Raw genomic sequence first — 72,089 nt, 5'->3', positions numbered from 1 at the left:
TGCTCAGCTCCAGACACTTCATGTCTTCATCTACCGTATTCTTGCCTTTATTCTCTTAACTATGTATTGCTTTTCCTCTCTGTGTATCCACCTGTGCAAGTCACTGGGAATATAACCAGGAAGAAAATACTGACATTTGGCAATAATACTGCAGGTCATCAAAAGCCAGTTGACTAAAGTAGTCATGTATGACCTTATTCATCAAATCTAGCAATTCACTAGTTAACTACACTTTAAAAATATGTTAAAGTTCACAGAAATTCACATTGGATGGCTTGGCAACCTCTTCCCTGCACTAAAATCTCCTCTTCTCTCTAATTGTTCTTTATTCTCCATTGTCTTCTCTCTGACTTTCACCTCCCCATTTCTCTGAACCTCTCCCCCTCTCTCTGACCCTCAGTCTCCTCTTCTCTCAGACTCAGTTTCCCTGAATCTGCTCCTCAGTCCCCCTAGTCCCCAAGCAGGTAGCTCAGAAGAGAGCTGTGTCTCAAGTCTTTGTCCCCACTCCCCCACAGAAAGTCCCCACTGTGTCCCCAGTCCTCCACATGGAGCAGTGGGAAGCTGAGCTAGAGACAGATTAACTATTTAAATGTAGTTATGAAAACCTACCAACTATAGAACTTTAAACAAATTCTCCAAAAAAAAAAAAACTATCTGAAAGCACTTTATTCTACAGAAATATCTATAAAGCTTATGAATATGTTTCTTGTAGCTACAAGAAACCAGTGTTTTGAAATCAGTAAATTTAGAAAATTGGTCCTTGGGTGAATTGATTCTTTGATGAGTTGGCACTTGCAAATTTGGCTTTTGTCGAAATGTCATCAGGCAAATTATGTTGCCTCCAAGTTTGAGAGAGACACTCCGGAGAGCCATGCAGTTGACATAAAATACATGTTTAGAACTAGAGTCATTTGACTTTCCCCAAGGGCTTTCCCCAGGCCCACCTCAGGCCCAAAGACAAGGGGAAAATGAAGACCTGCCCATTCATAGCTAAACTGACTTGGTAAACCCTGTTTGTGGATATAATAACCAGATTCCTGCAATGAATCTTCTTCCTTTTTTTTTATTGAGGTATAATTGACCTATTTGTGACAACTGACAATTTGATACTTGTGTATACTGCAAAATAATCACCACAATAAGTCTAGTTAACATCTGTCCTCATACATAGTTAATAAATTGTGTGTGTGTGCATTGAGAATTTTTAAGATTTACTCTCTTAGCAACTTTCAAATATAGCAATATGGTATTATTAACTATAGATTGAACACTACACACCGATGATTTATTTATTTTATAAGTCAAAGTCTATATGAATTTTCTTATATTAAAAGCAAGGCTCTTCTCTGGAGATTGAAAAGCTTTAATCAATTAATATAGGGCAACATTTCTCAAAGCATGTTCTGCTAAATATTATCTCTATTAGATGTTCTGCCAAAAATCAGTTTAATCTTAAATAAGTTGGGGGGAATGTGGAACACGATATCCTTTATTGATGATTCATAATGCACACTAGTATATTGAATTCCTGCAATAAATTATGAATAAAAAGTCTCTACCTAAATCCTATCCTATTGTGATTTTTTGTTGTTGTAGTGGTTACTTTATTCCTCTCTCTTTGATTTACTTAAATAACTGTTACTATTTAGAGATCATTCAGGACATGCCCTGCCATTTTGACACTCTGGTGGTTAGTTTTATGTTCTTTTTTATTCTAAAGTTTCTTCAAGGAGAGCCTTCTCTTGGCAGGGCATGGGGAAGACTAGTATGGAGGAAATTAGCCACACAAAGCTGTGGTGAATGAGTATATCATCTAAAATAATCAGAGCTGTACTATAAACTAATAAATGAAATCCCAGAAGTGATGTGATCAAGAATCTAAAATTAACGAATTATAATTGATGCTGTGATAGCTGTAGGCAGTTGAGAGTGAACTATAGGCATAAAAAGGTGCTAATCCCATATAAGGCCTGAAAACCCCAATATTGAGACTTGCATTGACTAAGTTATGCAGAATTAAGGCCAAAAAGTCATAATAAAAAAATAATATAAGTGAGATTGTCGCTTTCTCCAAGGGCCGATGAAGACCCAAAGTAAAAATAAGTTAGGTTTGATCTCCTTGCCCTGCTGTTTATACAACTCAACCCAGACAGAAATCCTGCTGACAGATTCAGGGCACACCTTCCAGCAGTTATAAGTGGCAATTGCTCCACTAGCATTGTTCCCCATTTCATTCCAAATACTTCTGACTTCCATGACCTCGCTCTGTCTACACCTTCCCAAAGAATTCCAAGACACCTATAACAAAAAGGCAGTCCTGATCAAAGTTATTACTTCCCACTGCCTCCTGTATCTAATCAAAAGTATTCTAGATTTTCACCAAGTTTCCTTTATTACTTCTTAATTTTTTCTGCTCTACCTTTTTTCTCCTCTTCTGTTCTGAAAGATTGAATTCCTATATTATAGTAGTTTTTACGCAAATGACTCAAAGTGATGAATAAATAAATATATAAATACAAATAAATAAAGGAATAAGTAAATAATCAGGACCAGTCTTAATGGTTTTTTGTTTTGTTTTAAGATTTTATTTATTTGACAGAGAGTGAGACAGCGAGAGAGGGAACACAAGCAGGGGGAGTGGGAGAGGGAGAAGCAGGTTTCCCGCTGAGCAAGGAGCCTGATGCAGGGTTCTATCCCAGGACCCCGGGATCATGACCTGAGCTGAAGGCAGACCCGTAATGACTGAGCCACCCAGGCACCCCCAGTCTTAATGTTTAATTCTTGGCACTTCTATTGAGTATGAGTTTGTCACTTTTGACTTAATATTCCAATTTCTCAAATCCCTATTTTGTTCATTTTTTAAAACCATAAAAATCTTAAATGAGGAAATAAAAAAGAAGCAAATGCCTTACTCTCACAACATTGCTTTCTACTGCTTTCTTTAACTCAGGTTCAAATCATATCAACATACAGTGTATTTGAGATCCATGTCATTTTATTCCTAAATTCTTTATGTTTGGGGGTTCCCAACAATCTCATATAATACATAATCGCCTTATTGTTTTGCATCATGGAAATGTTTTTTATGGGTATGAAATCCTCTTATTTATGTACCCAAAAAGGAAAAATAGAAGCTGTAGATGTTCAGTTCTGGGAGATGGAGTCAAAGTATGCTGAAATACCTAAATAAATCTTTAAGTGGCTCATAAATAATCAAATAAACCAACAAGCTAGCTCAATTATACCAAAAAATGATTGCTCAGTACCCCATGTTATATCATTTGTGGTAAAAAGCATTTGAAGTTAAATATAAATTTAAACTCCCTTACCACTGCTTATGGTTTCCAAGAAGGCCTGTCTGGTAAGGTGAAATTTTCCATGCTTGGTTTCAGCCCAAAGGGGAAACACTGTTGGGGAGTTGAAGAAAATGCTCAACAAAGACTAATGATTTATGAAGGGTAAAAAATAGTTTTTTTTTAAATTTTATCACAAAGAAATTTATTTTGAGAATACATAATCTAAAATATTTATGCTAAAATCTCCACACGAATTTGTTATATACTAAGGAAAGTTATCAAATAATTTGAGGAAATTTATTTCCACCTGGCAAATTCTCAAGAGCTTGCAGACACACAAAACTTTGCTATTAAATAGTGAAATGAATTTTTGGCTTTGCCTAAACTTGCTTTGATTTTATTTACCAGTCTCTGTAGAGTCAATAGTAAGTAAGCACTACTACTCTGAGACGGACTCTTGACGTCTTATTTGTGACCCAGAGTTTGTTGTAACGATGTACCTCATGGTCTTCTAATTCCTGAGTACATCTCACCTCCTACATGAAGTCTTCCCAGATTAACCCCACCTGAGAGTTTGCATGCCATTCATCCTCAAGCTCTCTTTCATGAACCAGCTCTCAGCAATGTGTTATGTCCCTCCTTTAAATAGTAGAACTCACAAGCCCAGGATTCAGAGCTATTATTAATTTTATTTCTTCCCCGAACTCCTAGCCCAGGAGAGTGATCTTTATAGATACATACCATGTACTCCACTCCATCTTGCTCCTCACTGAGTTTAGAAAAACAGCAATCTGATCACAGAAAACATCCCCACATCTTCTATACTAGCAACATAATTGAACTAGAAAAATAAAACAGAAAGGGAAACAAGATTCTGTGTTTCTATTTAGAGTGTGATAATTGTTATCTTCAAATATATGAATGTTTACAAAAAGATTCAAACTTATTGAGTGTGTTCCATAGTAACTGGAAGCAATAAAAAAAATATACTACTCTAAGGAAGAATTTCTGAATGACTTCAGAAGAAAAATGGAACGAGTTTCATTAAGAGATAGTAAACTCTCTCAATACTAGAAGACATCAAACAGGAGCTGGATTACCAGTCAAGATGCTGTAGAAGAAACTCAAGCCTTGGATAGAGAATTGGACCATGTCTATCATCTCTGAAGCAAATCGAGACATGGAGGTTCTTAGCAGATTTTCTCACTAATTTTCTAGACATCTTTGCTAATTTATTTCAGGCCTCTGGTATTCAGGCAATTGCCAACACCTAAGATTCTTTTAAAGAGAAGTTTAGGGGCACCTGGGCGGCTCAGTCGGTTAAGCAACCGACATTTGATTTCAGCTCAGGTCGTGATCTCGGCGTGGTGAGATCGAGCCACACATCAGGATCTGCGCTCAGCGCGAAGTCTGCTTGTCCCTCTCCCTCTGCTCCTCCCCCTGGCTTGCATTCATGCTCTCTCTCTCAAATAAATAAATAAAATCTTTTAAAAATGGGAAAAAAGGGGCGCCTGGCTGGTGCAGCCGTTAAGCATCTGCCTTCGGCTCAGGGCGTGATCCTGGCGTTCTGGGATCGAGCCCCACATCAGGCTCCTCTGCTAGGAGCCTGCTTCTTCCTCTCCCACTCCCCCTGCTTGTGTTCCCTCTCTCACTGGCTGTCTCTCTCTGTCAAATAAATAAATAAAATCTTTTAAAAAAATGGGAAAAAAAAAGAAAGAAAAGTTTAAATTCTCAACAGAACCATTCTTACCTCTTCTTTAAAATGCTCTTTAAAAACATGTTTTAAAAACCTTCATTGGAATCAGCCACTGAAACCCTTTTGGTAAAGAGCTTTTACTGGAAAGATAAGTACACAGAAGATAATTGTACCAGGAGACCAGAATTTTTTCTCAGTAAGGTAACATTTTTCAAAAATCAATCTAACGTGGCCAAGTAATGTGTTGGAGAATAATACACCTTCAGAGAGATAAATACTTGAGCCTCCTTCCCCTTGAAATAAATGGCATCCTAATGCTCACAAAAGTTTTTCAAGAAATTTTTCTCTGACACTAAAATAAATACATGTGATTCATCATCAGAGAATTAGGAATGAGGACTCAGCTACTTGGTTTACTTCCACTGCAATGAACAGCTGATTTTGGTACCCCCAGTGGACAAGAGTCTGAAAAATGGAGGCTGTTCCTCTCCGGAACCACCCGCACTATCTACTCGGTTAGGAAAAGAGGAAAAGGTACCCTCTGGTCTCAACCCTACCATCTCTTCTTCCCATCTCTCTTCTTCGACTTTCCCAGACTCCAAAGAAATTTGTAGAATCAGCTAAGAGAATGTGATGGGATAAGAGGGATATTCAGAAGAGGAATACCAGTTTGAACAAGCCATTCGGCCTGCAAGTTTCTCCTGCATTCTCAGGGTCTTCAATGCAATCAAAGGCATGCTCCTTTTAGGCCATGACCATGACTTTTTTTTCCGAGAAACCCTTCCCTCATAAAGGTCACTTAATCTCCAACCTACTAGCACTCTTTTTAATCCTTTTCCTTATTTCTTCTCAGTGCATTCATATAATCACATAAGCCTTCCATTTATCTGTGCCAGACGAGGAACACTTACAGTTGCAGACTACATCTGCCAAATCTGATGCTGTACCGTGGGCCATGCTTTTTTAAGATTTTTTTATTATTATTATTTCAATGTCTTCAGTTTCACCATAGGTCCCACCAACCCCAGATGCCTTACATACGTTAACATTCACACCTTTATATTACCTGTCTGGCCCCTGTAGGCACCTGAATTTTGCATCTCTGAATTTTATGCAGAAGTACTTTCATACTGACCCTCAGGTTAGACAGAGTGTCTCTCTATCATATTGCAAATTGAAGGTAGGATATGTCTAATATCTACTTCAAGTTTCCTAACATCTAAAACAGTGCAGGCATTGAGTATTATATGGATTTGGCAAACACTTAATATTTGAGAAAAAAATGATTATCAAAAAGTCTATGCTTCTTAGAGTTTCTTATGCATGTGTGCAGGACAGAGTCAAAATATGACTTTATTCTGCCTCCATACTAAATAAAACTCCTGTTCCTTATTATGGCCTAATAGGTGGAAACATTTTTTTTATAAACAGGTTTAAAATTTTTATTTTATTTTTTACAGAGGGCAAGGATTGGTGGAAGAAAGAATATGACTTTGTTAAACCTAAAAAAATGCTTTTTTTTTTTTTTTTTTTTTGCATCTAACTGGGTCCTGGGCTTGATTATAAACTCCCTGGAGGAGAATGCAATGGCCATTTGACATTCTGGGCACACACAGGAAGAGATATTTTAATGAGGAGAGCTACTTTTTTTTTTCAGTGTCCAGAGAAGTCTCATGGAAATAAAGTGTCTATTTAAATAAATATGATTTCAAATCTGTCATATGAATTTGGATATGCTTCCTCCTGAGCAAGATATATCTTGAATTGAACCATTTTAAGTAAAATTTTGAGGATGGAAGGCTAAAGATTTAGAACAGGCACAAGAGTCAAAAACAGAGACAATATATAAACACAAAGAGGTCTGCCAAGTACACAAGGAGGAATTTCAAAATAAAAAGATTCAATGTGAAGTTGGAGATTTTCTTCACAGGTATGATTACCTATTTTTGGCACATTTCCCCAATTCCTTTTTCCTGTTTTCCGCTTTCTTGTCCCTGTTCTCTATAGGTTCCCTCATCTCCTCACCATCCTGTTGTACCCCTGGCTTGCCGGGATGCACCATTTTTCCGAATGACTCCAACGTCCATGTCTGGGTTCTCACAAATGTGCACTACTACCCTGCTCTCATGCCTGCTTCCAGTTACAATGCACGCATCTCAGATACCAGTCTACAAAAGCTATTTCAGGTACAGCACTCAACCAGCACATTAAAAACAACAGAAACAAGCACATGGTTGGGAACTTTTATTGAATGGTAAAACGTTTGTGCAGCTACTTCCCATAGAAATGAGTGGGTTTTGGAAGGCCATTTCTTCTCTCACAGAAACTCAGATGTTCTTAATTCTCTTCCTCTCAGCACATTGGATAGCATGCCTCTTTCATTTATACACTCAACTTCCAGGCAAGAGGCTAAATCAGACTTTCAGGGCCAGGCTGTCTCTGAACTTTTTTTTTTTTAGTCTTATCCTCCATTGGTAATGGATATTTTTTTAGTGCTTCCGGTAGCACTGTTTTTATTTAGTTGCCATGTATTTTGTAAGGTTACACGCAATTCCTCTTGATAAACTTCTGCAGTTTTCATTGCTAAAACTTAGCATCTACAGCCAATGGCTAACTTTTGAGAGAAATATATGGCCCATCTGTCATCACACAGAAGCGGAGTCGACCACATGTCCTTTGAGAGTTTTCAAACAACTCCCAGAGCAAGTACCATGACCCTTTCTCTGCCTGATTGAATTCTATCAATAGCCTTTCTTGGGGCCAAGGAATGATATGGAAACTGATTAGAAATTATGAAAACAGTGTGTCTAACAACTCTTAAAGCACCCTCAAAAGAAAAGCACTATTTAATCCATTGTGTAGATAGCAGGAGACACAAAAAATCCAGTTACTCAAGAGACTATCTTTCTTGACTTATGGTTTTCTACCATCTCATCTGTCAAATGTCTGAAGGGAGCTGATGTAATATTTTTAAGTGGCCTAAAATACCAAAATGATCATTTTTCAAAGAATTGTTTCTTCATTTAGACATACTGTCCTGGAGTCTTTTCATGAAGGCTTCTATCATTACTACGAGAAAGCACTCCTTTCCAAACCACTGTTAAGGAAAAAGATTATTCATGAGAAACTTCTCATACTTCATTTAAAATTTTCATGGGTTTATGAATAACTTCAGAACAAGAATGCTTCAAAAGAACACATTCCTGTTTAACTCTAGTTAACATGGAAGAAACTATATTGGATATTTTTGCTATTTCATCCATTTTGATGCAATGAAATTCGATGGCAAGTATATGGGCTTAGGAGTTCAAACTCAGGATTAGCTATCTACCATGCAATCTGGGATAAGTTACTTAAGTTCTAGAACCTTAGTTTCTTTATCTGTAAGTTGGAGATAATGAGACCAACCTTATGTATTGGCTAAGAAGAATAAATAAGATAATACGGGCAAAGCAGAAATCACAGTGTCTGACATACAGCATGCATTAACAACTGGAATTAACATTATAAATTTAAATGAAAATATTGCGTAGTATTTAGGTTAGACTTTCAAAATTGTGAGAGATACTTATTAAAAAAATAACCTTAAGGACTCTAGGTTAGGTCTATCAATTTATTCATAGACTTCTTTATATCAATATCACCATTATGACTTTCATGTAAAAAATGTATAAAATAAAAACAAAACCATTCACATAAATTGAAAATCGTTCGGTATTAGAAGGGATCACGCGGCTGGGGCTCCTGGGTGGCACAGCGGTTAAGCGTCTGCCTTTGGCTCAGGGCATGATCCCGGCGATCTGGGATCGAGCCCCACATCAGGCTCTTCTGCTATAAGCCTGCTTCTTCCTCTCCTACTCCCCCTGCTTGTGTTCCCTCTCTCACTGGCTGTCTCTATCTCTGTCGAATAAATAAATAAAATCTTTAAAAAAAAAAAAAAGAAGGGATCATGCGGAAAGAAATATATTCAGTTATTTAAATGTCATTGTCAGGCAAGCACCCCCGAAGCAGACACTGCCCTGAGATGAAAAAGAATATGGCAGGGATTTATTGGAGAAGCACTCCCAGAAGAAACCAGTAACAGAGAGAGAGGGGGCTGGATAGGAAAATGAAGAAGTGAAGCAAGAAGCCACTTCAGACCAAATCCCAGCCTTCCCGGGTCCTGTAGGGGAGCTCTGGGGTACAAATTATATACCAGGGTTGTGTTTATCCTTGCTCAAAGCAACAGAGCTGGGCTTGGCACCCTTTAGTCTTTAGCAGAGGGCTGCAGATTGGGGATTTGAAGAACAGAGAATGTAAACTCCAAGCACTTCAGACTCTGTGGCAAGTAGACGAAGCAGCTCCAGTAGGTCAAAGGCAGTCCTCCAGAGAGAGTGGCAGGTGGGCTGTTAAAACCCCAAACACACAGAATTTGGGGGGGTGGGGGCTGGAAGAGGGAGCACTCAGCAACAGTACAAGGGATAAAGGGATCCAAGAGAATCTGAGTGGAGCACTGAGAGTTTCCACTACCTTCACACATCTTACAATACACCAATAAACCCGATTTCATAAGAGAACCTATTTGCAAATTCATGAGATTAAATGTTTAGAAGTCAAATAAAAGAAAATAAACTAGCATACGTTTCCTGGCTGCCTGCTTTGCAGTCCTTCAGNNNTGCCTTCACTTAAAGAAAGGACTGAAAATTAAGCAAGTCCCTGCACTCACTCTGGTCCCAGTTTTCCCCACTCAGTTTCCATTCCAGTCCAAGAATGTAAGCCAAAGTGTACTCCCAAGCTCCAATAGTTGATCACAGAGCCTTCAATTCTAATGCACTTTGCAGTTTATAAATCATTATCAAATGTGTTATCTGACTTTCAACAACACCATGAAATAGGAATAACAAGCATTATACACTACCTCACTCCCCCTTTTATGAATGAAAAACTGAGGCTCAGAATTTGAATGACATGCCCAAGGTCATACAACAAATGGAAGAATTGGAATCAATTCCAAGTTTGCTAATTCCAGTGCTCTGTCCATCAGCTGGTCTCAGTGGAAATATACCATGTAGCTATAAGATGATGCTGCAGGAGAGCCTCTGTTGGGACTTGGGACTACACTCAGGATCTTAAAACAGTCCTACCAGTTCAAGACTTTGATGGGCCTTCTCTGATGTCTCTGGGCCCTTCACTCACTTTTTAAAGTCAGGTTTTTTTACTTCATCTCTGGCTCTGTGTACTCTCCTTAGGTCATCTTATCTACTCTTATCCTTTCAACTCTTAACAATCATATTTTGATGACCCATCAATCCACTGGTGGATTGGTGAAGCTACTCTCTAGTCTTTAAGACTTGTGTATCCAACTATCTGTTGGCTGACACAGTGGTGCCTAAAATTTTACATGGCAAAACAGTATGTTGACTTAAACCTCTTCATCCTGTACCCCACTTTCACTAAATGCCACTCTCAGGGACTCTCAGACACCCAAGCCACAAACCTGGGAATCATTCTCAACTCCTCATCCCTGACAGTTGATCTATTGCTGAGTCCTCTGGATTCCACGTTCTCAATATCTCAGTCATTTATTCCCTTCTCCCCACTCACAGTGATATTTGTGAGAGCAGCAAAATGCAACTCTGATAGTTTTTTTCTATCAGTATTTATTTCTATCAGTATTTCTATCAGATAGTATTTGTCAGGGGGATGGGGAGTGGCAGGCAGAGGGAGAAGCAGGCTCCCTGCTGAGCAAGGAGTCTGATGTGGGACTTGATCCTAGGACCTTGAGATCATGACCTGAGCCAAAAGCAGACACTTAACGAACTGAGCCACCCAGGCATTCCTCAACTCTTATAGCTTTGTTTCTACACTTAAAATATTAGAATTGCCAGTCACTCCCATCATCTAATGTCCAGACACAGTGTGCTCTCTAAGGTTCTCCATGGCTGAGTTTCTACCTACACCTCCAGCTTCAACGATACAGCTTCCTATGCCCCAGCTTCCAGGTATATACTACAGACAGTCCCCAAACATGCCTCTTCTCACACTGTTCCTTCCTCTGATAATACCCTCTCCTCTCCCTCATTTACCTAAAATTTTGATTTTATGATTTACTTTAAAGTAATGTTCTTAATGTATTTCTATTATAGAATGAATAACAACTTCACACTTATTTTGTTTACATATCTGTGTCCTCTTTCCTCTCATCAGTCTGTAATTTCTTCCAAGATGGGGAATTAGTCTTATTTATTTTTGCATTCCAAGTGTCTACCACAGCATTGACATTTCATAGGTGCTCAATAAATTTTTATTGAATTAATGAATTAGACACCAACTTAGAAAGCTAGATCTGTTATACAAACCATCTGATCAACATGTGACAGATGTTATAGCCATAGACTTATCAATATCTGTATTCCATCCTCTTAGTTTAGAAATATCCCTGTCCTTGCCAACAGACACATGAAAAGATGCTCAATATCATTCATCATCAGGGAAATGCAAATCAAAACTACAATGAGGTATAACCTCACATCTTTTTTTTTTTTAAGATTTTTTTATTTATTTATCTGACAGAGAGAGAGACAGCCAGCGAGAGAGGGAGCACAAGCAGGGGGAGTGGGAGAGGAAGAAGCAGGCTTCCAGCAGAGGAGCCTGATGTGGGGCTCGATCCCAGAACGCTGGGATCACGCCCTGAGCCAGCAGATGCTTAATGACGCGCCACCCACGCGCCCGTAGCCATTGAAGCATTTTAAGCCAGGAAGTGATTTTGAATTTGGATTCTAGAAAGACCCCTCTGTAGCATAGAGAATAGATTGGAGAAAGAGAGAGACTGGTGAGGAAGTGATCCCTGGGAGGCCTGAATGAAGGCATGATGCAGTGTATGGGTTCTAGAAACATCCAGGAGGGAAAACAGGCAAGATTGGCCGGCAAGGGAGGACGAAGACAGATGAAAAGTAAAGCTCGATCCCAGAATGCCGGGATCACTCCCTGAGCTGAAGGCAGATGCCCAACAACTGCGCCACCCAGGCATCCCTAACCTCACATCTGTCACAACTGCTAATATCACAAAGACAAGAAACAATAGTGTTGGCAAGGATGCGGAACAAAAGGAACCTTCTTGCACTTTGGAGGGAATGCAAACTGGTGCAACCATAATGGAAAACAGTAAGGAGGTTCCTCAAAAAATTAAAAATAGAACTACTTTATGATTCAGTAATCACCCTACTAGGTATTTACCACCCCCCCAAATACAAAAACACTCATTCAAAGGAATATGTGCATTTATTGCAGCATTATTTACAATAGCCAAACTATGCAAGCAGCACAAGTGTCCATCAATAGATAAATGGATAAAGAAGAGGTGTGTACACACACACACACACACACACACACACACGAATATTATTCATCCATAAAAAAGAATGAAACCTTACCATTTGCAACACAGATGAAACTACAGAGTATAATGGTAAGTGAAATAAGTCAAAGAAAGACAAATACCATATGATCTCACTCATATGTGCAATCTAAGAAACAAAACAAATGAGCAAAGGGAAAAAAAAGAGACACAAACCAAGAAACAGACTCTTAACTATAAGAACAATCTGGTGGTTATCAGTGGGGAGTTGGGGGAGGGAAGGGAAATAGGGGATGGGGATTAAAGAGCACACTTATCATGATGAAAAAAATAAATAAAACAATAATAATTTAAAAAAAAAACTCCCTGTTCTCTTAAGGGAGCATGTCCATGCAGAGTACTATACTAAAAATTTGAGATAAACTTGGCTTTCATCTCTCAATGAATGAATTCTTTCTCCAAAAAGTTACTCATGGTTTTCAGATGACAATTCACGATGAGAGAGCTAAGAGATTTCTGACAAACATTTCTACAGAGTAAGATAAATATCTCTACATAATCAATCCTAAACCACATTTTCATTTCGGCAAACAACAAAGGCTACCACTTTCAAAAGAATGTCATGGCTCTACAACCGTCTTCTGTTATAGACATTCTCAGTCTGATTCTTCAGATACTAAATACCTATTGTTATAAAATTTATGAAAGTAGCTTTCTTTAAAAAAATTCTATACAATCCATCTGCCTAGTTAAACACTAAGGTGTGTTTACATGTGATTTAAAGTAACTCTCACTAGAGAGTTGGGCTCCCAGATGGTCAGATCCCTGTCTTGGCCATCTGTGTGTCCCTGGTGCCCGGCATTGGGGTTTGACCCCAAATGCTCACTGGTTGAGTGGCCAGATAAATTAATGAGAGCCAAGAAAAATACAATCATAACATGTTTCTTCAATAATTTTCTTTAGTTGAGAAATTACAACAGACAGTATCCCTGCAATTCCTTTTAGTTAAGTGGTCCTAATTTTGCTGAACATACTTATATATAAATACCAAAACTCTAAGATGGACAGGAGGGGGTGGGAGCGAGAATCAATCTCACCTCACATTATGATCCAAATCCAGGCCTGTTTATATGTTCATTTTCAAGTAAAGGAATAATTTTGTTTTAACTAAGTTCCCATTAGACTTGAACTGTTTTTTATTTTACCAATGTTTTATTTTGAAAATTTTCAAACCTACAAAGGTGTTGAAACAGTACAATGAACAGTCATATATTGTTCACCTAGAGTTGCCAATTTTCAGCATATCAGTATTTTTGCTTTATTTCTCTCTCAAGTATCTGTGTGTATTATATATATACACACTACATATAATATATGCATATGCTGTATCTACACACATTATATATATTACATATATATATACACATATCATATATATTTCAATTTTTTCTCAACCACTTGAAAATAAGTTACAAACATGATAAGCCACCCTCAATTCCTCAATATGTATCTCCTAAAAGCAAGGATATTCTTCACAACCGTAATATTATCACACTTAATAAATGTAATATTACACAATACCATTTTAAAATATAAGTCCACATTCAAATTTCCTCAATTGTCATCAAATTGTTCTTTATAGCTATGCTGTGTGTGTACAGCTGTGTATATGTGGTGTCCAGAATCCACTCAAGGATTAGAGCTTACTTTGGGCTGCCATGTCTCTTTTTAAAGACTTCTTTAGGGGCACCTGGGTGGCTCAGTTGGTTAAGCAATGGACTCTTGGTTTCTGCTCAGGTCATTTTCTCAGGATGGAGAGATAGAGCCTGACATCCAGTTCCACACTCAGCTCAGAGTCTGCTTGAGATTCTCTTCCTCTCCCTCTGCCCCAGTGCATGCATGCATGACCTTGCACAAGCACATTCTCTCTCATGTGTGCAAATAAATAAATAAAATCTTATAAAAAAGTAAAGACTTTAATCTAGGATAGTTCCCCTGTCTTGTATTGTCTTTCATGACATTGATATTTTTGAAGAATCCAGCTAATTGTCTTGCAGATGACAAAAGTTTCATGATCTGGATTTTTCTGATTCTTACTTCATGATTATATTCAGGTTACACATTCTTTGAAAGAGTACTACATGGGTGATGGCAGTCCTTTCCATGGCATTACATCAGGAGACAACATGATGTAAATTTATCCCATCAGTGGTGACCATACATTTGATCTCTCCTTTAACATAGTATCTGACAGATTTATCCATTCTAAAGGTACCTTTTCCCTATTTGTATTTAATACATAATCCGTTTCTTGTTTCACCACAAATGTTTACCTAATGAGTTTCATACCCACTTATAATCCTTGCCTGAGTTGGTTGTATAGGTGGTTGTGGAGTAGTGATTTAAAAAAAAAATTTTTTTTAATTTTTTAAAAATCTATTATTTAAAAAATCTATTATTCCTTTTACATTTATAAACCAGTATTATTCTGTACAGAACCCCCATTCCCTCTCTCTTAAAAATACCCTTATGCATTAACACATTCTTATATATTTATGGTTATCACACATGACCTTTTTTTCTTTATGGATGTTCAGATTGTCCTATGTTTGGCTTATTGGATACTCTCTATGCAGCTCCTACGTCCTTTTGACAAACACCCTTCATTCTTTGTGTACTCTCTTGCTTTCTGCAGCAGAACGTTCCAGACTTATATTGTATTTTTCCTTGCCCCAGGCATGGAATCAGCATGGAATCTCAATGGAGCCTATTTCCTTTAAGAGGGTAGAATGGAATTTGGAAACCAAGATCTGTTGGTGTGCTTACTGCTATAATTTAAAGTCTTAAAAACAGAGAAGGTTTCTAGCTTATCTTGTGTCACCAGTGCCTAAGCACATGACCCCAGATCAGTGTAGGAGCTCAATAAACACGTGTTGAATGTTGATGTTCTATGAAATGCATGCACTTACAAAAATTACTACGTATTTTTTAAGGGTATTACAATTTGGAATATCTTTCATCCACAGGGTCTCCAATCGTATTTTATTATGTCATGTTGGCAATCATAGACTTGGACTTGGAATGGAATCTTAAATGAACTTATTCTTTTCCTTTATGAACACTGACCAGGTCATAAGTGTGATCGCATTTTTAGGAGCCGTTTTTGATAACTATAACTATGTCTGTGTGCGTGTGTGTGTGTGTGTGTGTGTGTGTGTGTATACATGCAGAAAAATACCACAGAAAAGAAATTTAAGATTTAGTGTTAAATTTTTTTTCCCCAAATTTACGAGTCATACCATTTCAAGGTTGCCCGTTCCTTAGCTGTTTGTTGATTCTCAGTGTGTCCAGATACACGTGGAAGAAGGGTATCCATACTTCTTCACTCTGAGAGGAGCTGAGTTCTTTACAATTATTCTATTTGGATGGCTACTGCAGATGCTGCGACTTCAACTCTACTTCTACCAAATGTTGAAAGAGTTTTAAAATAGGAATTAGGCATCTTTCTTGCTCACCCTCCTTATTTTTTCTTTAACTAACATTAGTTCCAAGGGGGTGAATTAAATGGCTTACTAGTTTTTTTTCTCTTCTTTCAAAAGCTACAATTTTCCGAAATGGCAGACTGCCATTGAAAGCAGAGTTGTAAGGCGCCTCTCTTGTGGATTTAAGCTGTGGCTGCTGGCTAAAAGCTGAAAGGGCCATTTTTCAAGCAGCACTTAGGTTTTAGGAGCCAAGAGGGTCCTAAAATCTAAAGTGTCTCTACTTTTACTGGGGGAAAAAAGTTGATTTTTTTTGAAACCAGGAGAGAGTCGATGTTTTCACTAGTTTTTCTCTTTCACAGCCATCATAATTAAGAAAACCATTTACCCAAGAGCTTTGACTAGCATACATTGGCATACAATGTATTTTCCTGCAAGTGTCGCTAGTTTAGAAGCCACCTTTACTATTCCTATCTTAAACCTGGATAGGGATGCTTCAAACATGCATCTTTTATGATTTTGTTTATGTAAATAACATATTCTATCCATCTTCAATAAATAAATATAATGTATATTTAGTTACATGCTTACAAGGGCCTTCATTTGTAAGCCAACAAAATATACATTGCTCATGTTATAAAAGCATTTTGTTTACATAAGGAGAGGTGCATCATGTTACGCTAAAGCAACATATTTTAAATAATGTTTTTGATATAATTTATCACCTATAACACTGAAGGCGAGTCCCTAGGACTTGCACACTTAATGAAAGGAGAAAAGGAGCTTCAACTTTTTCTAAAGAGAACACAGAGAGGACTCTGATTCTAGGTGAAATACTCTGATGCCATGCTATAACGTTTGAATGATTTGAAGAAATCATTGAACAAATATGTGATTTATAAATAACAAACTCCAGTAAGTCTTCCTTGACAGCTTAGCTATTCCTGGAGCTGATTCCAGGCATTGCCTGGTCAGAGATGGCTCATGGTTAGAAAGCCCTCATTCTTTTTGTTGAGAAACTTTTCTCTCTGGGTTCAAGTTTCTGTTATCAGGAATGGAAAAGGACTGCTTTTTCTTGACCTTCACCTCTTCATATATGCTTAAAATAATTCTAACAGTCAATAGTCAGAACAAATTTATTGATTGTCAACAGGATGCACAGTGCCCACACCAGGTTGCCTGTTGCTTTGATGCTTTTTTTTTTTTTTTTACTGCTGCCAGTGAAATTGGCCTCTCTCTTTGCTTCAGCCAGCTGCACTTTGCAATTGCTAGAGGTCAAACACCACTCATCTAAGGAAAGTTAAGTTTGAGTTTTAATTATAATCTACAGCAGCATTTGACTAAAGGTGGAATTTTTCATCATAATTTGTTAAAAATGATATAATGTTTATTAATTATATTCAGCCCGTTTAGATCCTTAAGAATGATCTAAGGCATGTTATGTGCAGATGATTTAAAGAAAATTATTTAATAAAAACTTGGTTGGTTTATTTTCTGTGAGGCATAGGAATTATAAGAAACAAACATTCTGGGGACTGAACAAGGAATGTCCAGGGATTATGCCAACTGAAATGCTGTCATTAATGCCCAAAGATATTTGATCAGTTATTCATTTGACATTCTTTGTAAGAAAAAAGAGTAGTTAATAGTTAAAATGTCCATCCACTGATGGTTAATTGCTAATTGATAACCTATTGATAAGAGACTGATGAATGAATAATGGGCTACCATGCAAACCATGTAAAAACAGCTCTCTATAGATTGAGACTTTCAAGATGTATTCTCTAGTAAAAAATGCAATTTGTTGACCAGTATGTATCATATGATCTCATGTCTGATATTATCTATATGCATATATAATTATGATACATATTTTAAATATGAAATCTAATCTACAATCAATACATACATGTATGCATACAAACACACAGATACACATGCATGCACATATAATGAGTATCATTTTTACATTCAGAGGAAAAAAGCATTTTTTAAATAAAGAGGATTCTTTAGTGATATGGTAAAATACTGACAATACACACAACTTGGAGAAAAAAGTCACAAAGCAGCCAAATGGTGTGATGCCAATACTGTAAAAGAAATGTGTGCACACACATGCATTCAAGGAAGCATATGTAGTTGCACAGGAAAAAAAAACTGAAATAGTCACCAAAAAAACAAAATAGTCACCAGTGGAAATGCCTATTTTTCAAAGGTAGAGTATGGTCGTTTTCTTTTTTCCTTCTGTTATTTTCTTCATGATCCTTTTCTTTATATTCTACTCTCTCACTAACATCAACTATTTTGCAATCAAGCACCTCTTAAAGAAAAAGACTGCACATAAGAGAATTTAGGGGCTCCTGGATGGCTCCGTTGGTTAAGCGTCTGCCTTCAGCTCAGGTCATAATCCCAGGGTCCTGGGACCAAGCCCTGCATCAGACTCCCTGCTCAATGGAGAGCTGGCTTTTCCCTCTGCCCCTCCCCCCCGGCTCCTGCGCGTGCTCTCTCTCTCCCCTTCTAGCTCAAATAATCTTTAAAAAAAAGAGAGAATTTATTGAAGCATTGTTTGTAATAGCCAAAATATGGAAAGATATGCATCAGATAGTTAACACTGCTTACCCTGAATGTGGGTGGGGATGAGAACAGAAGGATAGGAATGGGTAAGGGTAGAGATTATACAATGCATGTGTGTGTAGTGTGTATACATGTGTGTATGTGTGTAACAGAAGACAGGAATGCCCTGAAGCCAGCCCCAGGTATTGTCTTGGATTATCTTCTTAAATATAATATTAGGAACCCTTTTGTTGCCATTCTCTTGCTTTAAGTATCAACTCTGCCAGGAAGTTGTATTCCTATACCAGTTATCTAGCTCAGTTGTTTCTCTCGGCCTTAATTCCTTCTGCTCTGGTGTCCCCCTCTTTTCCCCCTGCCTATCACTGAGGTCTCAACTGTCCAAATCTTGGCACCAAAGGCCTTTCCAATTATAAGATGTTTATTATGACAACTTCACACCACATGGACTCTACCATCTTATAAATTATCCTGTTACCTATTCCACATATTTTGGATTTTAAACAAATGAGGACTTAACATTAGTCTCCAATTCATCATTTCCCAAACTGTGTTCCACAGAACGCTACTGTATTGAAAGATGTGAAAGGTGAACTTAGACACAATAAACAATAGCTGCTTGGTCAAACTCTTGAATTTTCTGAGAATTGTGACATTTTAAGAAGTACTTCTTTCTTAATCTCATATATTAATACTATATCCAATTCTGTATCCTAAAAACCAATTTGAAAAGATCTATCCAGATTTACTCATTCATTCACTTGTTTGTGTACTGGAAATGTGAAGATACCAGAGCTGAGTTTGATTCACAAGTTCTTATACTTGGGAAACCCCATTAAATCCTTTCCACTTTAATTTCTTCATTGGAAGAAGCAACAAGGTCAATACCTGGCACAAAGTAGCTGAGCAATAATTGGCACTTTTAAAAAAGATGTTTCTTTAAAGAAATATGAAGAGATTCGAGATGCACATAATCATGTAAAAGTCTCTATGAACTTGTATAGAACTTGTTGACCCAGTGATTTTCAAACTTATTTATTAGTAATAACTTTTCTTTAGTGCATCTCTATTAATATCTTATGCAACACAAATATTTCCTGGATATTCTAAACCTTCCTTGGAATAAAACACAATTCTGATTCTATCACTTAATATAATTTAATCCCTTTCAATGAGATTTTAGTCTCATATCTTTTAGAGCCAAAGTAGGACTGAGAATATAATAGGTACTCAACAAATACTTGTTAAATTAATCTTAAAAGAAAGTATAAGGAATATGGGCAGGCTAAGGTCTTAGCAGATGTGGTACTCAATATGCTAGTGTCTAAACTGGCCCAAGAATACTTCCAAAGAACACAGAAGATGTTTCTGGGGCTACTGAAACTGCCAAGGGAGCCCAGATTGACGGAAACCTTCTATGTTTGCCATTAGGTACTAAGGATATGCTGTAGGACACGGTGACTTCCCACTCAGCAACACCAACTATATAATTTGTGGGGTCCAGAGGAAAATGAAAATGCAGATCCTCTGCCCAAAAATTATTAAGAATTTCAAAACAGTAACAGCAGAGCATCAAACCAATGCAAGGTGCAGTGTGAGGTGCAGTGTGTCTATACAGATCACATGCCCATGAATGTCCAAATCTGAGAGGAAAGCCGAAGACAACAGTGGAAACTGGAAAACTGTTAAATGAGGAAATGATAGTGTATTGATTAAGAAGACTCTGCAGTGTCCTCTATGCAGGAATGGTTTCCTTCTGAATCCTTCCTTTGGACTATGAGGCAGGCAGAAATACTTGAGGTCCTTATGGAAAAGGGAAAAGAGAAGCTTGATTCCACAACTGAATGTACGTTCTTTGCTTATTCAAAGTATCACAAGAAGGCTAACTGATCCCATGGGTGACTGCTGCTCATGTAGGGAAGGGTGGTCAGTATAAAAATGGAGGGAGGTGGTTTGCTATTCAAAAGGAACATTTGTAGGAGCAACAATGTTGTTATAGTGAAGCAGTTTCTTTTTAATATAGATGGGAGCTTACAAACGTATAAATGAAAGAGAAATGTAATTTTTTTAAAAGCACTATTATTGAAGATGTAGGCTAACACATAAAAATACAGTATTATTTCTAAACAACCCAAAGGAATTGTGTTGTCACTTATTCTAGAATAACGACAATATGTAAGAAACAACAGTCTAGAAGTCAGTTCCACTTTCAGCACGACAGTGTCAGGACTTCCAAGGACCCACTCCCTAGTAAAATTGGTGAAAATTATTAAAAAAAAAAAAAAAGAAAGAAAAATTAAATTTTCTGGAAATAGTCTTAAAGTCATAGAGCTAATGAAGAAACATTTATTTAAGAAAATCTACAAAAACTCAGTAAGAAAAGAGAGAAGTTATGGGGCGCCTGGGTGGCGCAGTCGTTAAAGCGTCTGCCTTCCGGCTCAGGGCGTGATCCCGGCATACCGGGATCGAGTCCCACATCGGGCTCCTCCGCTATGAGCCTGCTTCTTCCTCTCCCACTCCCCCTGCTTGTGTTCCCTCTCTCGCTGGCTGTCTCTCTGTCACATAAATAAATTAAAAAAAAGAAAAGAGAGAAGTTAGTGGTATTTGATGAAGACCTACTCTTTTCTTCCCTACTCCCAGCTCACTGACTGAAATTTTACTCCAGATTGATGCAGCCAGGAACCAGAGCTCCCTCTCCCCTCAGTTCCTAGTCAAAGGCCTGTCTTCTTAGGAAGGGGATGGGGCAGGGGAGAAGCAGGATATCAGTATTTCTCATCCTGCCCTCAACTACCAGTTGCTGAGTCTAATTTCCTGACCAGTCCAGCCAAAAGGTAGAGGCTGCCTGCATCCACCCATCCCCCACTCATAAGATGGAAGCTCTGTCTTGGCAATGGCACTGCTAAGAATTCTGGAGCACTAATTGCTCTTGCCCAGGCTTATAAAATGGAGATTCTACACTTGGAGAGGCAAGCAAGAAAATCAGAACCTACTGATCTCTCATCCACAAAGCACTCAGTTCCTAAAGTGAAGATGTAATTAAGAGAGAAGCATGCCATTGTCCCAATCCCTAGCTTCAGAGTCATGGCTCAGAGATTTGGCAGGTAATGTGGGAGGGCAGGGGAGGAGAAGCAAGTTGTAAAACAGAGAACTCCAGATCTCTTTCCATAACTGGGAAGAGATCGGTAGATTCATTGGAGATGAAGGCTACACTGTAGGCTTTCTAGTTTTCTGAAGACGTCTGAGGAATAAGACAGCTGGGAGGAGGACTCCTGAGGTCAGAACAAATCTCAAACCCTAACCACAAGTATAATTCTGTCAAAGGAGCCTGCATTTGTTTGAATCCATCTGTGTAACAATTTATGCCTAGGGGCATTGTTGAAAACAATGGAGGAGCAGCCTGCAGTGAAGTTTAACAGCTGGTGTGGTCAGGAAAAGAGTCAGAAAGAAACTTGCCAAAACCACCACCATCCAAAGGTGACTATGGGCATACCCAAGGCTGCACCTCTGAGGAGAAACCTCAAAAGCTTCACAAAGTGGATGGGAATAGACTTCACAATAATAATTAAGCCAGTCACTACAAATAAAAAAAGTTAGTAACAAGCCCCTAGATAAGGGGAAACCAGTACCCAGAGTTGCTGTAATATATTAGCTAAAATCTCTAGTTTCCAACAAAAAAATTATTAGACATGCAAAGAATCAGGAAAGTATGACCAATACGTTGAGGTGGGAGGGGAGGCAGAAGCAGGCAACAGAAATTACTTATCAGAGTGATCAGATAGTGGATTTGATAAAGATTTCAAAGTAGTCATTATAAATATGTTCAATAAGGTAAAGGAAACCATGATTAAAGAATTAAAGGAAGAAATAATGATAATGTCACATCAAATAGAAAATACCAATAAAGAGATAGAAATTACACAAATGAATCAAATGGAAATTCTGGAATTGTGTCTATGGCAACTGATTTTCTACAAGGGTGCTAAGACCATTCAATGGGGAAAGAATATTTTTTTCAAAAATGGTGCTGGAATAACTGGATAGGCACATGCAAAAGAAAGTGCACTCTGTACAAAAATTAACTCAAAATGGATGAAAGACCTAAATGTAAGAGCTAAAACTCTAAATCTCTGAGAAGAATACCTAGGAGTAAATCTTAAAGACCTTGGATTTGGCAATTGATTCTTAGATATGACCTCCAACNNNTGATCCACCAAAAAAAAAATATATATATATATATATATAAACTGGAATTCATCAAAATTAAAAAACTATTGTGCTTCAAATGACATCATTAAGAAAGTGAAAAGATCATGAATGGGAGAAAATATTTGCAAATCACGTCTGCTAAGGGACTGGTATCTTATATATAGCCTTTACAACTCAATAATAAAAAGACAATGCAACTTAAAAAATGGGCAAGGACATTTCTTCAAAGAAGATATGCAAACAGCCAATAAGCACATGAAACAATGCTTGATATCGTCAGTTGTCAGAAAAATGTAAATTAAAAACACAATGAAATACCACTTCATACCCACCAGAATGAATATAATCAAAAAGTCATAACAAGTGTTGGTGATGATGTGGGCATACCCATGGTTATGGTGGGCCATCAAAGCAAGGATCCCCAAGTTGCTGGGGAGAGGAAAGCGGACTGGCCTTACTGCCTTCCCCTGGCTTGTCTCTGATATTGCCACGCCACCCACTTTCATGGCATATGTTAGCAGCCTCCCAGCACAAGTCAGAAGCCTGTGTTGAACTTTCTTCCATTCATGGAATATGACAGGACCCTTTTTAATATGTAAGCAATGATCATCCAAACAGTCTTTCCACCCTCAAATCCTGTGCCTGGGATCTCTTGAAAGTGCTGTGATATATTTTCAACAAGATGTCTTACTCACTAAATGCTGCTTTGTTTGACAGTATTTAGTGAATCAATATAGTCTGGTACAACTTTGAAAAAAATTTAGCTGTGTTATCTAGAAACAGTTCAAAAATCAGAAAAGAGGAGAATAAAGGAAATGCCTTTTTCTCATTGCTAGAATTTTCCCTCTAGGTTTCCAAAGTTATCTTTGTTATAGGTTGATCCTGGTTTGAAGAACCAGGATTAACCTAGTGACTAACCTAGTGACCATGTGAAAAATAAATTTCTGGAGGCAAATTCTTATACAAAACTAAAAAGGAAACCCTCTGGATATGAAAATGGTTAAGTCTAAAAAAAGGATTAATTAATCATCTTCAAGTGATTGGCAGGTTGTTTTGAGGGATGTCAGAGTTGTACAGTCCAAAGACCATAGGAGGGACTTTATACTTCAGGGGGTAGGATGTGAGTAGGTATTGTGGTACCCCCTCATGATGGCAAGCTGACCAGATAACCACTGAGGCTTCTCAACTGTGACACCTGCCTGCCTTTACATCACCTTGAGATTGAATGGCTGTTATAGATCAAATATCAACCATGTATCTTATATGTATACTCAATAGAAGTCTGATTAATTGAACTATCTATCATCTTCTAGAAGAATTTTGAGCAAAAATAAAATATTATGTCGCGGGGGGGAACCCAAAAATTAAGACTGCACAAAATAAAACTTACACTAACAACTTTTGAATTTTCAAAAGACACTTGAAAATGAAAATGATTATGTCAATAAACAAAATAACGACAACAAAAACACCATTACCATTGCTCCTCATCTTAAATAGTCAATATTGGTTAAGAATATCACCATTCATTCCATTGCCCAAATGGGAAGTCCCAATGTCATCCCTGGCTCCCTGGCTCCATCTAACCAACCACCTGTTCCTGTAGATTCTACTTTAATGATCTCCATGTCCATCACTGCTTTTCTAGACTAGACATCTTCATTCTTCCCTGAATTATCGTAAAGCTGCTCTTATAAACCACAGTATTTCCTCCCCTCCAACCCCCATTTTCCACACACATCTCATCTAATCATGTCATGACAGTGCTTAAAAACCTGCCTATGTCGGAAACCAGGGATGTACTGTATGGTGACTAACATAATATAATAAAAAATCATTAAAAAAAAAAAAAAAAAACCTGCCTATGGTACCCAAACTCCATGCCTAAAAGGCTCTTCAAAATCTGCTCCTATTCTGACTTCCCAGTCTTATTTTCCTGTCATCCACCAGCAGCACCGTCTTCTGGCTTGTTCCAGCAGCTTACCTCCATTCACTCTTCTATAACAAGCCCTGTGTTTTCCTGCCCCCAGGCCTCTTACCACTGCCTGATATGATATTTCTCTTTCTCAGTCCCTCTCCCCTGTTGAGGCCTACTTCGACGTTAGGACTCACCCAACTCATCACTTCTCATTTCCGACCTGCGGTGCCCTCTCATCCCCCTCCCTGAGGCAGAATTAATTTCCTCCTTATCTGTATTCTCATGGCCTCGTATACCTCCTTACTTATCACTTTGTGTTATGGTTATGTCACTTACATGTCAATAAAATTTTTAAAGGAAAGGACTTATTTAGTATTATATTTTGGCACTGAGCCTGGTATAGAGTAGATACAGATTTTGTTGAATGAAACTTCCAGTAAAAACAATTCAGGCATTATGAGCTTTGGACCTCAAGTTCTAAAGTTTCTATTAACCAAAGAGGTAGTACAGTAATAGGTAAGAGGTCAAACCTGCGCAGACAGCATAGATTCGAGTCATGGTTTATTTCATTCGAGGACTTGTTTAACTTTTCTGTGACTCAATCTCATCTGCTTCACATTGTTGATGACACCACTATCAACTTCAAAGAACTGTCCCTAGGAATAAAGAAAATTACCCATGTCAAGCATGTTCAATAATATCGAGTACATATTAAGTGCTAAATAAATGTTAGCTATATAAAACTTATGTCATATTGATGTGAAGACTCTGCATTACATATTTTTATTTCAAAATATAAGACTTCTACTATAATCGGGATTTAAGGGCATTTAAGATTAATATTAGAGCTCTTACAAAACTTAGATATGAGTTATCCCCTGATAGTATAAGTAGGAAAAATCAACATTTTGAAGGGATAAGTTTTGAGTCAGACAGAACTGGTTTCAAATCCCAACTCAGTCAAAATCAAGCTATGCAACCCTCAGCAAGTCATTTAACCTCCTCTAGCTTTGGTTTCCTGACCTCTAAAACAGGTGTTATAATACGTAGTCTGCAGACCCACAAGAGAGAACATGAGCCTGGTGGTATATTAAAGGCTTAAAAAAATGACAGTGATTATTACCATGAGATCAGCCATCTGTGAAAGAAGCCCACCTAGAAATATGGTTCAAAAGTAGATTGTTGAGAAACACTTTAGAACCCCCAAGTCAATCAATCTTACTAGGCACTTAGCTACAGGAAAATATGTTTGACTGGAAAAAAACAGCAATGATTTCCTAAAAGAATGTGTTAACAGAAGGGCTGCAATCTGCATGGAATGTGAAATGCATGGAAACACAAGATTCAAGATTTTGACAGTGTTTATCCAACTCTGAGTCAGAAAGGAGAAAAAGAGACACTGAGCCTAGAAGATGAGTCACAACAGAAGTACAGGCTGTGGAGGAGCAGAGAAAATTCACCAGGATTTACGTGGTGTCATTAAAATATCATTCAAAGTAATCCAACTCCTTTTGCTCTGATCCCCAATCACCAAGCAATAGTCCATTTATTACTACATCCTCCCTTGTAACTTAATTCCAGAAACTGCCATCCTTGAGTGGCAGAAACAAATACCTGGATATTGGAAGGGCATATTCTCTGGAAATTAATAAATTATTGATTTTAATAAAATTAGAGGTTTGTTGTTGTTGTTGTTGTTAGTATAGTTAAAATAAGCCAGACTTGATGAGCCTAATGAAGTCTGAAGACTGAGAAAACCTATCTAGCTGGCCAGCCCACTTACCTCCATGATACCTCTACTCTGACCGTATGTCTTTAACATCAACCTCTGAAGTGTAGTATAAATGACTCAGTTTGATGATTTTCCGCCCTGAAAAGGACAACAATTAGATGCCATTTTCTTTCTCACACATAGAACAAGAAGATTCTCGAAATAATATTAGGAATCTTGCTAAAGTCCGTAATCAAGTGTTAACGGAACAGGGATGAAAATCCTTTGCACCATCCTAGACTCTGATATTATATCAAACCCACCTTTATATGGATAGTCATTTTCCCTTATAAAATATTATTTACCATTGCTAACAGGCCAATCGTATGAAAGATTATATTAATAATGCCTATATAGGTATATTAATCTTGGTATACTACAATAATCTACATATGTCCTAAAGTAACCTACATGCCCTTAAAACTTGATTAGTAAAATAAAAGAAAGGCTATCCTTTATCTTTCCAATCTGGTCTTTACTAAGATGTTTCTAACAACTCACCCACAAAAGATGTTTTAATAAAAGCTGTTTAAGTGAAAATGAAATCTAGCATTGTATTTTAAAAATATAGTCATATCAACACCACCAAACACAAGCTAAATGCTTCCCAAGTATTTTAAATTAAAGAATTACAGACAATTTCACAGTTTACTTCTTGGTTAAGGATGGCATCTCAAAATATGGACTACTGGTTTTTAAAAGCTTCTCAGGAAGACAAATCTATGAACCAAAAGGCATGCAAAACTGGGAAAAGAAAAATGAGCCTTAAATTTTATTTCCAAAATCTATTAAATGAAAACATATATCCTCTTAAGAAAAGAGAGAGACACTCCCCTCCCCATTTTACTCTTAAAACGAAGGATGTGTGAAGTATTACAGCCCCCAGGGAGCAATATTTGACTCACAACAGACTACATGGTTTCACACCTTTGTTACTACACTAATCCAAACAGATGCAGAAATACACAGCCATTCATTCAGTAAAGAGTTTCTAGGTTACTTATGAAATTCAGAAATCTTCCCCAAAAATGCAAATTTCCCTTCTGTTTATCATGTTCCTACCATGGAAACATGCTACTAAATGGGCCCGTAGTCAAATTTATTGAAAATCTTTTATACTGTAATTTCCTCAAATATTTTTAAATGTAATGAAATAGATACATTTAAATACTTACTAAATTGGCGTTAATGTGATTAGAGATTAAAGAAAAATGAACTCCCCCTTAGTACCATCCATGATTCCAAGTCACTGCACTAAAGAGAGAACGGTCCAGAATTTCCCCAGACCCTTGTTCACTAGTGGTGAGCTCTACGCATTCATACCACATCACCAAAAATGCTTGTGAATGTGGCAGAACGGTGATGCACTGCAAAGCAAAGCCAGACTGAGCTAGCAATTAACGATGATATATGCTATCCCCCAAATCTACTCAAGTCTCAGGAGAGAAATTGTTCAACATATCAACAAGAACACAGTTGTACTAAAAACTGAACCACTATGCAAAGTCCCATTTAAATCAAGCTAGTGTATAAAGTCTTCTAAGAACATCAGTCCTGGGGCGTCGGCCCAGCCCACAGACTTCTCACAGAGCGTCCGGTGCCCAGGTCCAGGGGAAAATACTGCCCTCGGGTTTGTACCAGACGACCCTGCCCCTCTGACGTGGCCCTGACTCGCTGCAGCCTACCAGAATCGCCCTCCAGGAGCTCGGAATTGTGAGAGCAGAAACTCAGTCAGACGCCCCGATCTGTGACGTCAACATACAGGAGCTGCGGTGCCGCCATGTTGATCACATAGGGCGCAGCGGAGCCGAAGTCCAACTGGAGGGAGAAGAAAGAAGGCGGAGGAGGAAGCGGAGGAGAAGAAGCAGTAGAGAGACGCAGAGGTAAGTAAAAAAACAAAACAAAAACAAAACAAAACAAAACAACCCTGTGGGGCTCTGGGGCCAAGGAGGGGAGGGCAGGGACAGAGAGACGCAGACCCGGTTCCCAGTATCATTCCACCGCCTCTTTCCAGTACCTCCCCGTCGGCTGCGTTTATTTCCTCAGGTTCGACTTTCCCTCGGGCTGGTTTGAGTGAGCTCTGCAACTTAGTCTAGTCTAGCTCCTCTTACCTTCCTCGTTGTGTCGTCTAGTCGTGTCCTGCCGGCTTTGCACCGCGTGACGCGAGCCGCCTTGAAATGGCGCGCGTCCTCCCAGCCGCTTCCTGCTCGTTTTTCGGCAGAAGTCTCTCAACTATTTCTGTAGGTGTCTCTTGGTGCCGTAAATGAGGCAAGTTTCAAATAATCCATCTTTGTTCTCACTTCGCTCTCGAATTTGGGACTTTGAGGCCCCTTTATGAAAAGTAGTTCCTTTTAAAATCTCCTTACGTGTAATCAGAACCAGAAGCATGCAACCGACAGACTACGACCACCGCCCGGGCAGCACCAACGCCTCGTTTGGCCTTCACTTTGATTTCTTGTTACTCCGTCTGGGGTGCTTGTTTCGAGGCTTAAAAAAAAATAAGAGAGGAGAAAAGAAAAAGACCTCCTATCTGACTTTCCATATTTTTTAATGATTTAGCACATTGACCTGCCAAAAAGCCCAAGGCTCAAAAACCCTAATAAGGCCTTATAATAATAGAGTTTCTCCTCAGAACAAACTTCCCCTCAAGAGCACCTGAGTCAGCTGGTTCATTCTGTAAGAAGTCCCCTAACAAGCTGTGCTTCTACAAATCCCTGCAAAACCAGAAAGGAGGATTGTGCTCTGGAGCGGGCAACCAAAGGATTCCGAGTACAATTCGGGTCCATGCAAAGACTCAGCAAAGAGACAGCTCCCGCCTCTGACACAACATGGATTATTTTTAATAAATATATTAATTAAAAATAGAGTTTTGGAAATTTGCTTTTATTAGATGTGGGACTCACAATTTTTCTGAATGAGATTTCAGCTATTCTTGAAAATACACGTGAAGGTCATGCAGGTCTTCTTCCCCCCCGCCCCCCCAATATGGAAGAGAGAGACATTTTCATGTCAGTGAACTATAAGAAATTTTCTCATGGGCCTTTTGCCATGAGAGATCTTTCTCTGCCTCCCTGCCTGGTGACACTTCAGATACACCAAACTCTCACTGGAAATTGCCTACCAGTGTTTAACGGTTACTAAGCAGGTGATTTGACCTGTTCTTCTCTCCCCTAGGAGAAAAACAAAATTAAAGTACACAGGTTTTAAATTGAATACAAGTGTTTTACAAAAACTATAACCTGATAAAGAGTTCTAGAACAGATAGTGGATTGAATTAGCTTGGTGGCATTTCCTCTCCAAGGTGTTCAGACCTGTTGGGAGAAAGTGAGGTGATCTGAACTAGGACCTCTTGAAGTTGCTTCCAGGCATATGGTTTTATTATAACTGACTTCCAGAAATACACTAACATTTTTGTTTGCCTGCCCCCTGTTTGTGGAAATAGTCACAGTAGAAGTCACGGCCCCAGGGATCTCTCAGCCTTTACTTAAAACTCGTATTAATTAATGGATTTTACCTGTTAAAGGCCTTTCTGTAAATTGGAGTTTGAGGACTCAAGCTATAAGACACAATCTCCATTTTAAGGCTCTCCCTGTCTGGTCTCCTCCTCCCATCACGCCAGCTCACTTCCTCTGGTACCATGACTCCAACAACACTTCATGGGTCTAGGGAACCTCAGTCTGTTGATCCTGCCACCTTTCAAGGTCCTCAGCCCCCTCGTGTCATCACTCTTCCTCTGTAGTAGCTCGGCTTTCCTTGTCCATCATGATAATTGCTCCCTTGGTTAGGCCTTCACTCCCAGGACCTTCTCTCACTTTGTCTTCCGTCCTTGGCAAAACTCCAGGTTCTGCCTAATCCATGCCTGCACCTGCTCAGCTGATTGTAGCTGGAGACAGGCTGGGCTCTGTTTAAATTCACCACCAGAACCTTAAAGGGGCCCTTACGGCTGGCAGGCAGCTCTGCCATCAGTTCCTAGTCCATTGTTTCCTCTCTACTTTTCATCAAACCTCCAACACCTCATCACCTATTGTCTCTCTCAGCTGGTCACCTCGCTGCCTTTTCCACTGAGAAAATGGAAGTAATCAATAGAGAATTCTAACCCCCTCCCGGACACACCCCCGCCCCCACTTTCACCATCACATTCACCCACAACTTGTATCTGTGCTACAAACTCTGTCTTTTTCTTATTATTTCCAAGAAACTGCCTATGCCCCTTGGGGGCACTCAATCCCTGCTCACCTACTGGAGAATATTCACCCCAGCAAACGTCCTGTCTCTATTGCTACTATCAGTTTCCCATCTCTGCCACATCTTCCCCACAGCAAACACACATAACATCATGTATGCCATTTTAACCGAATAATGTCAGTTACTCCATAGCAACTTCTTACTCAACATCTCCAGTTGAAAACCTAATGATTACCTCAAACTTAACTTTTCTAAATCCAAACTCCTGATGTCCCATCCCCCACCCCGAGCCTTTCCTCCCATAGCTTTCCCATCTCAGTAAATGGCATCTCCATCCTTCTAGTTGTTGAGATTAAAGTTTTTTGAGTAGTTCTTAATTCGTTCCTTTCATGTCCCATATCCAATCTGTCAACAAATTCGTTTTAATCTTACCTTTAAAATATATCCAAACCTGATTGCTTCTTGCCACCACCATTGCTCTAGCCTGCCTAAACCCACCATTTCTCAACTGATCCATCACAATGGTCTCCTAACAAGCCTCTTAGTTATTTCAACACAACAGACCAAGTGACCATGTTAAAACATTTGACATGAGACATAGTATGTCACACCACAGCTGCTAGCCCTCCAATGGCTTCCCATCTCACACAGAGTTAAAACCTGAGTCCAGTGCAGGAAGCCTGGGTGGCTCAGTCGGTTAAGCATCTGCCTTCAGCTCAGGTCATGATCCTGGGTCCTCAGGTCCTGGGTTGAATCCCATGTCTGGCTCCTTGCTCAGCAGGGACCCTGCTTCTCCCTCTGCCTGCTGCTCCCCCTGCTTGTGCGCTCTCTTCCTGTCAAATAAATAAAATCTTAAAAAAAAAAAAAAGCTAGAGTCCACCGAATCCCCTGCAAGACCAATGATTGGCATCCCCTCCACCCAGTCGGGCTCCCAGCCTAACGCCTTTCGCTCTCCTGCTCCTGCCACGCTGGCCTCCTTCGTGTTCTTCCAGCACACTCCGGACACTCAGGCCAGGAGCTGCCTTTCCCCAGTTAGCCTGGTGGCTCCCTCCTTCTCCTGTTTTTGGTCTTCGTTCAAGCTCAGCAAGCTCAGCATCTGAAATTCTGACTCCTTCCAGCACTCCCCTCCTCTCTGGCTTTGCTGTGTTCTTCTCCATAGCACTCCGTCAGCACCCAACATTATTTATGTAGAGAACTTATGTCTGTGGTTATGCTCCCTTTCACGATCACGGACAATGAGCCGGAATGCAAACCTCATGAAGGCAGGGGTTTTGTCTGCTCGCTGCTTTCTTCCCAGAGTGCCTGCCGCAAGGTAAGCCCTGGGAAACTGTTCAGTGAATTAAGAATTATTTTAAGTGATACGACTCTAGTTTGCAGTGCCTCTGTGTCTTGGTAGTACCCTCGTATTACCTTTAAAGCAAGAATGGTGAAAAGTCACTCTCACCATCTGTCTTCTTTTGATGGATATAACTATGCTTTTCCTTCCTGATATGATTATTATGGGTCAATTCAATGCTCAGTTTTGTTACGACAACTCATTCACCAAAACAAAATAAAAACACTACCTAGTAATAGAGTCTCAAGGTTCTACTCGTGATCTGATTCCTTAGTAGTAAACAAATGGTCCAAGATTTGCAATTGGTCTTTCTTACTCTATTAATCCATCTCCTAACATTTGCTATGCTCAGGCACAAAGATACAGCCCCCAAAGACCGCGGAAGAAACATGTAACACTGTCCCTGGGTTTAAGAAGTTTGTGGTCTTAGGAGAAAAAGTTTACACGGAGCACAGCAGTAAAATTAGTACAAGACATGAGAGAGTTAAGTAGCAAAGTGTCACAGACAGTATGTGCTGTAGAATTAGAGATTTTCTGTGCCATCTGAACTAAATGAAGCCTCTTGATGGCATTTCTGTGTACGAAATTAACGTTGGTTTTTATAATCTCGGTCAACTTTGATCGAATATGCCATGTGAATTTCAAAAACAAACCAATAGAAAACAGTCCTGATCAGAAACGTCTCATAGCACTACTTCCTGCTAACCAGGAAGGAACAGGTAACTCCTCTTTGGACACTGAAAGGCTTTAAGGAAGAAGGGGGAAGGGCCGGGTACTGATGAGAATGCTTTTGGTTGTACACTCACCCTGTTTTAAATCAGGACAAAATTGTCAGTCCCTGGAGGGAATTGACACATGAGGCAAACTGTTATCTTGTAAAGTAAATGTGTGAGAGGGCAGAATGTTTCCTTAAATATTGCTTTCACACTTGTGAACGGGCAGTGGAGTTTTTGAGGTCTTTCGGGGGAAATTTTTTTTTTCCTGCCTAATTTACTGGAATGAATACAAAACACTTGGCAAATTTCATAGCATAATGTTTACTGTGTAACCTATATGAACACAGGAAACAAAATGATCAAATTATCTGGCCATGTAAAAAGAACCCTAGTCTTATTTACTTAGAGTCTCTATCTATTGAATGTTCATTACACAAAGAAAGTGTTCCAAAATTTTTGATATTTCATTATACTGAAAAAAAATCATGTTTTTAAAGTGATATATTCTAAAACCAAGAGCTTCCCCTGCATATAAGTCCAACAGCTGCATTTCTTTTTTTTTTTTTTTTTAAGATTTTATATATTTATTTGAGAGAGAGAGCAGGAGAAGGGGGAGGGGCAGAAGGAGAGGGAGAAACAGGCTCCCGCTGAGCAAAGAGCCTGAGGGGCTTAATTCCAGGACCCTGGTATCATGACCTGCACCAAAGGCAGAAGCTTAACCGACTGAGCCACCCAGGTGCCCCTAACAGCTGTATTTCTAAAGATATTAATGACCAGTGGGTTGTGTCAGGTTTGACACTCTGTCACCCCATTTGTGATTATGAGTGAACAGTTGCCCGGTTTCCAGGCACGGTACTTCCTCGTGACTTAAATCCTCACGTCCTGAGCAGCACACGTTCTACATTAGCCCTGGGTATTTTGCTGTTTATCTCTGAAAATGGTTTGTTACAACAATAGCTATAGAATCTACTCAGACAATAGTAAGGTTTTTAGCACCTTTCATAAAAAAAGTAGAATTGTAATGGGTTATGGTAACTTCTACCAGGACCTGCTTTTATCACCGAAAACCAAGCATTACAAAAATTTTGACACTTTTGTTCCTACAATGTGGCTCTATCGACATCATATTAGAGATTGTAGTGATAGAAGGGAGCATGTAATAGTTCACGATACCCTCTGCCTTCAAGGAGGAGCCTCTGGTCTTCTCCAGGACCATTGCTCCACTGTTAGTGAGGCAGGCAGTAGAGAATGAAAAAATCAATATAGACATAATTTGGGCCCCCCCACACAAATATTACTAGCCCACTTTTTCTTATCTTAGGCTGCTTTCAGTGCTCAATGCCCTCTTCCCTTCCCTCTCCTTCCTGCCTAAGTTTATGTTCTTCCTTTCCATGGATCCTCAGTTCCAGCCTGTTCTCTACACCTCCAGATACCTCCTCTCCTTGGTACTATTATTCTAACCAGCCCTCTTTCCTATGTTTTTCATCCTGCCCCACCCTGAGAATTCAACTCCTCAACACTTCTTAAATTCCTGTAAAGCTAATTTTAAATCCTATGAACCATTTTTATAATCATTTCAGTCTGAAATGATTCTTCTTTTTCATAAACACCCATAGCAGTTATTGGCCATAAAATTGACATAGCAATCAACAATAGATAGTAGATCATGCTGTGTCTTTTCTATTTCTGGCTCCCACAGTTTTTAAATACTGCATTTTTTTTTTTACTGAAATTTCTCTTATCTACTGTTTGCACCTGGACAAAATTGTAAATTTCTTGAAGACAGGAACCATGTCTCAATCGTGTATTTAATTCCCTAAAGCAGTGGTCCTCAAATTGTGGTTCCCTGGGCCAGCAACATGAGCATTACCTTGGAACTGTTAGAAATGTAAATTCTTATGTGACATCCAAGACCTACTGAATCAGAAATTCTGGAGTTGAGGCCCACCAGTCTATGCTTTCACAAGCCTTCAGGTTATTCTGATGCTAGAGTTTAAGAACCAGTGCCCTAGAGCATCTAAAACAGTGCCCTGAACATACCATTATTTATTCAGTCCACACTAAGTCAATGAATATTTATGGAGTGCCTACTACATGCCAGGCATTTTGCTAGGGATATAGTGCAAAAGCAGAAACGTCCCTGCCCTCATGAGTTTGTGGGCTACTTAGGAAGGCAGACATAATCAAGTAATCTCACAAATAAATATAAAATGGCAGCTGTCATAAGTTGTATAAAGGAAAGGCACATGAGCCTATGAAACCTTATAGTAGAGAATTGATCTTATCTAAGCTGTGCTTCCGGAAAAGTGTCACTTAAGCTAGAAATGAAGGATGAATATGTGTCTAACAGGTGCAGAGGGACTAATCACATTCCAGACTGAAGGAAAAGCTTGTGTGCAAAGGCCTGTGTTGAGGGGGAATGTGACCTGTGTGGCTGGAGCACAGAAAGTCAGGAGGAGCATGATGAAAGATGAACCTTCCATCCCAAGTTAAAACTGGTCTTTTTTTTTTTTTTTTAAAGAAGCAATTTAAAGAAAGTGTAAACCAGGAAGATGGGTGGGGTGAGGGTGGTGACGTGATTAGACCACAGAGGTGGGGCAAAGGTGAAGATGGATATGAAAAATATTTTGGAGTAAAAATTGATAGAACATGATGATAGGTTGGATATGAGAAATGAAGAAAGCTAAGTGTCGTGGATTAGTCTAACGTTTCTGGCTTGCATAATGGGTAAATGATAGTGCCAGTCCCTAAAATAAAAAAAAAAATTAAAAAAAAAAACAATCAGATCAGTTGATAAACAAGAGAGAGGATGAATGAATTGCCATGGATGACTCCTGGAAACACGGGAGAATCTATGGACCCACAGATGGAAGAATTGTATACAGGATAAGGTAAACCCCCTTTATAGGAGAGAAGCAAACTAGCATCCTGATATGACTAGGTCTGTATGTTTTAGCGAGAGTTGATGTAGTCCTGTCTGATAGATTATATTTCCTAAGAAATGAACCAGGTCATCTGCATACAAAGAGTGAGATGTGCAGCTGGGTGGCGTCACGGAGGAGATGATGTTAGAGGTTTGACAAGAGTGGAGCAGATCTGAATTTTTGCAGAAGGTAAGAGATTCGTTTATCAGAGGAATACTTGGACTACCAGGAAGTTTTGAGGTTTCCACTGTGAGTTTATCATGAAATCTATCTGACCTACTGTGCAAATCTCTCCAGCAGAGCTCAGCTGTTTTATTGTGGTGATGAGAAAAAAATGCATAGTGAGACTCATCCAAGTCTGAATGTTTGTCACTCAAATGCGATGAAAAGATGGAGCAAGAGAACTTAGAGTATTAGCAAAAGTGTATGGATGAGTGAGTGAATGAATGAATGAATGATGAGTGATGAAAGAATTCTATTCCATAAATATTTTAAACTTAGTTCCTTGAACATTCACGCATGAAAAGAGTCATAGCCAGACCATATTACATGTGCTTGTATATCATAGTAACCTTACACTACTTCTTCTAACCTTGCTTGAAGGCAGCCCTCATCTAACTGTTCCAACATTTGCTTAGGATTTTGGCTGTCACCTCCCCTCTTCATATATTCCATCTGATGAGCCAAAATTGCAGTGAGCTTGTCTTTAACATCAGGGGCTGACCCTGGGGAAAGGTTCCAGGATCTCATTACTGGTGACCTGATTGGGACTGAAAGGGCCAGAGTTATGCCTGTGGCATTGATAGAAGCCACCATGTCCTTTCTCGTGCTCCCTGTATTCCAGCAGGGGTTGAAACCAACCTCTCTATCGGCCTCACCTAGGTGATATGTATCTTCACTCTGAGTGAGACAAAAACAGGAATATGGCCCTGGAAAAGTTAGAAAGAAAGAATGAAAGGAAGAAGGAAGGAAAGGAAGGAAGGGAGGGAGGGAGGGAGGGAAGGAGGAAGGAAGGAAGGAAGGAAGGAAGGAAGGAAGGAAGGAAGGAAGGAAGGAAGGAAGGAAGGGATCAGGAACTCAACAGGCCATAAATCATAGAAAAATTCATGAAAGAAGTTACATGAAAGTACAAAAATTCAAGTGTTTGTATACTCAGACCCTCTATGCTTTTTCTTTTTCTGATTTCTGCATTGTGAATATCCAAGCAAAGAATTTTTTTGAGAGAGAGGGAAGGAAAAATAGCCCAAGTACTGAAAAATTTTCAAGTAAATGCAGAAACGGGGGGGGGGGGTGGCATTCAGCATTCACCTTACAGCTTCCAGACTCTGCAGCAGCCATCACAAACTGGGCCCTCCTTTTGTGACCTTTGGGCCCTGCTAATACAGATCATGCAGTGATCTGGACACACCCTGACTCGTCCTCAAGAGTAGAAGCACCACAAGGTAGGGTTATCCAAACAAAAAATGTCATCCTCCTTTTCCATGAGCATCTCCCTACATCAGTGACTATGACACCTGCTCTCCCCACATCCTCGTTTGGGGAATATAAAAGCATAGTGGGTGTTACCTCTTTTCTCAAATCTTGGATCTCTGGTATTGCTTACCACCCTCATTTCAGCCTCCAAACTTCTTCTTCATCCCTACATTTCATTTCTACTTCCTGGAGATCTAATAATTATCCTACCATTTTGTTCTTATGTAGATTTCCTGAAGAATGCCCTTAATTGAAACAAAACTCAGGCAAAAATTTCCATGAAAAAGAATCACATCATAGCTTCAAAAATCAAAATATAAGAACTCAAAGAGTACTACAGGTATTATAGGATGATCACTTTTTAAATTCCTGGTGGACCTTCATGTAACCAAATGACGACAGAAGAACAGGAAGTTCAAGAGAGAAAAACAGCAGCAATTAACTTGCTTGAGAAGGAAATTTCGCCATTTTAATAACCTTTTAGAACATCTGTTTTTAAACATTTGGTCTCACTCTTAGACTCTTTTTTTTAAAGGTTTTATTTATTTGAGAGAAAGGAAGAGAGAACAAGTGGGGGGAGGGGCAGAGGGACAAGCAGACTCCCCGATGAATGCAGAGCCCAACAATAGCTCCACTCCGGGCTCCATCCCAGGACCCTGAGATCATGACCTGAGCTGAAGTCAGATGCTTAACTGAATGAATCACCCAGGCACCCCTCAGTCTTAGACTCAATATTTGCTGAGGACCTCAAAGAACTTTGATTTTTATTGGTTATTTATATCAATATTTACTGTACTAGAAATGAAAATGGATTCTCATAACTGCTTCTGTTTTCAATCTGTTACAATGTGTTGTTTTGCTTACAGTATATGAAGAAAATTTGGCCTCATTAGGGTATGTAATTGGAAAAGAGAGGAATATTTTAATTGCCTTTCAGATCATTGTGAATAGCCTGAGAACACCAAACCTTGACAATGGTAGTATCCTAAAGGTTAGCTACAATATGGGATCTGGAAACATGACCATGAACTTCTCATACTCTGTACACTCATGAGAGAATAAGAGTGAAAATGTCAAGTAACATCTTAGTATTATTATGCAAATAATGGTGACCTTGTGGAAGCCCTAAGACCTCCTTGGGAACCCCCAGTGGTCCTAGCACCATACTTTGAGAACAGTTGTTTTAGAATCTCCACAAGGAGACTTCATGACTCTGACATGGAATGATAAATTCAACTGCAATATCATGCACTGTGTATTATCACCTCCGTCTGAAAGACATGTTTTCACTGACTGAAAACCATAATAGATTTGAGAAGCATTATAGTCAAAAGGAACATTGAGATATCATCCCATTCAGATCATTTATTTTTAAGATGAGGAAACTGTTAAAGGTCAAGGCTAAGTTACATGGTAAACCTGAAGCCGCCCTAGTCATTTTGGGAGAGACAGACACACCATCCATCTCCTTTGTGAATTGTGCAAAAAATACTGGGAACCTTAATTGTGTGGAGTATTTTTATTGCCTCGGTTACCCTTACTCCACATCCCAATGAGAAAACAACACACCCTCGTGTTACTATCATTCTTTAAATCCTAGAGGAGCAAAAATCCTTTTTTTAAAATTCATATCATTTTCCAGCCATACCCATTGGTGTATGTCTGATCTTAAAAGAAGCCATCTTAGAGTTCTGAATGGCAGACAATGTAAAGGAAAAATAGGAGAAAAAAAAATTAAGCAGAACAGTTTGTTATTATCATCATAGTCTCTGAAAATACTGTCTTTGGCCTTGCACAGTCCACAGCCTGTTTAGCCATATGTGGCATCCTTGTCTAAGCTTCCAGCAATGATAAAAAGTTTATGAAAAAAGCACAATGCAAGATTACAGTTTCCAGATGTTCACAGTGGTTGGAAAACAACATTCCTGCATGGTTTCTCCAGCAGAGACTCATTCCCAGTCTTACTTCTCCACCATATTCGAGGAAACTCGAATATGTAGTCCCTCACACTACTAGCTTACAGTGAGTCCACCTTGAACTAAAACTGATTAGGTTTCTTTCACATTTGCTGAGGCTTAGCTGTATTCACTCCTCCCATCCCTTTCTCCTTACACTCTCCCCAACACCCCGGAGTCCAAGAGTTTTCAAACTGTGTTTTACTAGAACACAGAGGCGTTAGAGAGAGGTGGCAAGGAATAGGAAGGGGGTCCCCCATTCTTCCACTCCCACTTCAGCCAGAACAGATTTTGTCTGACATACGAGAATTCTGGTAAGATTTTATTTGATGGAAGTAGTGTATGGTAAATTTAAACACCATCACCACCATAGCTTGTGATTGTGCAGGACAATTTTAGAGCCTACATGTAGCTTTTCATTTTCTTTCTACTAAATTTTATCTCTCGGGTTAAAACCAACCTTCCAATCTCTAAGTATCTTTTCAATTCTGATTTTTCCACCAACTGTATTTTCTGTCCCTCCCAGCTTTGTGCCATCTGCAAGTGTGATTAGCTTGACAGCTCTGTCCTCAAACTAATTCCATAATGTAAATGTTGAAAAGAACAGAATCTTTAAAAAGCCCCTAGCCACCTCCCTCGGGGTATATTAATTCATTAATTGGTACTCTCCGGGACTGGATTTTTTAAATCAGTTATCAATCTACGTCACCATATATAGTGGCTCTCCCACCTTGAGCCCAAATTGAGATTCAAATATGTTGAATCACGTCTGGCAAAAGGGACAGGCCTAAGAAGAGTAGATTTGCAGGAGTTAGTTGTCTGAGGACTTTTGTTTGGGGCCGAAGGAGGAAGGAGGATTGTGTACAGATGCCTAGGAGTAAAGGGGGGGTAATATGAACATGGTATTTCTCCCACACACAGCCCTGTGGACTGGTATCAAGGTCAGGGGATAGAAGAGGCCATAGGCAGAAATGGAGGTTTCTGTGCAAGGGGGTTCCCACAGCACTACTCAGGTCCCAAGTGACAAAGTGCACCAGTGAGTGAGGGAAAAGGCATTTTCCCCCTTTGGGAATGTTCAGGAAATAGCACCTTGGACACAAATGTCCTGTTCTCATGGTGGGTATGCTCACACAGCTTTATAAGCAGAAGATACCCAAGGAAACCAGAACAGAAGGGGAGAATGTGAGCTCACCTCCTGTTATGTACCCGACAGATTGATAAATTAGTATGTCTAAAACATCCCCTTGGGACTCTCAGATGTTTCCAGAACGGGGTGTTAAGAGAGCAGTGGAAGTCCTTTAGAAGCACAAAGCGGGTAAACATTGAGATTTGGATGTTTGAAGTTCATGTCCATAGCCCCGGACTGATGAGGCCTGGACAGATGCAGAAATATACATTTCATTATTCAGTACACATTTCACCCCAAAGGAGATTAATATTTTATTGAACCCCAAATGCAATCTTCCAATGTCCACCCTAGTTTTTGCTACTTTCTAAAAAATTCCTGACAGCTGTTGGGGTGAGTTTTGTGGGAGGAAAACACTTTTATATAATTACCATTGTTTCCATCATGTTTAAGCTCCTGCCTTTCAGAACTGCTACACCCTTACCAATCTACAGAAATGTCCCCATCACAGAAGTTAGGAAAGAAATAGAGGAACTGAGTGGAATCCTAACAAAGGTTGGTGATGAACGTTATTGAAGAAAAAATATCTAAGCCAGTGTTTTCTTCCCAAACTCACCTGATCCCTTGAGAATAATTATGCAGTAACAAATTTCAGACCTCTTGCATGGAGTGAGGGTGGGACAATACCCTCTGCCTTTTTTTAGCAAGCCCTCCAGGTATACCTTAGGATCAGGTAAGTTTAGAAACAGGGTGGCCTTTCTTTCTTACAGATGTTGAAACTAATACCAACTCTGTTCAAGTGATTCATTCAAGGTCACATGTTCACATAACATTTCCCTGCTTCCAACTGCCACAGAGAATCACTTTTGTTCCTCTCTACACTTTATCAAAATCTGTTACAGGATCTCAGGACTGGATCCAAAATTGTGGTTTTCGAAGTGAGCACCTAGAGTCCTCCAGACCCCATGGCAAGGCTTGGGGTTGCTGTGTCTGAAGGGGTTGGAGACAATGCTAGAACTATAACTTTCTATATGCCTTTTTCTCTCCACCAGAACAAGCCTTGTTCTTACCTGTTTTATATATTCAGTTCTGTGAAAAAGCTTAGCAAGAAAGATTTTGATGCCTAAAAGAATTGAGAGCAACTGATCTAAAATATTCCCATCTGCAAACTTGATCATAGTTTTAAAAAGTTCACCTATCTTGGGGCACCTGGGTGACTCAATTGATTGAGTGTCTGACTCTTGGTTTCAGCTCAGGTTGTGATCTCAGGGTGGTGGGATTAGCCCTATGGGGGCTCTGTGCTGGCACTGAGTGTGCTGGAATTAGCTCCCTTTCCCTCTCCCTCCTCCTCCCCCCTGCTCCTCCCCCTGCTCTCCAGCTCTCTCTCTCTCAAATAAATAAAATCTTTTAAAAAAAATTCATCTATCTTGAAAAAAAAAAAAAAGAAATGCTTCAGAGCCTCTTATTTCAATGTTCATTAACCTTTGTTGCTAATGACACCTACATATATTTATCTAAAGGTCAGATTTACTTTATTAATGGAAAGATGACCAGTAGTATACTGGTCACCACTTATCTCAAAAAGTTCATGCTTAATAAGGACTATTAGCATAGATTTGGTAGAGGACATTAATATCGGTTTTCTATTGTGAAGAATACCAAAACCAACAATCACCCTTGGAAAATAATAGGATCTATAAACACCAGCGAGCTGTGGCCTCTGGGGGAGGAAACAACATGCCACCTTCTCTACCATAGGGATTCTCAACCAGAATGAGGTAGCTAATGGAAGCTAGGCTGTGACTACCACAAAGGTTTGATGCCAAACTTTGATGTATGTGTAAAATTTGTTTTTGCTCTGCATTTATATACTGAAAAGGTACTGCTGTTAGTTAGAGGTTTGTGAAGCCAGGTACGCTTGGTGCTAGTATGAAGAGAAACGTAGCTTAACACTCATCTGGCACCAAAAAAAAATTTATGCTTACTGAGATGTGAAATTTGCTTCATGAATGTACAAGAAGGCCTGGTCAGGGCAGTACACAATCTTACCCAAACCAAGACTCACGCCAGAAGGATAGACAAGTGAAGCGTGCAACAACTAAACACCTTTGTCTTCCTGTAAGGCATTATGATTCAGTAGTATGATTGCGTTGTCATCATTAGTGATTAGTGCTCTTGGATTTTTTAATTCTTTTCAAGTGCACCTTCAAAAACTAGCAGTGGTAAGTGCTCCTAATAAAATGGAAAGAACTTCTGTAGTAACATAACCAAATGGCTTCGGGCAAGGAGATGCATGCTTGCCAATCACGGCACCAGGACTGGTCCCTGGAATGCTCTCCGTTTCAGAAATGTATAATGATGACGGGTGTTGTGTGCTCCATTATATGCTGTATTATATGCTCATCATTCTGGAGAGGTTAACTCCAAGAAACACTTGTTGGTCTCAAAGAAGGAAAGTAAGACATGAACAAGTCCTGCTGGACCCATATCTGTAACCCTTCCCCTGACTTGCATCATGAAGAATTACAAGTGCCAGTAGTAATTCATAACGAAAGCTGATTTTTCCTCCAGAATTCAGGTCAAAATGTCTTCTTCAGTCTATCCTATCCACTAATCTATGCTTCACAACTCAATTTTTAAAAATGCTTACCAAACAATTGCTATTTTCCTAGCACCTTTAGAAAAACAATGGAAATTAAAGACTTCATCCCTTTTCTCAAGAAAGATATAATATTTGAGAGACACATTAGAAATAATTAGACATGCAATGTGTATATAATAAAGACCTAATGTCAAATGTATGGGACATACGGTGAGTTATACGGTGGTCAGGAAGGAAGACATCAATCATCACAAGTGTTGGTGGAAATGCAAACTGGTGCAGCCACTGTGAAAAACAGTATGGAGTTTCCTCAAAAAGTTAAAAATAGAATTACCCTATGATCCAGTTGTCACACTACTGGGTATTTACCCCCAAAATACAAAAACACAAATTCAAAGGCATACATGTACCCCTATGTTTATAGCAGCATTATTTACAATAGCCAAATTATGGAAGCAGCCCAAGTAAGTGTGGTATATATAATGAAATATTATTCATCCATAAAAAAGAATGAAATCTCGCCATTTACAATGACATGGATAGAGCTAGAGAGTTTAATACTAAGTGAAATAAGTCAGGGAAAGACAAATACCATATGATTTCACTCATGTGGAATTTAAGGAACAGAACAAATGAGCAAAGGAAAAAAAAGACAGAAAAACAAACCAAGAAACAGACTCTTAACTCTAGAGAACAACTGATGGTTACTAGAGGGCAGGTGGGTGGAGGTTTGGCTGAAACAGGTGATGGGGATTAAGAAGAACACTTGTGATGAGCCCTGAGTGTAGTATGGAATTGTTGAATCACTAAATTGTACACCTAAAACTAATATAACACTGTACATTAACTATCCTGGAATTTAAAATTTTTTTTAAGATTTTATTTATTTCAGAGAGAGAAAGAGCATGAGCAAGAGGAGGGCAGAGGGAGGTGGAGAAACAGACTCCACGCTGAGCAGGGAGCCCAAGTCGGGGCTTCATTCCCGGGAACCTTAGGTCAGGCCCTGAGCCAAAGGCAGACACTTAACCAACTGAGCCACCCAGGCACCCCTGGAATTAAAATTTTTTAAATAAATTAAAAAAAAAAACAAGTGCTAAGACAATTTTCATGGAGATACAATTATAATGTAAGTTTTGAGATTTACATCAGTTGCCATTTATTGTTTCTCATGTCCCAGGTACCACACTATGAGCTTTAACAAAATTATTATAACTTCATAAAAAATACCAGGACTGGAAAAGAACATGGAGAAAAAATATGTAGATGCTATATGATAGTTTGGGGATACTAGGTGATTTTATTTCTTCTGAAATGTTGATTTACTAGTGGTATGTATGAAATAAGTAATGAAGAAAAAATAATTTTAAGATTTAGGCAGATAAGAAATCACAAGAAATATTTCATGATACAAGAAGATATGGTATGCAAAACTGTGATGGTGAGAATACCCCTGTGATACTGACAGTGAAGGATTAATGTTGGGAAGGAATGAAAAATAAACAAAAACTATGATGGTCATATTATAAAGAATCTTGACTGTTTCCTCAAGTTTATATTTAATCATACATACAATGCAAGTCCATTAAAATTCCTGAGGAAGAAGGTGTCATGGAAAGACAATATTTTGAAAGATGACCCTTGTCGCATACGGGAAGGATTCTGAGTGGAGAGAAATGAGAAGCAAAGGGACCCACAAAGTTGTAATTGCAGTATAAGGAATGTAGACAAATCAGGGCTTGGACTAGGATCTCAGGGGAAGAGGTAGACTATGAACTCAGGTCTATCTGTCCAAAAACTATGATTCTGCTTCTTCATACACCTGTCACATGGTTAGAACAGGAGAGAATCTTGGTGACAGTCTATACTCCACTACTTCTCAAACTCCTCCACCCTAAGTAGTCCTAAGGACTTGGGGTCCACCTGCAGACCAAAATGTTCTTTGAAATAGAGGATTTTATGTTCCCAATTTGAGCAACATTTATTTTCTCCTATTGTATCCCATTTGTTTAATATGCAATTAATATTTTTAAATTTTATCAAGTAAAACTAATGCCACGTATATTCTAGTCCAGTTATATGTGGACTGTGAAAGCTCTCCCCCAGCTCCTCCAAATAAATGATAACAAGGCTCTTTTTAAATCCCCACAGAGAGATTTCAACATCTTTGAGGTCGTATCATTCTACATCAGTAAGAAAGCTATTTCATATAATTTCATTTAAATGTAATCTTTTTAATATGCCCAACCATTGGTTCTACTCTTTGGGCACAGGAATGGGGAAGCAAAACAATATCTGAAATATCTTATGACCTCCTACAGAGAATATTTTCCCCCACGCTAAGAAAACCTAGTTCCAGAGATTATAGTGGTAGTAGGCATGGCAAAAAGAGCTAGATCGAGAGAATTGATCAAAGACATAGAATAAATAAAGGATAAATAGGATTTGGTAACAGAATGATACAAAATAATTGATTGATAAAGGAAAAGGCAATGGAAAAATTGCTAACTCAATGATTCTCAGCCTGCATGACCCACCAGGAGAAGAGTCTTATCATTAACAGAAATGAAAAAGTCCAGAAGGACAGTTGGCGAAAGAGAAGACAATGTGTTCAATTTCATTTATGCTGCGTTTCAACTAACAGAACAGTCAGGTGGAAATATCCCAAGAAATATATCTGGAGTCATCACAAAAAAGTTGAACCTTTAAGAAAGAATGTGGTTTTGAGAGAAGCAAGCAGAGGGGCGCCGCGGTGCTGGACTGTGATGTGCTTGCTGTGAGTCAGCAGAGCCGGGGAGAGAAGCAGCAGGTGCACTGCCTGTGGCAAATGCCAATCAGGGAAATCGGTTTAAAGACATGCAAGTAATAAGGGGTGTAAAATCTGGCAGGAAAGCAAATGTGAATAGAGACAGGGAAAATGCTGTGATTTTGGTAAGAGAAAGATCATTGCTAACTTGAAGGAAAAGTGTTTCAGTAGTGTCATGGGACTAGAACTGAGATGAAAGAGAATTTTAGAGAAATGAGGGTGAGCAACTGATGAGCTAAGGAGAAGCTGTGAACATTTATAGAAAATTCCATGAAGTAAAAGCCATCGATGTTTTGTAATCATTGTAATGTTTCTCAGTGGAATGTAAATTGCATAACAATGCAGCAGTGATAAACAAGAGGTTTTAGTAGGTGGCCATATTGCTGCAATGACACTGTTTCAGCAGTGGTTTGTTTTTTGTTTTTTTTTTAAGAAGAGAAAAAAAAGCAAATCTCCAGAGCTTTAAATGGAAACTCTTGATGTCCGTTCTTTTCTGAGGAAGGCCCACAATTGCCTGAACTAAAAAACAATACACATCTGTCTGAGTGCTTTCTGTTTCAACTAAAAATAATAGTAATAAATAGGAATTTCAACCAGACAACCTAGTAAGTCTCTTTCTAGCACAGAGAGTGATTCCACGAGTTTATCCATATCTGAGTCAAAACTCAAACAAAAACAAAGCCCATGGCGATCCTCTTGATTGGTAATACATTCCAATGCAAGGTACTCCAGAAAAAGAAAGAATACGAGAGTTGAAACTGCATGCTCTATGGCGCAACACTTAGTAGTCAGGTTTTCAGGCCATTGAAGGTGCATATATGGCGAAAGGTCTCTTGGGAAGCCTCAGAATCTAGCTCAGTCTATGGTACCACATGCGTATTTAGCCTACCATAGTGTGCATATATATGGTAGATGGATCGATTTATACTTCATGTTCACTAATGAACTCGTGGAGGTCCAGTCACCTTAACAAAGTAGTAACACTCAATTTAAATCAAAATAGCTCTTCAAATTGTAAAAGAAACGTTTGTTTCTAATGTGCCTCTTTTAATAGATGAAGTAAATTAAACTATTCATTCAAACAAAATTTGCCTTTTGCTATTGTTATGGTTGTTCATGTTGATATGCTAGCGTTCATCAAATTTGTTGAACAGAAAAGTTCAAAACAGCAACATAATTCTAGTAGAGAGCAAAGTTATGGCCAAGCTCTGTGAAGACAGTAACCTACATAGAACCTAGAAAGATTGCTGGTATTAGCAGGAATACTTTCAGGAGCACAGCTCTGCATTCAGTTAAAAAGAAGGCTTATTACAGTATCTCCAACTTAAGGAAAATTGCCATTATTTTGCCCTTTTGTTTTGCTTTTAATTAAAAATTGGTTTACAAGAAATGAGCCTTCTTTCTTAAAAATATATATCTTTTCATGGGTGTTAGAAAATATATAAAACATGCACACACACACACACACACACACACACACACTGGCTGGTGATCGTTAAGAAGACAACTGAATAAAAAGCTATATTAGAACACTTGGAAATACAAAAATCTCATTAAAATATCCAGAAAGAGACTTCATATCTGCACTGAAATAATAAAGTAACTATGTAATTGCATTTATAAAATAAGTTGTCTCGATTTATATCATAGAAAAATACCATCATTTAATTATTTACATCATAACATTTTGGAGGTTTTTATAGCTCTTTAAAATTCCTGCAGAGCATCTAGGTCAATCTGATAAGATGCTACAAATAATATATTTAAAATAATTCCCCACCATATTTTCCTTCTGAAAAACCACTCTTGAATTCAAACAGCTTCAACTGCTTGAAATGGTGAAATACCTTTGTGCTTTTCAAAAATCACATTTCATAAAGGGCATTTATTCTATAGAATTAAAGTTTACTGAATAATAAATATAATTTTAAATGATGCAAGCTGTCAAAACCCTTGAATGTCAAAGTTAAAGCAGATAGCCCTGCATTATTTTTGCTACTTCAGAGAAGGAAAAGAAGCAAAATGAGAATAAGTAAAGGCAACTTCACCTTTGAATTTCTTCATCTTTGTATATTTGTCATAAATAACAATTTAAATATCCTTTGAGGTTAATATTCTCTGGTTCAGTGGGAAAGTACTGGAAAAAATTAATATATTCATGCATAATACGAGGCAACAGAGACTGAAGCATCTTATTATTGTAGCAAATTTTATTTTCAAATAACCATAAAAGGCATCCAGTTACTCTTCAGGTTAATTTATAAGATCATGCAAGATGTAAACAAGAAGTTCCAAAGGAAAAAAAAATGTTCCTGACAATTCTAAAATGTGAAGAAAAAGTACACAGAAATGCATACCAGGAACTTTCTACATATGGCTAATATCTGGATCTTTATTCTTGCCCGTTTTTTGTCATTTCAGCACAAGGTAAATGTAGTGCAAAGAAGCAAAAATTAATAATCCAAGGGGAAAAAAACTTGTTAATGTGATGCATGACAAAGGAGGGTTTACTACTATTAATATTCACAAAGAACTGTTGGAAGTGGGAAGTGATGATGGATAAAAATATCTATTTTACAGCACAGATAAAAAGAAATTTCATTGTGATTATATTGCTACTTACATCATATTCAGACTTTTCCTTGAGTACCATGCAAATTCTGAGCTCTTTTTTTCTTTTTCTTTTTTCTTTTTTTTTTTTTTTAGCATTGGAAACAGGTAAAATAAAAATGGAAATCTTCCAGAGGGCATTCAAAATAACATATTAACTTAGAATTATAATATATTTTGAAAATAAGGTAAATGGTAATATTATTCTGAAAAAAAAATGTTGGAAGGGCAGAGTAGGTATTATAAAAATGTTTCAGAATCAATGGCAGGCCATAAAGAAAATAACTTCTGTTTTCCCATTGGCTGTAAAGCAAAGGACTCTGGTTTTACAATAGAGGGCTTTTATTTATTTGAATATTCAGTTGCTAAAAATATAAAATCCAAAAGGCCAATCCAGGGTTTATCTATGTATGGTTTCAAAGACCATACAATGACATTTCTCTAATTTGGACTAAGACCCAGTGTCCTTATTTAATCCTTGTGGCTAGAGACGATAACGCGTAAAAGGTATTGAATCACCTTGAGGAGTACACAAACTCTCTACTAGGAAAGCTAGCTTTGTTTAAAGCAGAGTTGAAAATTAAATAGCAAAACTCCACACTAATATAGGTGTTTATATTTATCTTTTAGGACAACAGTATCCTCCCTAGAAACTCCTTAGGAGCCTAGAATGACATTTTTCCGTGTTTCCATTCCAGAACTTCCCACTTCTAACACTTTTCTCCATGATGCCCTTTACAAGCACGCTGCAATGGAAAATGAGATGATAGGTGTATGTGGTTTATAAAATACTTTGACTTCAAAGAAAGGTTATTGTAAAAGAATGTGCTGTGGATTCTACAGGGGTTTTGTTAAATAAAGCTATCTATTTTTTAGGTGATGCTTTGGGTCCTTTCTTATGGAATTTTATCCTTATTTGAGGTATGAAAAACCTACCTACTCTGTAAGCATTAAGGTGGCCACTCAACCAAAGCTGACAGATGCTAATTCTCCGTAAACCTTTTTTTGCCCGAGATCAATTTGCCAGGAGTTAGACTAACCCAGGCATCTGGGAGGTAGAAACTAGGAAATTTAGTACCTTGCTCCTGTCTAAGAAGTCCACATCCTTCTCTTCCGTGCCCCAAAATAAGCGTGTGGTTGCCCAGACTGAAAAACCGCTGTACATCACGGGGAAGCATGACAGACCTTCCAACTCTACATCGCGTGCTTTTTTTCTCTTCCCGCTCACATAATGAGTGCTCCTTTCTTTTACTTTTCAAAAATGTGCCTGTTTCAAATTTGTATTATTTTTTTCAGATGTCTAATTGCAGTTATGTTCTTTCCCTCTTTGGTCTCCTCCCGCATTTCACATACCAGACAAATATTTAAAGGTCTGTAAAACCAGGCGAGACTCCAAAATATTTCTAACCAAAACTGCCATAGGTGACAGCACAGGGAAAGAAGGCAAAGCTGTAGGACAAGGATTTGAATAAACTGGGTGGAAATGTATTGGAAAATCTATTTAAGTTGCTATAGCCATGGATGAGGTTTCAATGAGGCATAAACATTCAAGTTAGTGACAAAACCAGCATGTTTCATGATCACTCAAAATAGTCTACTTGTCATGGTGCATTGCGTTTTTTTTTTTTTTAGTAAGTTCTCTTTAAATTTTTTTTCCCTTTTTTAGCATTCAGGAAGTGAAAGCATTTAAGAAAACATTCAAAATTCTGAGAATACATGTAAGTGAAATATTTAATGTCTGTCATTCATAAAAGTTACATCATTTACATAGGGTTCATTTGTATATAATAAAAATTTCATCATAATGAAAAATTTTCTGGAAAGTTATATGTTAATTTGTTTAACATATGCTTTGGATATACAGCTAAATAGGAATCGTTAAAAAATTCTTTCTTCAAATATTCCCTTTAACAATTAAAAAAGAAAACCTCATTCCTAAATATTTGTTTTTCTTTCCACTTGCTCCTTTGTTTGTAATATCACATGTAATTTGAACTATGTAAAGATTGGATCTTTTCATAGTTCAGGATATATTTGTATACTTCAATAAATTTGCTCATTGCATAGCAAACATGTAAACTTACAGAGGATCTATAAATTTTACCCTAACAATCTAAAAACGTTGCTGAAATTTTACACAACGGTTTATTTATTCTTAGGTTTATTTTTTGTTGTAATTTGTGTTTTCTTTGTTTTTTTTTTAATTTTTTATACATGGGTCGATTGAATACAACAAATAAAAAGTCATGAAAAGTTAAAAACTAAGTAAGTCCTTTTATCCTAGACTATCGGAATTTCACCTCATTAGATTGTTTGGATTTTTTTTTTCCTAAGTATCACAAGTTGGAAATGTATCGTGCTGCCTCTTAAGACAGTGTTCAAAAGTAATTTCAACAGTGTGTATTTAACATAAAGTTAACTATGTTTGCATCAAATAAAATGTTTATTAATGAAAGCTATTTATCATACAAGAAACAGCAAAGATAAGTCATCATACAGAGACGTATAGAAGTGACAGATGTAAAAGTGCATGCAGAGATTTCTGTTTAAAAAGGAAGGAATAAACAATAATACTAAAATTACTGGGTTTTGAGCCTATACTCTCAAAGGAGCGATAGCTTTTCTTTGAATTTACAATTGGAAAATGCCATGAACAGATAGGACTAGTACACATTAGCAAGCAAGTGAAATGGATGTTTTTGGACTTTATTTTACAATTACTGTGCTTGACAAATGTGTGGGATTTTTTTTTTAAGCAATAATAAATTTCTTCAAATATGGGGTGGGCAGATTACCGCCAGGCTGCTCTCTGGTTTATACACGGCTTATCTAATTTTGTTTTAAACCACATAACTTTAAGCCTCCATTTGTGTTAGACACCATAAAGAACAGAATTTTTGTTAACATTCAGTAAATGACATTTAAGTCTCTCTCTCTCTCTCTCTCTCTCTTTTTTGGCTCAATAGATTTTAAAATGTATGATTATCATAACCTAATATTGTCTTTGTCTTCACTGCAGTGGATTTCCGATCAAACTTTTCCCCTTCTTTTAATACTTTAGGGAATTTTCAAACGTCGGGATGTTTGGCTGTAATGCCCCAAGATTTGTTCTCCCTGAAAAAAATCATAGTGACAATTTATTAACTACAGAGCAACTTGGCTTTTAGGGGTCTGCAATTTCTATTTTGATTTACAAATATCCATTTGTGCTCAATAGACCTAATATTAAATCTTAATCATAGTTAAGTTTCTTTTCATGCAATTACTTTATCTGCTAATTATCTTGTTTTTAATTCTAAAAATTAGGCGGAGTCAAATCCGTGGGGCATTACTTTTATTATAAGAAAATATATTTAAAGGTAATTCTAAGTTGAATTACATTGCATATGCAATGGTGTGTACATTTAAAATGAATCAGAAGTTTGGAAATCTGAAAACTATTTGTATGTTTGAATATTTAAAATTTTTTTGTATTACCACTTTAATAGCTTTTACATACAGATATTGGAAACACATTAGTACAATTAACCTTAAAAATAAAACTGATGGGAAATAAAACTCCTTAGATTCAAAATGGTTTATTCACACAAATTTAATAGGATATATCACAATTGTTTGGTCCATAAATATTTAGGGGAAATAGTTTCTATACAATGCATTTATCAATAAACAAAGAAACATGGACAATTTTGCTAGACCACTTACTGTACTATAAACACGAAGCTCAATATATAAGATTATTGAATTTATCAACTATATTTGAAAGAGTGCACAACTGCTTTCTATGACATGTTTGTCCCCTCTAACAGGATACACCATAAAAAGAGTTTCGGAAATAAGAGGTAAAACAGTACAAAACTAGTGAGGTGTCAAAAGGGCTTAAAACAGTTAATTTAACAAACAACACATATATCCTGATTTTTCACAAACTTACTTCCAAGTTATATCATAAGGCACATAGGAGAACTGAGTTATAATTAGTCTACTTAATAAAGTAGATCTATAGTACCATACATTGTTCTGTCAAAGAACAAAATTTATAAGTATCAATATTTTACCTGTAAAAGTGTATTAATAAGATCTCAGCCTTACCAAGGTTGTTTGGTCTGGTTAGTGGTAAATGCCCAAAATGTAATAGAAATATGAAAAGTCAAGATTTAAGCTCCATATAAGATGATAACCACACTTGCTAAATATATAATGGCAATCACACCTTTCTTCTGTTACAGTGTTAACTTATCTTCCACCATCTTTTTTTAAAAAATAAGCTACTTTCTGTGCTAATTTTCTAAAGACCCTGAGCAAAAGTTACAATAATGCACTTTAATGTGGGCAGTGAACTGTCAATATGTAACCACACATTTATACAGCCAGAAGGACACCTTTAAAATCTATTAAATAGCCACTTTGACCACCGAAGGAGATTTAAGGGGTCCAAAAAGTGGAGAATATGTGCAAAGTTATTCTTAACAATCCACTAAAGCAAGACATATATCTTGACTTCTTTTTTATTTATTTTTTTTTAGGAAATCCACAATCTAATTGGTATTTAACTACAACAGAAGCATATAGATGAACATTCACCACTGCCCAGACCATTAAGATTTTAGCTTAAATTAAAAGAAAAAAAATGCTACTGTAAACTAGGAAATATATTCAGATCAGCATCCACAAGGCTTCTGAGTTTATTTACTTTAAGACTAATAACTTTCAATCTGTAACGTCAGAAAAGCTTTTTTTCTGACAAATATATCAACCTATGCCAAAGTAAAATAAAGCAAAACAAACCAAAGATTTCTTGTTTTTGATATTTGTCTACTAAGGTTTTTTTAAAAAACATTATTCATATAGAATGCCAGATACAATATCATGGTACAGCTGAAGCCAATTAATAGATCTATTAACTAAATTATACTGATTTTTTAACTTCTTAAAAAATTATATTTTGCTTATTTCCATTTTCCCTAGGAAAAAAATTAATTTAGAAAGAATGGTTTTACAACTATCATTTTTAGCTTTAGGTTAAAAGTATAGAATTTCAAACTCTACATGGAATTTTCATAGATACCCAGGGAGTTTAAGTATTTTTCAAATGTTGAAAAACAAATAACTAACAAATTTTGCTGGGATGTACATCCCCAAAAAAAGGAAAAGTCACATCCTTGGAACAGATTTCCCACCTAATTAATCTTTAATATTTGGAGCTGCTGTAGATAATGGTTTTGTTTAATCATATTCCTCATTTGTAAGAAAAAAGAATGATCAAAACATTTTTTCAGTTTTAAAATTAAAAAAAAAAAACAATGTGAAGTTTTCAAAATTCCGTAAGTACACATACAATCGCAAGATTTTAAAAATAACTTTAATATTCTGATTCTTTTTTAACCTAATCATTTAACTCGGAATATGATTATTTGCCCATCATAATACCACTTTTTTTTTTCTTCGAGATTCTGGAAATAAGTAACATACAATTTTAAGAGGCACTTATTAGAATAATTCAAAAACTCCCCTTACCAACTGAAAGATCTAATTAAAAACAAAAACAAAAACAAATACACTTTGTAGACAAAAAAAAAAAAACCACTTTGTAAAGGAGACAATACTGTAAACTCATTTGCCAAGTGGCTGCAGATGCTACACACCAAGCTGTTGTTTTTATTTCCCAAATATCTTGTGGGTTAGAAAAAAAATCTTGTAAATAATAAAATAATAATTAGAATAATAAAAGAAGAGGAAGAATTAAAAAAAAAAAAAAACCAATGTTAGAAAAGGTTCGTTAAGGTAGTTTGTGAGGGACTTCCGGATTCGTGGCTGTCCATGTTAGAGGTCACGGATGTCACTACAGTGATAGTGGGATTGGTCAGGTCTGTTAAAGTGGTCGCAGTGCCGGGTGGAGTAAGAGCGCCGCTGTCTGCTGAGGGCGGGGCCGGAAGCGACGTGCCATCAGCTTTATCAACACCCCCATTCTCCTGCCGCAAAAGGTTCCTTCTGAATTTGGCTCGTGCGTTTTGGAACCAAACCTGCAAACCAATCCCAATTGATTTCTTTACCGATGTTTATTTTATACTTATTTTTTTTCTCTTTCCTTTTTTTTCTTGCTTGCTTTTCTTTTCTTTCTTTTTTTGAATGTATGTTTTCTTTTTAAATATAATTGTTTGTTTTTCTTGGGAGAGAAGGGTTTTGTTGTTGTTGTTGTTGTTGTTTGTGGGGGGGGGCGGGTTTTGGCTTTCTTTTAGAACAGAGTAATTCAAGTAATGCTACAGATACTCTCTCAATTGCATATATCCCCCCAGCATTAACAAGTGCCACTTGGGACAATTGATGCTTAAGTGGAGATGCCATAGAAATGAAGGCACAGAGATAAAGGGGAAAAATATATCCTGATTCCTTAAATGTTTGTTATCTTTTGAGAATGGGGAGAGGCAGGATCACTGAAAGTTTCGCAAAGTAAGAATGACTTGTATGAAATGACCATCACTGATTTCAGGCTATCCTTGAGTCTGACACGTGGTAAGTAGTCTTTTCATAGGAAAAACCCAGGACCACAGACCCCAAGCAGCCAGAAACTGGTTTGTGGAATTTTAAGTGTCTGCAATGCGTCACTGAGAAGTAGAAGAGGATCACAGGTGACCCAGAGCAACCCACTATAATTTCATTAGTTGTATATTCTTACCATGATGAGTTTAGGAAAACAATTGGACAGCAGATCTAACTCCCAATGTTTAGTTTTGAAACCTGGTTTACTAAAATGGGAAAATACTTGCTACAATTGGTTGCTGAGACACTAACCCTAGTTGTGGCTCAGGAGTCAGGGGGGGAAAGGGGGTCAATTTGCATTTGGAAGGTCATGGCCTGTGAGTGAGGCTGCCAAGAGTTTTCTGAAATACAAAAGCACCAGCAGGTTCCTCTTCAACTCTGCACTGAGCCTAGTGTGAATGGAACTCTCTAAAGCCACAACTTATACAAGTAACATCAGCCTCATTAGCAGAGCAGTGAGGCAAACTGCTGGCTTTGGTGGTCCCATCTCTCCATCTGTAGGGAGAAGGTAGCTGGATTTGAGAAGATCCTGGGTCTGTCTGTGGGCACCCTTCAGGAAGCCCCTGCAAAATTGCAGCCTACCCTCTAGGGAGATAACTATGATAAACTAATGAAAAGCAGTACAGGAAATATCTGTATTGCTCTGAACAGGGAAGAGAACTATTTTACTGGCAAGGGTAAGGGAGAGGTATACACAGCCAATGATGGAGGTTTCTTACCTGCAAAACTCTTTTGGTGAGGCCTGTTTTCTGAGCAAGCTGCTTGAGATCCTTGGCATCTGGGTTGTGGTTGATGGCAAAGTAGGATTTCATGGTCCGGAGCTGGTGGTGCTTGAAGGAGGTTCTCATGCGCTTGGTCTTCTGAGAGGGTGGGTAAGGCTGCTGATCCCGGTCCAAGTGGTCAGCTTCATTCTCATTACAACCTGTTGCGGTAACAGTGAACAAACAAGTGCTCAGTGGAAAGTCAGACATTAGTTGCAGGGATGGCAGGCTGTATAATGCTGTGATAATAAAGCAACAGTGGGAAAGGCTGTCAACCCAATTATAAGCGGTAGCTAGACGAAACAAAGAGGTTAATTGCCAAAGTCAGCAAAACCAGTCTCTTAATACGGACACGACCAAAGTTTATATAATAGAAAAGTATTAGATAAATCCTCTCTTTTGCATAATGGTTACTAGAAAGCTCAGGAAGACAAACAAGCCATAAGTGTGAAAGAGACATCCGAGAGTGAAAAGGAAAATCTCTAATGTATTTATGCATATCGGCACCTGCCCTTCCACAACACACACTGTTTTTAGAGATTCCATATTTTGTCTGTTTGTGAAAGGAGACATACTAACCGAAGGCACTGTTCCATCCGTGAGGGATATGCAAACAAGTAATTTCAGCTCACTCAAATGTGAGAGTTTTTGAGAGCCCACCAACTAAGGAAGAATTTAAGTCAGTTCCAATTTTTAGCTTTTTCTGATACTCCTAGAGTCTTCCCAATCAGGAAAAAGGTAGAGAGTAGCTGGAGAAAAGGGAGAAGTTACAAAATAAGAATTTGTAGATTTCCTATGTAATCCTAAGAATATTATTTTTAAGGGTTTTAGGCTATATCTGGTTGACATTGGACAATTCCAGGAAGAAAATAGTTTTCCCCTGGAGTTATTTTAATAAATATTTCTGAAAGAGAATGAGCTCAGACTTCTCTTCACTCAGTTCATGCCTGAAGCGTTCCCCACAGCTCACAGTTCAGAGACACTGATGACGCTTATTTCTCAGCTCAGATCTTGGCCCTTTTTGCTGTGGATGTGAGTGAGTGGGATTTGAGCTGTGCCCCCTGGCTGGCCTGGCAGAAAGAGGGTGACATCTCTCTCCTTGCAAAGTCCTGCTCATCATTGAGGGCAAAACAACCCAGTCTTTGAAACCAGCCTGAAAGTCATCATCCCCAGGATGTAAAGTGGCACATTTAAAAGGCCATTTCCAATAACGTACTGGCTCTGCAAAGAAAATAGGATTACAAAATGAAAATATTTTGCTAAATATTGACTGATTCAGCCAACATTTCAACTTAAAGGACATTACTTCAGTTATTTATAGGATGCATTTTCAAATCTGATCATCCTACATTTTAGTACATTATAATAGGATATCTAAAATCAACCTAATCTTATCACTTGGTGGGGAGCAGACAAAACCCGAATCTGAAAAAAGCAAGGCATTTCTTAATATTAGGTCTTCTGCTTGATAAAATATTATTTGTCTGCTATGCTCTGGTTAGAATTATGTTCTAAAACTTATTTTTCATAAGTCAGCATATACACAGAAACAGTAGTTTTGGTCATCAACCAAGAGGTCATCACATTTCATCACAAAATCCCTTTTACAAGCAATTCTCTCTAATGTAAGAGGACATTATATTAATCATGAATTAATGTCTCCTTTGTTTATATTTCCATAAGATACATAAGTAGAGGGCACATTTGGCAAAAGAGCAGATAAGTTCATTGAGGGAAAGATTATATAACATTCACCTTTGTGTCCCCTAAGTTGAGTACAGGGCCAGGACTCAAAAGCATTTCACCAAGATTTTGAATCTTTGTTCATCAATAAAATTGAATGACTGTTAATGAAAAATCAAGTCAACATAAATGGATTCCAAGCTGAATATATACATACAAATGTTAAACATAGACTTCTTAAACTGCAGCAGAAGAGTAACATGTACTCAGAGATAAGAGAAAGAATGTACTTTACATTTTATCCTATTTTAGCCCAGTGGGGATATGTTAGGTTCAAATATTCCACAGAATTGTACTTTCATATCCTCAAATGGATGAAACAGCATCTTATGACCTACTATAAAACTATACTTAACTCCAGTAAACTGAGCTATATTTCAGACAACCAGGTTATAAATGTGCCCACAAGAAAATGGTCAAAGAGGCACACCTCAGTCATTGGGGGCTTCTTCAAATATGATTTCATTCCTATCATATGTGAGCAACATGTAACTTTTCCTGAACAGCACATCAAATTGAATATTACACTTGGGATAGAAGACTTAACTTAGTGTTTAAATAATGCCCTTAGCCATTCCCCCACCCCACAATAATATTTTTTAGAGATGAGTATGATTCCTATCTTCAGTATGTACTTCATTAGTCTTTAAAACGAAGTCTATGAAAACTAATTATAGAATAGTTTGATTAAATTGCTTTTCTGAATATGCATTCTATATTCATTATTGCTGATTAACAACTCAGCAGATAACTTTAGTTCATTAAACACAATAATGGGACTTGTTTCCACATAGACTAAAATCCAGTGTATGAGGAGATTGTTAGCTCTTTATTAAACAGATATTACTGTGTGATTTTCCTGTGACAGTGTCATCATATTGTTCAACTTAAAAGAGCAAGCTGTTTCTTCCACAGAGTAACTCAGTGCATTATCCTAAATTGCTTGTGTTTAACTACAAATGCATTATATAAACTTGGAAGTGATTGTGTTTCCCCAGACTCTGCTTCTAAAGCTATATGTGTTTTCCCCCCTGAATTATGAGATGAAATGATAACGCTCTTAAAACTGCTTTAACCATACACCTCTAAGTACATATCTGGCATTATAAAGGCAGTGAGACGATCTAAATATTTTCTTTTCCATTCACTTATGAAGTGGTCATCTGGAGTAAAGTGAGTTTCTGTTCTGAAGGTGTGTAACCTTCTGAGAACTAACTGATCCCTGGGAGACCACTAGGGGTCAGTGCCAGGCTAATTTAACAACCATCAAGAGTTTTTTGAAGTTTGGAATCGAAGAAAACGTTAAGGAAGGGAGATTTTTTAAACTAGCAAAAATGTAGTCTCTCCATTAACGCTAAGTTATCCAAATGAGAGCTGCCTATCCTAGACTAGATCTTCTTCTCACCTGTGGAGGGCTTCATTTCAATCCAGCATTCCAAATAAACTATGTCTCTTTCTAAAATATCTGTCTGGTATCTGCACAAGGAGGTATAAATTAGGAATATTCTCATTGAAAGGCATTTGCCAGATGTCAAGCACTAAATGATCTTTACCAAGTTTCACATCTTCTGTGGATGTCTTTGAATCCTAAACACATGTTCTGTATATGTTTTTTAAAATATACGAATGTATAAATTATATTAGTTTAGTGTTAGTGTTACTCTTTCTGAGACTAGGTTACATTTAACCAGAGATGGCAATGTAAGATCCAGAAAAAGCTAAAATCATGAGTTAAAACTCTGGGTGCATTTTATTTTCTACCGTTTAACATGTTTTAAATTTGCTGAAGCTTATCTTTTGCTAGTTTTGTAACAAATTGGCATTAGACTCATAAACACTTTTTTAATAGCAGGGTTGATTTCTGTTCATATATCTTCAACCCAATTTCTCGAGCTTATTTTCATTTGATTTTAAAGAAGTACATACTATTCATTTGTATCTCTAGGAAAAGTCTGGAAAGGATGGGGTGGATGCTAATTAAGGGGCACCCAGTCTGGGGTGGTGTGATGTACAAACTCAGGATAGGGAGGCCTCGGCAACCCTTTCCCCTGCATGAGCAAAACAGCATCACCTTTCTCAATAAACCTTGCAGCAGCACTAATTTGCAAACTAAAGACTAAGTGGAAGGAGATGTTCTTTTCTCTCTTTTTTTTTAAGAAATAAATGTACACGCTCTAGAAGTAGGGGATACTAAATTCTGTTTTTAAATCTTCCCGGATCTTTCTAACATAAAGTAAGACCCAAGACAAAATCAAATTTAGCTAGTTAGATAAAATAAACATTTAAGCGTGAAAACTAGGATTGCTGCCGCGTGGATAGAAATCACCTTTCTGCACACTTTCTCGGGGCTGAGGGATTCCCTTTCTCCAAAGGACTCGCTCGTTATGGGGGTCTCGGCCTCTTGGTCTCTGTCTCTGTCTCTCTCTAATTAGGGCATTAGGGCCTTGGTGAGTGGCTCGAGATTCCGATGTCATCTTCTATTAATAAAGAACAATTAGTGCCCTGCTTGTCCTGCTCCGGGGACCTCGCATCAAAGGAGATGAAATGAGCGCACTGGGCAAAGTGGTCCCGAACCAAAAGCCCCTGCGGAAGCGCAGCAGGGGCGAGCGCGAGGCCGCGACCCGCAGCCGGGGGTTGGCAAAACCCGGGGCTGCGCCCGCTGCCCTGCCATGAACCGGCCCGGGTGGGGTCTGTAGCGAGCCAGCCGGCGCTTCTCCCTTGGTCTAGCGACCCTGGCATGAACCCTCGAGGGACAAGTGCAGCGGCGCTGAGCTCCCTGGTCCCTAATCTCCGTGGGATGCCGCCCGCCGCGCTGACCCGGACGGGATTCCTTCTCCTCAGTTAAATCAGCCGACAACCCCAGGAGGGAGCCAAGCAGAAGGCTGGGGAGAGCCCGNNCTTCCAGAGAGGCTTTCCCTGAAAACTTCGGGCTCGGGCTCAGAGCAGGACTATTAGTTCCAAATGGTTCACACTGGCTATGTGACTGTGGATAAATCACTTATCCGACTGGATTACTTCCTTTACCATTGAGCCACAATGGGTCAGGCACCATACCAGGCAGTGGGGACTGTAAAACAAAAACCAGCAAGATCTGTGTTCTTAGATGTCCATGCTTTAGCTGGTATCTGGGTGCTCATGGTGTCAGAGTGGGGTTGCCACAGCGAGGTCCCCAAGGTCCCTTCCAATAGAATGGACTCCCTAGCCTGAGTGCCCTGCCTCTAAGATTCCCATCCAGGGCTGGGCCCAGCAAGGGAAACCAGTCCTTAGTGCCCAAGAGTTAGCTTGGGGCTTTCCAGGCCCCTTTTCCCAGTGTCTGGAACTCAAAAGAAGAGCTTCCTTCCTGCATGGAGGAAGATAGGATCTGCAATATCCATCTCCATCCTCACCTGGGGGATGGAGAGCCGGGCATACTACGAACCATGGGAAAGTGGTGAATGAGAGAGATTGATAAATGATAGGTGTCCCCCAAAACAAGGAAGAATGTGTGCTCTCAGGCCTGTTGCCTGCATTTTGTTTTTAATTAAGAAGGCCAGTGGAGGACAGAAGAGCAGCCTGTCTCACCACTAAGCCTCCTCAGTGGGCCTAACCTGGAGCTTCTTTCATTTTTCCAAGGGGTCTGGAGGTCCGGATGATTTATCATACAGGGAGTGAGCTGGTTGGATGAGTACCCTGACCTACGGAAGGGGCGGGCCAGCTCAGCTATGGAGAGTGATTCCCACCCCTACAGCTGCTTTTCACCAAGATCAGGGATTTGGTTTTCAACACTCTTGCCAACTGTGTTCCTGATTAACTCTGGGCTGGTGACCACAGCCTCTGCCCCCTCTAGACAGACTGGAGTTGGGCTCTGAAGATTTTTTTTTTTTCAGTATATAGGAAAACCTCCTCCAAGATCTATAATTTGGCTTCCACGCAGGAATTGCCCTGGGGCTGTTTTGCTCCAACTGGGAGCCAGAAACTAATGGGCTCATTAACTAATGGGCAACAAGGATTTGGCTCTGCCTGTTTGGGGGAAGTCATTGCAGCCCCATGGTCATGAATGTGTTTTTTGCCACAACCTAAATAAAGGTCTTTCTCTTCCTTCTCCCTTTCTCCTTCTATCCCCCTCTCCTTCTCTCTCTTCTCTCCTCCTCTCCCTCTTTCCCGTTCTTCTGAGTGAAAGGTAGTTGTACTGAGGAATGAGGCATGTTAAGCAAAACCCCTCTTGCCACCAGATCTTGAATGGGAAAGGAGCTCCATGGAATCCTCCTCAGGAAGCCAGGCCAGGGCTGGAGGGGGGAGGAGGGAGTAGTAAGGGCCCACCTGAGTTGTAATTGACGATGTCTACTCCCAGCGCTGGGCTCTTCCGCTTCCGGGGCCGCCCTTTCTGCACGGTGCCAGTGCCATTGAAGTAAGGCAGGGCCAAGCCTCCGCTCTTGGCCGCCAGCTCGGTGTAGCTCAACTGCGGTGGATACTCCCCTTGCAAGAGGGTCTCGAAGTGGGCGCGGCAGTACACCAGGCTGTCCTTCATGCCAAAATGGTCACCCGTGGTCAGGGTCTTGTTGCAAGTGGAGCAGGTGAAACAGCTCAGGTGGTAGACAGAGTCTCGGGCACGCATGACCATCTCAGAGGCGGAGATGCCAAGGTGGCAGCGGGCACATCTCTGCACAGAGAACCTTCTGGAAAAAAAAAAAAGTCATGTCAGGGCGCTGGGTGAGGCAAAGGCAGGGCCATCTCCCACCCGTGACACCTGGGGTTTGGTCAGCAGTGGTCCTAGACTGACACCTACGAGGTCTCCGGGAGAAGAGGACACGGGTCCATTTGGTCATTAATTTTATTTGCTTATTGACCTGTTCTGGTGAAGCAGGACAAAGAACTCTTACATTAAAATGAGAAGAATAGAGTAACATCTTCAGTTTCCTTCTCTGTAAAGATTTAAAAAAAAAAAGCCAAAAAAAAAAAAAAAGAAAGAAAAAAGTCCAACAACCAAACAAACCCGCACTAATTCAAACGCTAGGTAAAGAATATTAAATTGCAATGCCAAGGGAAAGGGTTTTATCCGTTACAAAACATTCTATGAAGGGTGGTGGTATTATTTATGGATGTGTGAGTGTGCGTGAAAGCATTCAGACAGACGCTTTTACAGAAGAAATCTAATTCTTTTTAAATCACCTCTCTCCCTTTGGTTGAGAGCAGAGCTAGGTCACTTGCACATAGTTCTCTTTCCCACTCCAGAAAAAATAACTGGGAAGCATCAAAAAACATCCCTGGAGTTTACTCTCCAGGCTAGCCGGCATGGTTCTAACAAGCAGTAAATGGAACTCAGAACTGAGTGGCTTGGGTTTCACCAACGGCGATTATTCCTTTCCATGGTCATTTACGTGGTCTCCCGCCACCCTCGCGAAAACCTAACACCGGGTTCCGGCTCCCCGGGCCATCAGTTCAGTTCCAAGGTGCGGGTCTCGCCCAGTTCGTAGTAAACGGAAGAAAAGGAAAAAATACCCGCTTTAGTCTCGGTAGACAGACACATATTCATTCACTATTTCAAGATTTCTCCAGATTCCCTCTACTGAGCTGTGAAGTGTCGGTAGCGGGGGATATTCACCGGTAGCTCCTGACCTTGGATGTCCCTCCCACCCATCCTCACCGCCCTTCGTGGGGGTGGCGCAGCTTGAAGGCGTGTGCAGTGGACTTCCCCGGTCTCGGGATTGCTAACCGTACCCCGAAGGGGCGAAAGGTGGGGGACAGAGAGGAAGCTCCCGGGTTCGGGCAGGTGGCCCCGCCAGGTGTACCGGGGTGTAAGGGATAGGGGCGGGAATACCTGTAGTAATCCTCCTTGCAGTAAATGCTACCGTCCTTGGCGAAGCAGGTGAGCTCGGACTCCAGGGCCAGCTTACATTCACAGCACTTCAGGCACCTCAGGTGCCACTGTTTGTCCACAGCCAGCAGGTAGTACCTGTCCGAGATCTTGCCCCCGCAGCCGGCGCACAGAGCAGGCTTCTCGGGGCTTAGCGGGGGCATGCCCTGCAAGGCAAGCACATCGCACCGCTGAGGACTAGCGCGGTGGGGACGCACAACGCGGAGTTTCCTCCCGGCAGCGGGAGTTCCAGTCGTTCCGGGAGCATGGCAAGGGTCAGGGGCCACAGCACAAAGACAAACGTCGGGGAAAAGTTAGCGATTTTTCCTTTTGCGACTCACTCCCTTTCTGCAGTGCCTGCCTGAACCCTGCGTTCGCATTCTCCCGGGGCTATTAACCTAAAGACAGGCTGGCCATCTCCACCCTCTTTTAAAACCTTAAAGACAGCCGTCCACCTCGAGCCTCTTTTAAAAATGCTAGGAGCGCATCAAGTATAGTTTGGCGGATGCTTTCAAACTCGAATATACATGCTAAAAATCGTAGCTTTCAACGCACACAAAATAAAACGATGGAAATTTTTACTGGGGAATGGAAAGGAGATTTGAACGAACACAAGATTGTTTTGAAACCATTCCATTTCTCTAATTTCTTACGGGCAGCGTTAAATTAAAAGGAAGGAAGAGATTATGATACCTGTGCTAATTTGTTCGACATTGTTTTGACCGGGGTATATTTGGCCTTTTTCTGATTTTCACGGATATTGGTCCTCTCCCTAGTAAGGGTATAAAAGTGCCTGTTCCCAGGAAGAGTCCGTTGTCCAGCCCCTCTGCACAGACCCCCTTTCCCTCGCATTAACATACCCGGGAGACCTGTGTCCTGAAAATCTGTTTAGTGCCCAAGTTCAGCTTTCCGCCGGCTTACCCATCGACCCAGCTGAAGATGAGGAAACCTCACTGTGACGAGACCAAACCGGCCACGAAATTCGGGTTTGGGTTGCTTTTTGGTTTTAAACAGGATAGCCCCAACAAGGAAAAAGAAAAAGAAGAAAGTAACCACTAGTCATTTCCCTCAAGACTAGCAGAAATCGGTTGGACTCCCCCACAAAACTTCGGTGGGCCTGGAAAAGTGAAGTTTCTTCCTTTTACAGACCTGGGGCCCTCCACGCTATATTCATGTTGCGATTGTGGAAACATCCACCAACTCGGCTACTTGGTGGGACCCAAAACACCACTGACCCGCCGGGCAGTCTACGGGGTTGGTTTGAGCTACGATGCCCGGTGTGATGCCGAAGGATCTACACAGCTCTGTTTGGCTGAAATCATTTCCGGAGACTTCTGTAGTTTTTCCCCCTCCGGCTCTTAAGTGGGAAAGGGAAGCACAGAGATTATTAATTGGTTTTCTTTATTAATTGGACGTGACTTTTATTTATATGAATAGTAGTAACAGTGGTAGTTTGATTACATCGTTTAAGGCTTAGAAGTTCTGGCGCATAGGCTAGGTGCCCCGCTCCTCCGGATTTTTATTAGATTTCCCCCTGCACGATACACCCGCCCGGCCCGGAAGTTGAACGCAGTCTTGTTTCGCTAGAGGGGCCGGCAGGACAGCCCGAGACCCCGAAAATCGCTGGGTTAGGCAGTGCCGAGCTCCGAGCGTCCCGAGAACTGAAGGTGGCCCAGTCGAGTCTGAGTCCTCTCCAAAGATCCCGGCATCACACCCAGACTAGAGCCACCTGGGCTCCCGCTTGGCCGGGACGGCACGGCCGCGCGCGCCGTCCGCGCATTGCCCGCACCCAGCTCGCCCTCCCTGCTGCGATCCTCGCCGGGGTTGACGCCCGGAGTCACGGGGACCGGAGACCCGAGTTTGAGGTCTACAGAAGGGGACATCCCCATCCTCTCACTCCCGGCCCTCCCTGCTCTGCCAGGAACAGCTGCGGCAGAGAGTCGCGAGCTCAGGGTCTCTGTTGCGGAGACATTTCAAGTCAGAAAGGGGGTTTTGTTAGCCCGGCAGGCAGTCGGACCGGAGAAAACCCACCCACCAGCCCCGAACGGACGTCCCTAGGACCCTCCATCCTCAACTCGGCCAGCCAGGGAATGGAGCCTGAGCTTCGCAGAGCGCGCCGGGGCGCCAGGCTACCGCCGCGGAGGGGCCCGTCCTTACCGCGTCGCGGCCGTTGAGCTGAGCGCCTTTGGCCAGGCGGGCCTCGGTCTTAGATCGGCGCTCCATCTCCTCCATGATGCCTTGGATGTGGCCTCCGGAGATCCCGTGGAAGAGCATGGCTGGGGGACGGAAAGGACACGAGTTGTCTTCTGCTCGGCACCCCACTATTTCCATATACACACGCCCGCGGCTCTCAGCTCATCCGAGTGAAGGAGCAGAAGGGACGGCAGAGATCTGCGTGTTGGAGGAGCGCAGAGACGCTCGGGGACGGAGGGCAAGAGGAAGAGGAGGAAGAAGAAAGAGGCAGACAGAGTGGAAATTGGTCTGCTTGGAAAAGAAAAAGAACAAGAAAAAGAAAAAGAAGGGGGGAAACCCCAGCGGCTCCCTGAAGGAGATGCGCAGAAAACAAACAAACGGGCGGAGGGGAAAGGAGACGAAGAAGGCGAATCTTACTGAGAGATCGAGTTACTAATGGGAAACAACTGCAGCGGGGAGGGGGGGGGGAGGAAAACAAAATCTGGTGAAGAAAGAAAATAGTTTTGAACACAAAGAAAGAAAAAGAAGTGCTATTTTCAGCGGTCCCTGGCTGCTTGCAAGTTCCCAGTGCCTGTAGGTTGGGTTGGGGACTGCTCCTGCCGTAGCTGTGTCCAATTTGTTAAGAGACTAAAGCCAGCCCATTTTTGATAATTTAGTAGGAGGAGTTCTCTCCCTGGAGCTGCCACGGATTTTTATTCAGACAACAAAGACCTGTCATACTCCTCTCAACCCCCTGGTGATGGGCAAGCAGGGACAAACATTACAAAGGGGAGGGGGCTGGAGGGGGGGTTAGTAGGAGGGGGCATTTACCTCCCCCCCACACACACACACACACACACACACACACACACACCCTTCCAAGAGTTCTCAGTAATCATGTTTTAAAGGGGAAAAGGAGCCCTTATTGTCCCCGCCCCGGTGCAGGAGGCAGAAAACGGGCCCATTTGGTCCAAGTTCAAGATCAGACCCCAGGTCAAGGCATACAGGATGTCAGCTCCAAACTTTGGGTATCCTCCTTGTGGACTTTATGATCCCTAACTTACCGGGGACCCCAAATAAGCAAATGTTAAACAGATATTCCTCTCTACTCCTCTTCCTCAACTCACTTTTTAAAAGCAGGTTGCCTCACCTCGCCTAGAGGCCCTCCATCCTACCAGGGCCTGGAACATCACCCAAAGTGAAAAACAGGCTACGAGAACCTAAGATTGTTTACTTTTGACATAAAAGTTTTGTTTGAAAAATGAATGTGGAGGACAGGGCATGGACTTGTAGGGGGGGGAGTACTCAACTGAACCGTGATACGGGGTGAGGTATTCTCTTACCCAATTCAGGTTTGAAGGTAAACTGCTGGTGATTCTAGTGTCCCACTTGGAACTTCTCAATGTGGGCAGCAAGTGGAGGAGCCCTCCAGGACTAGGTGCACGCCCTATTGCGTGCTGTTTCCACCGCGCTGGCAGGGCAGGGGACTTGTAAAACTGGATGCACCGCACATTCAGGAGGATGTGAAAGGGGCTCCTCGCTGTGGAGGAGGGGAAGGTGAGAGCTGACACGTAGAATGGCAGACCTGCACCTCACAAGAGGCGGGATTGTTCTGTCTCCCTCTGTTCCCGCTAGCAGTGGCCCCTCCTTGGCCCTATTAAAGAGTGTCCACAATACTCTGATATTGTCGATTTATTTAAACCACCAGAAGCCCCCTAGGGGCCCGAAGCATAGAGCAGCAGCAGGAACCAACCCAGCTTTAACCAGAGAAAGGAGGAAGCCAGGGCTGCTCTCCCCTTCTTTCCTTCCTCCTGCCTGCCTGTTTCCCACCACTCCCCATCATTGGCTTTCCCAGGAACGGCTTATGTCTTGACACATCCCGGATACCTCAGAGGAGTACCCTGGTGGCAGACTTGCTTCCCTCTAGGGGAACAGTGGTCAAATCTGTAAAGATGAAGGGAGAGAGGGAGGAAGAAAAAGAGAAGGGAAGGATGAAGGAAGATAAAAGGGGAAGGGAAGAAATAAGAGAATGAGAAGGGAAGAAAGGAAGGGGGAGGAAGGAAGGAAGGAAGGAAGGAAGGAAGGAAGGAAGGAAGGGAGGGAGGGAGGAAGGAAGGAAGGGAAGAAAGGCAGACAAGAATGGAGGGAGGAACGGGAACTACTTGTGCAGCAGTCTGACTTCCTGTCCCAAAGCATCGCCTTCTGAAGCTGCTGGAGTCACCTCTTCCATGAAACCCAAGACTCCACTGCTTCCCCTTGCTCTTTTCTCAGGGTCAAAAATAATGTTATTTGCAGACTGGACGCTGTTACAGTCCTCCGGGTGCCAGAATACAGCTCATAAAACACAATTTCACACAAAAATGAAGCCAATCAAGTGAACTAAGCTGGAGACCTCCCCCCCCACACACACTTTGGCAGCCCTACCGGACAGCAGGGCTGCTATTTACTGTAAGTAATGTAATTAGCCCCTTTGGATGGAAATCAGTGAGCTTTTCAAACCCACGTGCACAAACGAAGGGCTCCAAGGAGGGGCTGGGAGCAGCAACTCTTTCAGAGACAGCAGGTCCTCTCACAAAGGGGCAGATTGCCTTCCCACAAGCCAGCAGCTAAATGGACTCAGACCCGGAGGAGGAGGAGGACGAGGAGGAGGACGAAGAGGAGGAGGAGGGGAAAGAGGAGGGGTCTCTGCGAAGAAAATCAGTCAGTTAACCCAAGGAAGTTCCAAGGAAAAACCAAATTTGGGACCTCAATCCAGGAACCTGTTTTGTCTAGTTTCTGGACTAAACTACTGCTCTCCCCCCATCGCCGACCTACCAAATGGGGGTGTTGGAATTAGGTTTGGCTGTTGTTGAATTTTGGTCCTGCTCAGCAAAAACAACAAGGAACCCAAGAACACAGCCCTGTTCTTGCAAGAGAAGAACTTTGGAGACTTAATGAAGTGAAAGTTTAAAAAACAATTCCAGGAAAAAGCCAGAGTTCTGTGAAGTCTCCAAGGAAGCCAATCACAGAAGTCCTGTAAACCATCTTTCATCCATTCGTCTGTTCCACAAATATTTGCTAATCGTCTATCAGGTACAGGCAAGGCGGAACACCTTCTACAGTGAGCTTTGGGGTTGGATCTCAACTATGCCTGCTTTTTCTTATAAAACTCAGGTTATAAGTTCCTGCACCCAGTGGGTGTTGCTACTTCCCATAAAGAAGTGTACTGCCAGGAGTCTTCCTTCTCAGCCAATGCAGGAAGTTTGCAGAAAGCTAGGGGTGGGGGGGGGTGCTGCTGGAGTTTGGGAAGTCCTTTTTAGTTCTGCAGAAATTGCTCCCCACCTACCCAGCTCTGCCTCCTCTTGCGGTTCCTTAAAGAGGATGCCCATGGTGGGGAAGAGATTCCCCAAGAATTGGATGTGTGATCTGGGGTATCCTTTTTGTCTTGGAGCCCCAAAAGATTACCTAAGAGGGCCCCCGTCACTACCTCTTACTCATTAAGGGCAGTAAGTACTTTAAGGAGAGCATCTTTGTAGCTCTGACTTCTTTCACCTCTGGAGAGGAAGACTGGAGCCTAGTGTCCCTCAGAATAGCCCGGGAGTGCTCTTTAAAAGTTGGAGTGCTCCCTGGTTCATTTCCTGGGGCTCTGCCTCTCTAAATGGGACAGGTGCAAGGGGCTGTCCCCTGCCTGTGGCCCATAATAGGGTCTCAACTCTCCTCCCTGAATGCAAAGCTCTATTCGGAGCAGTGGCCAGTAGCAACCCTGGCCAGTAGCAACCCTCCTCACAATTGGGCACACGCAGTCCATTCTCTTCTTTGCTCTGCGATCCATCCATCTGGCTACTGTTGCCGCTTTCAAGAAAAGCGGGCGGTTGGTCTCTAGCAGGGCAGAGCAGTAGGGGATTGATAGTTCAAGGTCCTGGAATCCCCAGGAAGACGGCAAGTTTGTGCCAGGCTCTGGCCCAGAAAAACTCCCAAGAGGGCAAGAGAGGGGAAATAAAGGGAATGCATAGCTTTACCCAGGGAGCAGTAGAGCCTTTAGGATCCAGAGGGGAAAATAACCCAGCAGACCCTCTCTTCAGAGCATTGGCAACTTCAGTTCTCTTTATATGTGACTTTTGGAAGCCAAGATCCTGTACCCCCGGTTTGCCATTCAAAAGGCAGAGGTCACCTTTCCTCCTGACCCTGAAAACTGGTTGGGGAGCCCCCTTGGTCTGAAAGGTGCAGCTCTTGAAGCAGTGTCTGGCTTTTGGCACTGTCGTGAGCACCCCAGGGCCAGGGGGAGTCGACGTCGTCTGGGGCTGGGAACCACGCGCTCAGTCCTGGTTTCCCCGGTTGCGGTGGGCAGGAGGTGAGCGGATGGCCCCGCGCCGCCAGGCCTTTCTCTAGTCGGTGGGCATAGCGAATCTCTATGTTCAAACAGGTCCAGACTGGCACTGCCGCACCGGCGCATCTCTGATTCAGTCCTGCTGGGAGGGCCTCCCTTCAGACAGATTGGAGCGAGTCGAGCGGAGCTGGGGTCTGGGGAGCCCTCCTGCATCGAGGGGGAGCTCAGGGCCGCGCCCCAGCTGCGCACCGCCTGCGCCCCAGGGCCCTACCCTTCCGCGCTCTGACCCACGCACATCCTCTGTACCCGTAAAGCCACCCGACCGTCGCTTGCTCCTTTCAAATCTCTGTCCTCCGTGGTCCCTCGCTTCTTCTCCCGAGGGGCGGTTGCCACATCCGAAATCCGAAGCCCCTTTACCTGACATTTGCTGCGCGGTGGGCCCTCAGCCGCCCGAGGAATAAAGGGAGACGTCCCGCACAGCGGCCTCCGAGGTCGCGCGCAGGAACGGCTGCGCGGGCTTTGCATTGAACAAAAAATGCGGGGGAAGCCAGCTCCAGTTAAGCCCTACGCAGGTGAGAAACGGTATCAGCCCTGCCCCCCACCATCCCTTCCAGTGGGGAGACGCCCCCAGCAGCACCACGGAGGATCGAGGGCACATCCCTCACGCTGCTGACAACTCGCGTCTCATCTGCACCGTGACCTCCACCTCCCCTTCTCCATCCGCAAAAAAGTCAAAGACGTTCGAGAGAAAGGCAAAAGGAGGGAAACGAGCTTTCAGGAATCCTGGCAGGAGACTGAACGAGACTGCATTTTAGAGCCTTCGAAGCGCGGTTTAATTTCTAACACACACACACACACACTCCTCTTTCTTTCACCCAATGAAGACGCGCACACGCGTGTGCGCACACACACACATCCCAATGTGCACACCAGCCCAAGAAAAAGGGCAGAGGAAACGAGAAGGAACCTGGCGTATAACTCACCTGCCTCCAGAGTGGTGCCGTTCAGCATTCTTAGAGCAAAAGGAGTTGATCACGCCGTAATGGTGGCTGCACTGGCAGAGAAAAGCCGCGCGTCAGCGGGGCGGCGCGGCCCGGGGCCCCCCGGCGCCTCCTACCACCCCGCTGGGGCTCGTCGGAACTGCTCTCACGCCGCGACCTCGGGCCCTGGGCCGCTTCGAATGAAGCCCGGCCTGCCTCCGCCAGTGCCCGAGACGCTCCCGGGGTGCCTGGCCGTCCGGGCGCACGCCCAGGCCAGAAAACCGCTCCGACGAGACAACCCCCGCGGGATCTTACCTTGAGATCCAGACGTTTCCCCCAAGAACCAGGTCCTCAGGGAGGGAGGGCGGGAGGAGGCGGCCAGAGGTGCGGGCTGATCCCCAGGTCTTGCCGAGGGTTCCTCTGTTAATCCAAATAAATAAACCGTTGGATGGAAATCAATCTCTCTCGCGCGCGCGCTCTCTCTCTCTTTCTCAGAATTGACCCGAATCCCTCACCTCTGACCCGCAGCTCCTTCCACCTGTCTTTTATTTTCAGTTTATGCTTCCAAATCGGGAGGAGGAGGAAGGGGTGGGCAGAGGGCACAGACGCGGGCTGGTGCGCGGAGACGCGCTCTGAGGCTGCGTTCAGCCCTTCCAGCCTCTCAATAATCAGGGGAGGTGTTAATGGAGGACTCGGCCGTAACTGAACCTCATAAAGCCAAGAGCATCTTGAGGCTTGGGCGCAGTGGGGGTGCTGGGGTCCCGCGGCGCGCCCCGGGCTCCCGGCCCCCCAGCCGGCCTTTGCCTTCCTGGAGCTTGTACCTAAGAGATGCAGCCGCCAGCTGGTGCCTGCGTAGACCGTGAATGGGCGGTAGCTCCTGCGGGAAGCTGGGCTAAGCCATTGATTGCTCCCCCGCCACATCCCCGCCTTCCCCTCCCGGTCTTTCGCTCTCGGCGATCCCGGGCGAGGCGCCAGGAACCCAGGACTTTGGGATGCACTCCGCGCGCCCCAGAGGCTTTCCCAGCCCGGTGAGCGCGGGCTCCGGAGGTGTCTCTCCCACTGGCCCCGGCTAGGAGGTGGGGATGGCGCTTAACCGGGAGAAAACCGACTCAAATCTTGGGAGATGAGCATTCTCGGGAACACAGACGGACTCCCAGGCCCGGGATGGGGCGGGGGCCAGGTTACCTGGTCTCAGGTTCCCGAGGGGCTGCGTCGCCCCAGCAGCCCCGGGCGCAGTGAGGCCGCGGGGAAGCAGCGCGAGAACCGGGAAGCCGACCCTCTGGCCAATTATTTACTCACTCCAGCACCCAGTGCGCTCCCCACAGTCGGAGATGGGGGGCGGGGGATCGCTGGGAGGCTCCTGCGCGGACGCGGGAGGGGGGCGTGAGCCGTGAGATTGGCGGCTCCGGGACACGGGTCCGGGAGCCACCGCGGCCCTCCCTCCCCGCCCCTCCCGGCTGTGCCACCTGAGCTGTTCTCTGCGGCGCGTGGGCTGAGGGCTGCGAGGGCCCGGGCGCCCGCGCCCCTACCAGCCGCCTGAGACACCGGCGTGGGATGGGGGGCGCCCGGGGCTGTGCCGGGCGGGGGGAAGTGCACCTCTTAGACCCGCAAGCTCCACCACAGGGTTTAGCGGCGGTAAGGGAACCAGAGAGAGCCACGAAGCCAAGCCCTCTCCGGCTTCCTCTTCCCATCCCAAACCGCGGAATGCGGCTCTGAGCACCCAGGACAGGGACCGTCCTTCCACCCGAACA

The 72,089-nt window shown here is 40.9% G+C and overlaps 1 protein-coding gene across 1 annotated transcript; it reads right to left on the bottom strand.

Annotated features, from left to right (window-relative positions):
* Nucleotides 1-53,109: 53,109 nt before the first annotated feature.
* Nucleotides 53,110-63,057, bottom strand: LHX9 (LIM homeobox 9). The gene is made up of 4 exons (XM_008685086.2): nt 62,845-63,057; nt 61,347-61,702; nt 55,263-55,465; nt 53,110-54,026 (listed from the first exon to the last, which is right to left on the bottom strand). The coding sequence occupies exons 1-4, from the start codon at nt 63,042-63,044 to the stop codon at nt 53,769-53,771; spliced, it is 1,017 nt and encodes a 338-aa protein (XP_008683308.1). The 5' UTR covers nt 63,045-63,057; the 3' UTR covers nt 53,110-53,768.
* Nucleotides 63,058-72,089: the final 9,032 nt, after the last annotated feature.

The sequence above is a fragment of the Ursus maritimus genome, unplaced genomic scaffold (assembly GCF_017311325.1).
Source record: "Ursus maritimus isolate PB19 unplaced genomic scaffold, ASM1731132v1 scaffold_2, whole genome shotgun sequence".
NCBI lineage: Eukaryota > Metazoa > Chordata > Mammalia > Carnivora > Ursidae > Ursus > Ursus maritimus.
This window is presented reverse-complemented; position numbering and strand designations above follow the sequence as displayed.

Bases quoted from the DNA above. Each gene is read 5' to 3' on its own strand.
- LHX9 (XM_008685086.2), bottom strand. From the start codon at position 63,044: ATGCCCCCGCTAAGCCCCGAGAAGCCTGCTCTGTGCGCCGGCTGCGGG. The intron at 61,703-62,844 runs GTATTCCCGCCC...TTTTTTTTCCAG, and splicing joins TGCAAGGAGGATTACTACAG to AAGGTTCTCTGTGCAGAGAT. The intron at 54,027-55,262 runs GTAAGAAACCTC...ATTGGTTTGCAG, and splicing joins TCACCAAAAGAGTTTTGCAG to GTTTGGTTCCAAAACGCACG.